Source organism: Oncorhynchus keta, chromosome 1, assembly GCF_023373465.1.
Source record: "Oncorhynchus keta strain PuntledgeMale-10-30-2019 chromosome 1, Oket_V2, whole genome shotgun sequence".
Classification (NCBI taxonomy): domain Eukaryota; kingdom Metazoa; phylum Chordata; class Actinopteri; order Salmoniformes; family Salmonidae; genus Oncorhynchus; species Oncorhynchus keta.
The window spans coordinates 31,133,027-31,204,077 of record NC_068421.1 but is presented as its reverse complement, the minus strand read 5'-3'; the positions used below and the strand labels follow the sequence as shown (position 1 = coordinate 31,204,077).

The following is a 71,051-nucleotide window of genomic DNA, read 5'->3' as shown; positions in this document are numbered from 1 at the left end:
CAAACAGTTATTGTGCTGATGTTGCTTCCAGAGGCAGTTTGGAATTCGGTAGTGAGTGTTGCAACTGAGGACAGATGATTTTGATGTGCTTCAGCACTTGGTAATCCCGTTCTCTGAGTTTGACTTCGCTGATGAGCCGTTGTCGCTATTAGATGTTTCCTCTTCACAATAACAGCACTTGCAGGTGACCAGGGCAACTCGAGCAGGGCAAAAATTTGACAAACTGGCATCCTATGACGGTGTCACGTTGAAAGTCACTGAGCCCTTCAGTACAGGACATTCTACTGACAATGTTTGTTCGATTTTATGCACCTGTCAGCAACTGCTGTGGCTGAAAAATAGCTAAATCCACTAATTTGAAGGGTTGTCCATACTTTTGGTAATGTAGTGTATCAATTATACATCCTCCTCTTTCAGGTGTCCGCCACGACCCCAACATGAAGTATGACCTGCAGCTGTCCAACCCCAAGGAGTTCTACCACGAGGTCCATCGCCCCTCTCACTTCCTCAACTTCGCCTCCCTGCAGGAGGGAGAGATCTACAACGCAGACAGAGAGGACATGTACGGTTGAGACTGGCGCTCTGCTCAGAGATGAGAGGATTACCTCTCTATTGTAGATATTCTATGACATGGACATCCTTATGCGGCCCTGTCTAGTACAGTCAGACAATTTGGCCCAGCCAGTCATGAAGTTATGAATTTAACTACTGCTCCCTGAAGGAGGGGAATCGAGGTACAGCTATAGCGATCTCCATAACTGATGGACCAAGTGTACCAACTGATAGGGATGGCCTGAAGATGTTGGAATTTGTATGTATGTAAGCCTAGGACCACCTTTTTTTAGGACACAATGTCAGTTTTGAGGGGTTTTCTGCTAAATTGTTTGCTTGAATTGGTTGCCCTCCCATCAGATCTCTCCAATAAGGCTTCAGAATGTGAATTCTACTGCATTTCATTTATGGCATTCCTTTTGACACATTGCTGCTAATGTGTACCGGTATTTGTGTCTCATCAGTGTAGTAGTTGATATAGCTGTAAAATGCATTTGTGGCATTTCTTTAAATTGGTGGTTAATCATTAATACTCGTTTCTCCCATTGGAACTGTAATGGAATTGATATGTCCTGTGTTTTTACGCTAGCATTCTGTCACCCATTTGCTATGTTGTGCATTCATTGTGGACGCTGTCGTTTGGGTTTAAATAAAGATTGACATTTTATAAGTATTTACCCTTGTTTGGTTGTCTCAGTTTTTGTGTGCGAGTGCAGTGATCATGTATTTTGTGAATAGCACCGTCTTATAGCAAGGACACATCTGAGATACTGACTACCATTGTAATTAGGATCATGTCTGCAGTCAAACTTATTGGTGATGGACAGTGGTGGCTCAGCTGGAAGAGATTGGTCTCATGGGACTGTGGGAGACATGCAGGCTGTGGCCAAAGACAGATATATGTATTTTGCCTCGATGATGACTAAGAAAGGACTCTTTTACCCTGCTTTGCAAACTGATTGCCATGTCAATGAAGCAAATGTGGGTAGATTGTGTCCTTCGATTTCATTTTTAATTATTTTACCTTTTATTTTACTAGGCAAGTCAGTTAAGAACATTCTTATTTTCAATGACTGTCTAGGAACAGTGGGTTAACTGCCTGTTCAGGGGCAGAACGACAGATTTGTACCTTGTCAGCTCGGGGATTTGAACTTGCAAACTTTCTGTTACTAGTCCAACACTCTAACCACTAGGCTACCCTGCCGCCCGTTTGTTACATACAGTACCAGTCAAAGTTTGGACACACTCATTCAAGGGTTTTTATTTTTTACTATATTCTACATTGTAGAATAATAGTGAAGACAAACTATAAAATAACACATCATGTAACCAAAAAAGTGTTAAAATCCATATATTTGAGATTGTTCAAAGTAACCACACTTTGCACACTCTTGGCATTCTCTCAACCAGCTTCATGGGGTAGTCACTTGGAATTCAATTAACAGATGTGCCTTGTTAATTTGTTGAATGTATTGCCTTAATGTGTTTGAGCCAATCATTTGTGTTGTGACATGGTAGGGGTGATATACAGAATATAGCCCTATTTGGTATAAGACCAAGTCCATATTATGGCAAGAACAGCTGAAATAAGCGAAGAGAAATGACAGTACATTACTGTAAGACTGGTGGGGAAGCTTTTTGCCATCAAGGGGCATTTGGATATTTCTAAATGAATTTGGGTTCATATTAAAAGTTGCTATTTTCTGCTTTCATGTTTTAATGTGACTTTAATCATTAAATAGCAGTGATTAAAGTCACATTAAAACATGAAAGCAGAAAATAGCAACTTTTAATATGAACCCAAATTAATTTAGAAATATCCAAATGCCCCTTGATGGCAAAAAGCTTCCCCACCAGTCTTACAGTAATGTACTGCACAACATAGTTTAAATATGACTTATGTTTCTTGCTAGTCCTATTTAGATAAATATCAGTATTGTAAATAATATTATGATTACTTGTTCAAACTCACCTCTAATGCGATGGCTTAAAGTTTATATTTGACGAGGCTTTTCATGTCAACTGGCAGTGAAGATGACACTACTTGCAGCTGGTTTTCCAGGTTTGTGTCAGTCAAACTGGCTTTGAGTTCGTCATTGTTTTGCAGCTCAATGACTTCGTGTTGAAGGCCATCTGGCACATCCGCTAGTTCGACGTTAAACGGGGTTGCAAATATGTTCAACTCCAGTTGTATACTTTTCATTCTTAAACCGCTCACAGAATGCCTTCGCGAGATTTCCACTCTCACCGGCATATTCCCACGTAATCTCAGGCTCTTGTCCTTGCAGAGTAGGAAAATAATCATTTTACTGATGCTTGATGTCCAAATTATTATGTAATGCTGGGTTTAAAAACTATTTGGGCGGATGAGGTGTGAAAGTGCATATGACTTTTAAAATAATTGTATTGTTACCCCTTTCTAGTTGGACTTGTCACCGCTTTAATTTCGTTGCGAACAATTTCACTTTGACAGCAGATCGCTGAGAAACTGGTTTGGCCCTTGGAGCTTGACGTTCAAGTCAGACAGATACTTGGTTATGTCCACCATGAAGGCCAAATCACACATCCACTTGTCATCACTCAGTTCCGCGACAGGTTTCCCCTTCATGAGTTGTTTACGTCATCCTTCAGTCCGTAAAACCGCGCCAGCATGTTTCAACCGCTCAACCATCGTACCTCACAATGGTAAACCAGGTCACCATACTCCGATTCAAGATCACTCAACGGATTTTTTAAAATGTTATAATTATGGGAAAACGACTTCTAGAGCTTTTTTAAATTCAAATAAATGTATTCATGAATTGTCTCGGGGCCTAACCAAACAGCCTCGTAGGCCGTATACGGCCCGGAGACAGGATGTCCCCCACCCCTGCTTTAAGACAGAAAGGTTAGTCAATATGAAACATATTTCAAAAACTTTGAAAGTTTCTTCAAGTGCTGTCGTAAAAACCATCAAGTGTTATGATGAAACTGGCTCTCACGAGTAACGCCAGAGAAAAGGAAGACCCAGAGTTAATTCTGCTGTTACCCGCCTCAGAAATTGCAGCCCAAATAAATGCTTCGGAGAGTTCAAGTAACAGACACATCTCAACATCAACTGTTCAGAGGAAACTGCGTGGATCAGGCCTTCGTGATTGAATTTCTGCAAAGAAACCACTATTAAAGGACACCAATAATAAGAGACTTGCTTGGGCCAAGAAACAACAGCAATGGACATTAGATTGGTGAAAATCTGTCCTTTGGTCCAGTGGCGGTTCTAGACCATTTGTGTTATTTCATCGTTTTGATGTCTTCAATATTATTCTACAATGTAGAAAATAGTACAAATAAAGAAAAACCCTGGAATGAGTAGGTGTGTCAACTTTTGACTGGTACTGTATGCAGACTGTTAAACAACAGTACACAGCATCCTCGATCGCTTCCCATGCCTTCAGATGAAACCCAATTGGTATTCTTGGACTGTTTTACTGTACGTTCGACCTAGCATACCAGTTCAACAGTACGCTATGCTATGTGGGTCTAAGAGAAGCTCACTCCTATTACGCTGGTCAGGAAAGTAGGAGAGTTCTTGAATGGTAAACAAGCCGAGCAAAGAGAGGGGGCTGAAATGTGGGCGTCCAGTTGACAGTACACTGCTCTGTCTTTTCAAGACTACTCGATGAGGAACTCTGTTCTTTCATTTGAATCGGGCCTCAAGTTAATGTTCTCGACTAGGGGCAAGCACAATGTGTGACGTATGCTCGAATGAAGTTCAAATTAGAACGGGTTTATTACTGTCTGGATGACCAAGCATGCAACTAAAGAAAGAGTCAACTTCGAGCATAGGGTGACGAATAATGCATATATTTTAGATGCAGCAGCATTTCGCGATATAGACAAGACACCTGTTTATTGTGAGAACACTCGCTTTAGTTGTGTTTCGACTCTATCGCTGGGGAACTGTCTTGTCACGCTGAGAACGACATTTTATTTTATTTCTGGGTTTCGATATTAACGTGCATGCACACTGGTGCAAACATGGAGAATGATTGCGATATTAACGATCAAAAGCAAGACGTCAAGAAGACCGGGTGTTGTTTTGAAAGGACATGTTCGGCATTAACTGTGGATGATGTATACGAAATGGCTAAATTGATTGGCTCAGAAGTGGAAAAACTTATTGACAGCTACGGTAAAGAGAGCGCCACAGTACTGCTGCCTAAAATAGTCAAAGTTCTAGAGCTTTTGGAGAGCTTTGCCTCGCGGAACAATGCACACAAGTCAAAAGAAGAAGAATTACTCAAAGCATTTGAAACTCTACATGTACAGAAACAGAAGAAGACGAGATCTGTGAAAGAATACGACGAAAGCAGAAAGATTGAAATACAGCGGGTGAGTCGATGGTAATAACAACATGGTACCGTTAGTAACATGGGTAGGCTATATAGCCCAGGTTATATCGCATTAGAATTTGGGAAATCACTTATCTTGTCTGTGATCTCAACGATTATAGATTTGATTTAGGAAGAAACAGTATGTTTGTACTTACTCTTGGCCCATTTATCTCCTACAGCTTTCCCTACACCGCGTCTCTATGCACCACACACATTCTTTCACACACCACACCATGAGCCCTGCTCATCCCAACATTGCTTCTGTCTCACACCTGACTACACTGTGTATTATTGGTCTTGTTGGTATCTTGTTGTTATATTGGTAGTCACCATAACACTAAAATTGAAGTTATAAACACAGGCGTCATAGGCACGCTTGTTTTTCTCATTCTTCAGCTAGCACTCAGTAGTTATCTATATCTTTGATTTAATTAGCAGGCTATTCTTCCCCACCACCAAGTACCACCAAGTAAGTACCTGTAGACTCCACTGGGGGCATAGAATGTCATTCTATTTCTATGGTGGGTATGCTGGGTGTCTCCTCCTAACCCAGAGTCAGTGACAGCTTCTCCTCATCCCCCAACAGGAGGTGCAGCAGCAGGAGGAGGCAGAGAAGCAGAGGAGCAGGTGCGAGGAGCTGCAGGCCCAGGTGTTACATCTACAGACTGAGATTCAGGAGTTACAGAGCTGCCTGAGGGGCAACCATGCCCAGGAAGGTTGGTTTAAACATCTGCTTTAGGGGCAACCATGCCCAGGAAGGTTGGTTTAAACATCTGCTTTAGGGTCAACCATGCCCAGGAAGGTTGGTTTACGAGAATGGAGTTACTGTGTTGCTCATGCAGAGTATTTACTTCTGGTGGTAGTCACAGGGGCAAACATTGCTGACTGAGGAATTCCAGTGTTTGTTTATTTGGGAAGTGAATGTGGGACTGTAAATGTGACATTTGTTATGTAAAGGCTGAAAGAAGAACAAAGCAGAATAGATACATATAAACTAATATTATACGATAGACGCATATAATTTGTACCATTACACTAACTTATTAAGCATTCTGAAGTATTTGTAAGATATTCATTATTCATCTCGTCTCTGGCTAGTACTCTATACTCACACTGCTATAGAAGCTTCGAAGAGCACCAACCCTAATATCATTCAACATATTAGATGCTCTTATCCTTGATTTACTCATTGCATATGAGCAATTTTCAAGGGCAGTTGAAAGTTTAGTTAAGTCTGTCTACTGATAATGTCCGCTATGGCTTGTATACTGTACCTCTTTACTTCAACCTAATGTAAACTGTTAATGCAATGTATGCAAGTCTTGTGGTATTTTTTCACTAGTTTTCAAGGAAGTGTCTGTTCAGCCACAGGGGGCCTAAATCAGATACATTTTTCCCTGGAGGAGAAGGCCATATTTGTGTCAAGAAACATCACAATAATTGGATCTACTCCAGCCACTAAAATGTACATTTAACTTTCTTCATTTTCTCAGGACTAGAAGAATAATCTAATTGTGCTCATAATTACATTTAACTCAATTAGATTATATGATACCATACTACAGGGGTTTCAAACTTTTTTTGCCCAGGGACCCCCGCCCAGGCAAACTGGCGACCCAGGGACCCCCATCATATATTAGCATATGTTATTTTTACAAATAATTATACTTCAATATATTTTCTGCATGCTATTTGGTTTTGGTCGTTTTTTTTAAGTTGACACTTCTCCACCAAAAAAATGAACACTTAGATGGCCCACTTAAGACTGTTCTATACAGAAAAACCCTTTAATTAGCTCCAATGACTGTAATTTTCACCATATTAAATGGATAGTTCGAGATTTTGGCAAGCCATTTATCTACTTCCCCAGAGTTGAATGAACAGGAACAGCTAGCATGCTAACCGTTGCTGTAGACTTCCAGTCATTGCGCTAACGCTAGTTAGCATCTTTAAATTCCTTCATACTGGATGCTGAGACATAGAAATGGTATCCACGATGATATTCTGTTGTAGTGATATTCATAAAATAAGAATTTATCACATAAAACAATTCCCCCAAAATATTTTTACATTTTTTTTAAATAAAAAATTACATCGTGGACCACCTGCAGTACCTCCACGGACCCCAGTTTGAAAACCCCGGTCATACTACACACTGAAAGCAGTTTTCCAGCAAGGAGGTCCATGTTAGCTGCTTGCTGTTAAGTTTTTATTGCAACAGTTTAGCCTAGGAACGTTAGTGTCTCCAATAACCATGCCATAGCTCCACCATAACTTATGTATCAGTTATTATACGTCCAGAGTAGTCTGTCTGAATCAACAGGTATAAACCAGAATGCTTAAAGATGACCGTGTGCTGAAGGATAATCCTTAAGTGTCTTTACTGTTTAACGTCAGACCATAAGATACACTCCACTGAGCAGATTTGGCTGGGGACGTAGTCTCGGCCGACTGTTGGTGGTTGATGAGCTACTGGGTCATATTCGTTAGGCACCAAACGGAAGAAAACAGACTGAAACAAGGAGGGACTTCCCAGACTCCATTGACATTATTTATATTTAAAAAAAATGTGTGCCCTAATGATGTTCTCTCTGATTTGTCTGTTGACCATTGAATACCCACAGTGATGATATTGCATTGTTGTGGTCCTGTGTTCCAGACCGTGTACAACGGCAGGAGCGGGAGGTGATGCTTAAACTGAAGGAAGTGGTTGATAAGCAGAGAGATGAGCTGAGGGCCAAAGTACAGCAGATAGCCAGCATGTCTAAAGAGGTGGAGGCGGTAAGGACAAAAAGACTACATGTACAGTCCATCTGAATGCAAGTGTAGCCATACACGCTTCAGTTTACACACGCGCACACACACACACGCCTGGGCACAATGATTGTATCAATACTCTGAAGGTCAGCCGATAGCCAGTCATGAGTGGGGAGGTGTCATAAACAGCCGATAGGAAGTCTGTTTCTCAGCAGTGACCCAGACACTTTTCAGCTTACACACACACACACACACACACACACACACACACACACACACACACACACACACACACACACACACATAGACACTGAGTGTACAAAACATTAGGAACACCTTCCTGATATTGAGTTGCACCCCCTTTTGCCCTCAGAATAGCCTCAATTTGTCAAGCATGGACTCTACAAGGTCAAAACCGCTCCACAGGATGCTGGCCCATGTTGATTCCAATGCTTCCCACTGTTGTGTCAAGTTGGCTGGATGTCCTTTGGGTGGTGGACCATTCTTGATACACATGGGAAACTGTTCTGCATGAATAACCCAGCAGCGTTGCAGTTCTTGACACTCTCAAACTGGTGCGCCTGGCACCTACTACCATACCCTGTTCAAAGACACTTAAATCTTTTGTCTTGCCCATTCACCCTCTGAATGGCACACATACACAATCCATGTCTCAATTGTCTAAAGGCTTAAAAGTATTTTGATAACCTGTCTCCTCCCCTTCATCTACACTGATTGAACTGGATTTAAGTGACATCAATAAGGGATCATAGCTTTCACCTGGATTCACCTGGGTAGTCTATGTCATGGAAAGAGCAGGTGTTATTCATGTTTTGTACACTCAGTGTACATTCTTGTTACACACATCACAACTGCTACTACCAGGCTCCTATTATGATTGCTAAATACTGCACAATTTAAACGCTTGCCCCCCAATACCCCTTCCCCAAAACACGTGCAAATATTGGACTATAAATTGTATTATACTTAAGCTAAAATGTTTATTCTATTCTACTGAGCCATTAACTTTATGTTCATAGTCTTATCTTATGTTATTGAGAATGAATCGGCAAGTAGGCATTTAATGTGACGGGGTATACCATGTGACGGGTATACCATGTGACGGGGTATACCATGTGACGGGGTATACCATGTGCCGGGGTATACCATGTGACGGGATATACCATGTGGCGGGGTATACCATGTGACGAGGTATACCATGTGGCGGGGTATACCATATGGCGGGGTATACCATATGGTGGGGTATACCATGTGGCGGGGTATACCATGTGGCGGGGTATACCATGTGACGGAGTATACCATGTGGCGGGGTATACCATGTGGCGGGGTATACCATGTGGTGGGGTATACCATGTGGCGGGGTATACCATGTGACGGGGTATACCATGTGGCGGGGTATACCATCCCGTACATGCGACTAATAAAACTTGAAATTGAAACAGTACTGGCGTAATAGTCATGGTTATAGTTTTGTGCTGAGCATCACCTACACCTTGGAGACAAGTCTGGGCAATAACTCCACCTCCCTATTCACAGCAGCCCCCTCTGTCACACAGTAATGATTTTAAACTCCAGCTTGAGTTTGTTGATGTTTCTAGGCCTTTCATCTGACGTAAAGCTGTGGGGCCTCCTAAATTAAGTTTGCTCAAAATTATGCTTGAACATGTTTTTGTGTTCATGGAAGTAACCAGTATTGTCCCCCTGTGTTTGTGTAATATGGTCACCCTTACTCCCAATGAGTCCCTGCACCCCTACCAAGGCCCACTATGATATCTAGCATATCATTGTCCTGAGTTTGTATGTAAGTAATGTTAATGTTGTTTCATGTGTGTGTGTGTGTGTGTGTGTGTGTGTGTGTGTGTGTGTGTGTGTGTGTGTGTGTGTGTGTGTGTGTGTGTGTGTGTGTGTGTGTGTGTGTGTGTGTGTGTGTGTGTGTGTGTGTGTGTGTGTGTGTGTGTGTACAGCTGCAGGAGCAGTTGGAGCGCTTCATGAAGATGAATGGGGAGCTGAGACACAAGCAGAGCATCGCCACGGCCCAGGTGAAGACTGCTGTGGAGAGGAAGGCTGACATGGAGGTAGACCTCAGAGAGAAACAGAAAGAGATAGAATGCCTCACCACCCAGCTGGAAAAGGCCAACGCTGCTGTGGGCACGGTAAGAAGTGTGTATTTTTCTCCCTTATTAAAAAGGTAAGCATTCATTTCCATTTTTGAATTGGCCTTGGACATTCATATTATATTTAAGCAAAAAGACCCGAGGGGGTATGGTATGTTGGCCATATACAGTGGGGAGAACAAGTATTTTATACACTGCCGATTTTGCAGATTTTCCTACTTACAAAGCATGTAGAGGTCTGTAATTTTTATCATAGGTACACTTCAACTGTGAGAGACGGAATTTAAAAAAAAATCCATACAATCACATTGTATGATTTTTAAGTAATTCATTTGCATTTTATTGCATGACATAAGTATTTGATCACCTACCAACCAATAAGAATTCCGTCTCTCACAGACCGGTTAGTTTTTCTTTAAGAAGCGCTCCTGTTCTCCACTCATTACCCGTATTAACTGCACCTGTTTGAACTCGTTACCTTATAAAAGACACCTTTCCACACACTCAACCAAACAGATTCCAACCTCTCCACAATGGCCAAGACCAGAGAGGGTGTAAGGACATCAGGGATAAAATTGTAGACCTGCACAAGGCTGCGATGGGCTACAGGACAATAGGCAAGCAGCTTGGTGAGAAGGCAACAACTGTTGGCGTAATTATTAGAGGAAGGTGAGGAAGGTGAGGGATCAGCCCAGAACTACACGGCAGGACCTGTTCAATGACCTGAAGAGAGCTGGGACCAGAGTCCCAAAGAAAACCATTAGTAACACACTACGCCGTCATGGATTAAAATCCTGCAGCGCACGCAAGGTCTACTCAAGCCAGCGCATGTCCAGGCCCGTCTGAAGTTTGCCAATGACCATCTGGATGATCCAGAGGAGGAATGGGAGAAGGTCAGGTGGTCTGATGAGACAAAAATAGAGCTGTTTGGTCTAAACTCCACTCGCCGTGTTTGGAGGAAGAAGAAGGATGAGTACAACCCCAAGAACACCATCCCAACCGCGAAGCATGGAGGTGGAAACATCATTCTTTGGGGATGCTTTTCTGCAAAGTGGACAGGACGACTGCACCGTATTGAGGGGAGGATGGATGAGGCCATGTATCGCGAGTAAGAGCATTGAAGATGGGTCGTGGCTGGGTCTTCCAGCATGACAACGACCCGAAACACACAGCCAGGGCAACTACGGAGTGGCTCCGTAAGAATCGTCTCAAGGTCTTGGAGTGGCCTAGCCAGTCTCCAGACCTGAACCCAATAGAAAATGTTTGGAGGGAGCTGAAAGTCCGTATTGCCCAGGGATGGCCCCGAAACCTGACGGATCTGGAGAAGGTCTGTATGGAGGAGTGGGCCAAAATCCCTGCTGCAGTGTGTGCAAACCTGGTCAAGAACTACAGGAAACGTATGATCTCTGTAATTGCAAACAAAGGTTTCCTTACCAAATATTAAGTTCTGCTTTTCTGATGTATCAAATACTTATGTCATGCAATAACATGCAAATTAATTACTTAAAAATCATATAATGTGATTTTCTGGATTTTTGTTTTAGATTCTGTCTCTCACAGTTGAAGTGTACCTATGATACAAATTACAGACCTCTACATGCTTTGTAAGTAGGAAAACCTGCCAAATCGGCAGTGTATCAAATACTTGTTCTCCCCACTGTACCTCAAACCCCTAAGGTGCCTTATTGCTATTATAAAGTGGTTAGCAACATAAATAGAACAGTAAACATGTATTTTTGAGTCATACCCGTGGTCTGATATACTGTACACACAGCTGAAATGCTGTTTCTGTCAAATCGTATCCAGGACCCAAAGTACCCAGTAATACTACATAAACGTTAGTCATCCAGAGTGGTGTATTCTGACTCTCTTTACTGACTTGTTTGTTACACCTTGCTTGTCATTTCTCTAGAGAACTTTTAGTGTCCTGCCCTCTCCCTCAGTTTATTTTGGAGCTGAACTGTAATCTTTAAACATTTGTCACTGTCCTCTCTCTTACACTTGACGTTTTGTTTCTTTAAACTCTTCTCCCTGTAAAAGAAACTGTAGCCATTTTGAAATATTTGTTATGACTAAGATAAGAGAAACTAAGGTCATATCTGTGACTTCTCTCTCTGACAAAGGAGTTAACTCATTGTTGTGAGAGAAACAGATACACCTGAGGCACAAGATGTACATGTATGTATTGTCCACCTGCAGTATAATGTGACTAAGAAATCTCACTACAAGAAATCTGTGTCTTTTTACTTTGTAATAGTCACACATAGCCAAATCGTGTCATTTTGATGGGTATTTAGCTCTTGCTATTGCTTTTAGACAATTTCATAGACTGAAGTTCACAACATTTCTTATACCAGGTGAACAACATTTTGTTTCCCTTTAAACACAGCTGTCATTACATTAACACAATTACATTAACACAATTGTGATAGTCCAGCTGTGTTTTCTCCACCCCACAGGCCAGTCCATGTAGGACAGAGTGGGACCTGACAGGCAAGCTGGTGATAGACCTTAAGGACCCCAACAGACCCTGTTTCACCAAGCAGGAGGTCAGAGAGATGCTGACAGAGAGGAACGAGCTCAAAGCCAACCTGTTCCTGGTGCAGGAGGAACTCTCCTACTACCAGAGGTAGGTACTATAGGGGGTGTGTTTGTTTGTGTGTGTGTCGGGGGGGTGTTATGAGTGTGTATGTGTTTACATGTTTGTTTGTGTTTGTTTAGTTTTATATCTGTGTGTGTATTAGAGGTTCGACCGATTATGATTTTTTTCAACGCCGATACCGATTATTGGAGGACCAAAAAGCCGATACCGATTAACCGGTCAATTAAATAAAAAACATGTATTTGTAATAATGACAATTCCAACAATACTGAACACTTATTTTAACTTAATATAATACATCAATAAAATCAATTTAGCCTCGAGTAAATAATGAAACTTGTTCAATTTGGTTTAAATAATGCAAAAACAAAGTGTTGGAGAGGAAAGTAAAAGTGCAATATGTGTTATGTAAGAAAGCTAACGTTTCAGTTCCTTGCTCAGAACATGAGAACATATGAAAGCTGGTGGTTCCTTTTAACATGAGTCTTCAATATTCCCAGGTAAGAAGTTTTAGGTCGGTAGTTATTATAGGAATTATAGGACTATTTCCCTCTATACCATTTGTATTTCATTAACCTTTGACTATTGGATGTTCTTATAGGCACAAGCCTCATCTCGGGAGTTGATAAGCTTGAAGTCATAAACAGCGCAATGCTTGACGCACAACGAAGAGCTGCTGGCAAAATGCACGAAAGTGCTGTTTGAATGAATGTTTATGCGCCTGCTACTGCCTACCACCGCTCAGTCAGATACTTAGATACTTGTATGCGCAGTCAGATTATATGCAACGCAGGACACACTAGATAATATCTAGTAATATCATCAACCATGTGTAGTTAACTAGTGATTATGATTGATTGTTTTTTATAAGATAAGTTTAATGCTAGCTAGCAACTTACCTTGGCTTACTGCATTCGCGTAACAGACAGTCTCCTTGTGGAGTGCAACGAGAGAGAGGCAGGTCGTTATTGCGTTGGACTCGTTAACTGTAAGGTTGCAAGATTGGATCCCCCGAGCTGACAAGGTGAAAATCTGTCGTTCTGCCCCTGAACAAGGCAGTTAACCCACTGTTCCTAGGCCGTCATTGAAAATAAGAATGTGTTCTTAACTGACATGCCTAATTAAATAAAGATTAAATAAAGGTGTTTTTTTTTTAAACTGCAATTCGGCGCCCAAAAATACAGATTCCGATTGTTATGAAAACTTGAAATCGGCCTTAATTAATCGGCCATTCCAATTAATCGGTCGACCTCTAGTGTGTATGTACTGACGTGTGTGTCATTCATACAGGGAGATCCTGAATGATGAGCGGTGTCCAGGATTCTTGCTGGAGGCAGTACGTTCTGCCATAAAGAAACAGAAAACTGTCATCAAGGCCAAGATGCTGGGCATGCCAGAAGACAAATGCAGCAGGTGACACTGACTCACACACACGGGTACACACACACACACACACACACACACACACACACACACACACACAGTGCTAACTTTGTGGATGTGATTTCCTTGAACAGTGATGAGGAGAAAGGCCCCCTGTTTAAGAGGAGAGCAGAGACAGAAACCGAGACAGACAGCACACACAGCAAACCACATGAGTCTCGCATCAGGAACCTGTAAGTACTACTGACCTGTTTTTACTCATTTAAACAACACATCTATTAACAGTGGCAAAAAAAAGTACATGAACCTTTTGGAATTACCTGGATTTCTGCATAAATTTGACATAGATGAAGATCAGATCAAATTCTAAGTCACCACAGACACAGTATTCTTAAACTAATAACACAAATTATTGTATTTTTCTTGTCTATATTGAATGCATCATTTAAACATTCACAGTGTAGGTTGGATAAAGTATGTGAACCCCTAGGCTATTGACTTCTCCAAAAGCTAATTGGAGTCCAATCAATGAGATGAGATTGGAAATGTTGGTTAGAGCTGCCTTGCTCTATGAAAAGCACTCACAATAAGCTTTGCCTGAGAAGAACTATGCCTCGGAACAGAGATCTCATAAGACCTTAGATTAAGAATTGTTGCCTTGCATAAAGCTGGAAAGGGTTACAAAAGTATCTATAAGTCATTCCACGGTAAGACAAATTGTCTATAAATGGAGAAATTTCAGCACTGTCGTAAAACACTAAACAAGAATGGTGTTCAAGGGAGGACACCATGGAAGAAGCCACTGCTGTCCAAAAAAAACATTGCTGCACATCTGAAGTTAACAGAAGAGCAGCTGGATGTTCCACAGCGCTACTGGCAAAATATTCTGTGGACAGATGAAACTAAAGTTGTGTTGTTTGGAAGGAACACACAACACTATGTGTGGAGAAACAAAGGCACAGCACACCAACATCAAAACCTCATCCCAACTGTAAAGTATGGTGGAGGGAGCATTATGGTTTGGGCTGCTTTGCTGCCTCAGGCCCTGGACAGCTTGCTATCAGACGGAAAACTTGGGAATTCATTTTATCAAGACATTTTGCAGGAGAATGAATGTAAGACTATCTGTCCGCCAATTGAAGCTCAACAGAAGTTAAGTGATGCAACAGGACAACAACCAAAAACACAGAAGTAAATCAACAACAGAATGGCTTGAACAGGAGAAAATACGCCATCTGCAGTAGGCCTGTCAGTGCTGAACTCAACCCGATTGAGATGCTGTGGCATGACCACAAGAGAGCGGTTCACACCAGACATCCCTGTCACGTTCGTCGTAACGATGAGAAGCGTGAGCGTGATATGAATACATTCCTCTTTTAGTTAAGAAATAACACAGAACAAATTAACAAAACGACCACGAAGCTATCTAACACAAGTGCTGACAGGCAACTACACGTAGACAATAACCCACAAAACCAAAATGGCAACCTAAATAGGATCCTCAATCAGAGACAACGATAAACAGCTGTCTCTGATTGGGAACCAATTCAGGCCACCATAGACCTACATATACCTAGACATACCAAAACCCCATAGAATTACAAAAAACCCTAGACAAGACAAAACACAAATACCACCCTCATCACACCCTGACCTGACCAAAATAATAAAGAAAACAAAGATAACTAAGGTCAGGGTGTGACAATCCCAAGAATATTGTGGAACTGAAACGGTTTTATAAAGAGGAATGGTCCAAAATTCCTCCTGACCGTTGTACAGGTCTGATCCGCAAACAACAGAAAATGTTTGGTTGAGGGTGTTGCTGCCAAAGGAGGGTCAACCTGTTATTAAATCCAAGGGTTCACATACTTTTCCCAACCTACACTGTGAATGTTTACACGGTGTGTTCAATAAAGACATGACAAATTCTAAATGTTTGTGTGTAATTAGTTTAAGCAGACTGTGTTTGTCTATTGTTGTGACTTAGATGAAGATCATAACATTTTATGACAAATTTATGCAGAAATCCAGGTAATTCTAAAGGGTTCACATACTTTTTCTTCCACTGTAGCTATTTACATACCTAAATGTAAAGATGTTTAAAGCATATTTACAACATTCATAGAACCCAATCAGAAGATAGTTTGAGAAATGAATAGTATGGTATGAATAGTTGCTTGTTACAATGTTATTACTTTGGTAAACTGACACAGGACCGTTATGTTGGAGAATTCCTGCAATAGCCTAATTTGCAATGACAATGAGCCTCAGTTAAATATGCAGTGCCCTACCATAACCCTTACTCGAAGGCCACTGATTGTCTAGGCAAAGTTGAGGCCGGTCTGTGTTTGGTTAGACTGGTTTGGCTTCTTTCATAGCCCTCCAGCATGCGTGAATCATTCCATCAACTTGTTGCTATGTCCTGAATCCTGATTATATTGTCTGTCTTTTAAACTACCTCTGGTCTCCTCAAATCAAATCAAATTTTATTGGTCACATACACATGGTTAGCAGATGTTAGAGTGTAGCGAAATGCTTATGCTTCTAGATCTGACAGTGCAGCAGTATCTAACAGGTAATATCTAACAATTCCACAACAAAACCTTATACACACAATCTAGTAAAGGAATGGGAGGAGAATATATAAGTATAAAATGTATGGATGAGCAGTGAAAGAGTGGCTAAGATGCAGTAGAGAGTGAAGGATACATTATATACATGATGAGTAATGTGCATTATTAAAGTGACTAGTGTTCCATTTATTAAAGTGGCCAATGATATCATGTCTGTAGGAAGGCAGCCGCCTCTCTGTGCTAGTGGTGGCTGTTTTAACAATCTGATGACCTTGAGAAAAAACTGTTTTTCAATCTCTCTGACCCAGCTTTGATGCCCCTGTACTGACCTCGCCTTCTGGATGATAGTGGGGTAAACAGGTAGTGGCTCGGGTGGTTATTGTCCTTGATGATCTTTTGTGTCTTCCTGTGACATCGTGTGCTGTTGGTGTCCTGGAGGGCACGTAGTTTGCTCCCGGTAAAGCGTTGTGCAGACCTCACTACCCTCTACCCTCGTGCTGCGGTTGTGGGCGGTGCAGTTGCCGTACCAGGCGGTGATACAGCCAGACAGGATGCTCTCAATTGTGCATCTGTAAAAGTTAGTGAGGGTTTTCGGTGACAAGACATATTTTTTCAGCCTCCTGAGATTGAAGAGGTGCTGTAGCGCCTTCTTCACCACACTGTCTGTGTGCGTGGATCATTTCAGTTTGTCGGTGATATGTACACAGAGGAACTTAAAACCTTCCACCTTCTCCACTACAGTCCCGTCGATGTGGTTGGGGGGGTGCTCCCTTTGCTGTTTCCTGATGTCTCCGATCATCTCCTTTGTTTAGCTGACATTGAGTGAGAGGTTATTTTCCTGGCACCACACTCCGAGGGCCCTCACTTCCTCCCTGTAGGCCGTCTTGTCGTTGTTGGTAACCACTGTGGTGTCGTCTGCAAACTTGATGATTGAGTTGGAAGCGTGCATGGCCACGCAGTCATGGGTGAACAGGGAGTACAGGAGAGGGCTGAGAACGCACCCTTGTGGGGCCCCAGTGTTGAGCATCAGTGGAGTGGAGATGTTGTTTCCTACCTTCACTACCTGGGGGCAGCCCGTCAGGAAGTCCAGAACCCAGTTGCACAGGGCGGGGTCGAGACCAAGGGTCTCAAGCTTAATGATGAGTTTGGATGGTACTATGGTGTTGAATGCTGAGCTGTAATCAATGAACAGCATTCTTACATAGGTATTCCTCTTGTCCAGATGGGATAGGGCAGTGTGCAGTGTGATGGCGATTGCATCGTCTGTGGACCTATTGGGGCGGTAAGCAAAAATGAGAAGTGAGTGCTATGGGGTGATAGTTATTTAGTTCAGTTACCTTTGCTTTCTTGGGAACAGGAACAAAAGTGGCCCTCTTGAAGTGTGTGGGGACAGCAGACTGGGATAGGGATTGATTGAATATGTCCGTAAACACACCAGCCAGCATACTCTGAGGACGTGGCTGGGGATGCCGTCTGGGCCGGCGGCCTTGCAAGGGTTAACATATTTTAAATGTTTTACTCACGTCGGCCACGGTTGAGAGCCCACAGTCTTTGGGAGTGGGCCGTGTCGGTGGCACTGTATTGTCCTCAATGTGCGCAAAAAAGTTGTTTAATTTGTCTGGGAGCAAGATAATACTGTTGAGTGTCTATGTTTTCCTCTAGGCAGACATACAAAAACTTGCCTCTGCTTTGTTCACTCTTCTGCTGTTTACCTTCAACATATAGCTTTCACAGCACCTGCTGATGCCTCTAAGGCCATTGATAAACATAGACTACTCCCCCTGGTGGTGTAACCAGGGACTACCTCATATCTGTTCAATGTAGTACTGCATGTAATCTCAGAAACCCTGACCAGAACCACGTTTCACATACACGCTTACCGTTTAATGATCACGGTTGGTCACAAGAGACTTGCGGTATATAACCTCAGACACTGTAGTAGAGGTCGACCGATTACACCTTTATTTCATCTTTATTTAACTAGGCAAGTCAGTTAAGAACACATTCTTATTTTCAATGACGGCCTAGGAACAGTAGGTTAACTGCCTTGTTCAGGGTCAGAACGACAGATTTTCACCTTGTCAGCTCGGGGGATCCAATCTTGCAACCTTACAGTTAACTAGTCCAACGCAATAGTGACCTGCCTCACGAGGAGCCCACCTGTTACGCGAATGCAGTAAGCCAAGGTAAGTTGCTAGCTAGCATAAAACTTATCTTATAAAAAACAATCAATCAACGACTGTCGTTGCACCAATGTGTACTTAACCATAAACATCAATGCCTTTCTTAAAATCAATGCACAAGTATATATTTTTAAACCTGCATATTTAGCTAAAAGAAATCCAGGTTAGCAGGCAATATTAACCAGGTGAAATTGTGTCACTTTTCTTGAGTTCATTGCATGCAGAGTCAGGGTATATGCAACAGTTTGGGATGCCTGGCTCTTTGCGAACTAATTTGCCAGAATTTTTCGTAATTATGACATAACATTGAAGGTTGTGCAATGTAACAGCAATATTTAGACTCATGGATGCCACCCGTTAGATAAAATACGGAACAGAATAAATGTTTTGTTTGCGAGGTGATAGTTTCCGGATTTGACCTAAGGCTCGTATTTCTGTGTGTTTATTATAGTTAAATCTATGATTTGATATTTGATAGAGCAGTCTGACTGAGGGGTGGTATACTCGTAATAGTCAAAGGTATATGGTTTAGAGAGAAATAGTCGACGCGTTCTAATTCCTGTAATAACTTGCGGTTGAACTTGAAAGGGGTTCCTTCGTTATTTTACCGTTCATGTCTTCCATAGAGAATGTCTTGATCTACTTCAAATAAGGTCTGTGTTTCGTTCAGGCTTAAACCGCCTCTGTTCACGTCTTCCATAGGGAATGTCTTGATCTACTTCAAATAAGGTCTGCGTTTCGTGCAGGCTTAAACCGCCTCTGCGTTTTGATATCATGTAAATCTCACTAGGATAAGGTAACGTTTGTCAAAATATTTTCAGAAATCCACTCTACAAAAAATAAGATCTTCGCATATATTTAGCCAATATTGATCAGAGTTAACTTGTCCTATGGATATCTACACAGTTATACAATTGGCAAGGTGGTGTAAGCCTACATGAAACACAGACCTTATTTTAAGTGAATCTAAAAAATATCCTATGGAATAAATGAATGAAGGAACCGCTTTTCAGATTTTGCTAGAAGGTGTCATGGGAATTATGACTCGCACTTTGGTAGTCAATTCTTACCATGTCCATTATTAAAATAGGATTTCCTGCATATAGAAATTACAGCTTTTGTTTTCAACATTCATCACAGGTAACTTAAACTCAATTTTTTAAACTCTAAATGAAAAAATACCACCAACCTGTGGAATCACCTTAAGAACATCCATCCAAAAGCCCATATGTATTATATTAAGTTAAAATAAGTGTTCATTCAGTATGGTTGCAATTGTCATTATTACAAAAATGTGTGTGTATATATATATATATATATATATATATTATTATTATACTTTTTTTTTTATCGGCCGATTAATCGGTATCGGCGTTGAAAAATCATAATCGGTCGACCTCTACACTGTAGTAGTGTGTAGGAACTACCAGGAAGCGGAACAACTCAGTCTTTCAAAACAATATCTCTGACCTGGGAACTGTGTTGTGGTCTCTCCTCTCCTGTGTGTAGCTTTAGTTTCTTCTGGTCGTGAGTTAGTATATCTGATCCTAGACCTGTGTTGTCTCCTAGCTTTGGCTTCCTGACTCGCTCCGGCAGCAACCACAGCAGCCGTAGTCCCAGTGAAAACAAGGCTGCTTCTTCCTGGGAAATCATCGACGACACCAAGACCACCACGGAGACAGAAACCAGACGATCATCATGACAACCCTCAACACCCGTCCAACTACACTTGTCCTCCATTCTGTTCAGTTTTCACTGAATGTTTTATACTGGTTAGGTCTCCATAGCAGCCCTAAGAAAGGAAGAGCATTCTCTCATGCCTTCCCTCTTTCTTTTTTACTACCTCCTCGTCCTTGCTCTATATACCTTTCTCTCCCTCTGTTTCTCTCAGTAAGAGGTTCAGAATGGTGAAATGGCCAACTGTACACTTTGCATTGACAATAACCATGCAGGACATTATTAACAGGAAAATCTCTGTTGAATCTCTGAAGCAAATTTGTATTGCAATATTTTAATAAAGATTTGAAGATGTATTTTGACCACAGAAATCATTAGTAATCGCAGGAACATATTTGTGCCAGAAGAGGGCATCCTAACTATTAACAACCATGGTGGACTTCCATGTGTTTAACATTTTACCTAGTGTGTGTTTTTGTTGCCATGCCTTGTGGTTGCTGTAATTGTAAGTCTCTGTCATGGACATGGTGTGAGGGAACGTTTTGCAGTAAAGTACACTGTGTGTTGATTCTGACCCTGAATGTATTGCCTCATAGTAACAGTCATTTATTGATTAGACTTTATATTCTTAACCATCAGCTCATCTCACATATTTGATAGTCTTATTATGAGTTCAATCATGTCTTCCCCAGGACCATGAATTGGGTATTGGGGTTGATTGTTATGTGTCTGCCAAGTGTGTGTGCCTGTCTGTCCTGTGTGAGTGCCTGCCTGTCTGTCTGTGTGTGTTCACTGGGGCACCAGCACCTGTACGTTGGTTACTGTACATACAGAGGAAGTGTGTGTTTCCTTGAAAGGAAATGGTGTGTGTGCTCTCACGCTCCTTCCATCTCACCATGATGTTAAACACACACAACAATGGCTGCCGTTGCCCCCTACCATATCTTATCGGTACTCAGACTGATGTAGTTTTCTGACATTCTAAATGAATGCTGCTGGTGATAGTGTGGAATGATGTATTTTCCTGCAACACTGAATGTACATTTCATTTTTGTAAACATGACTGTTTTTAAATGGAGAAGCTTTTGTGCTACAAAAACTAAATAAATATCTGACATTCAATCTGAAGTGTGTATTGTGGGAGAATGAGAGTTGGACTGTCAACATACATCAATTTGCCAAGAGAACATCCCACTTCTGATCTTTTTTACACGTTTTTTGTGTGTGTATGTTTGTGAGCTGTTGGAAGTTATTGTGCGGAAGACAGAAGTACAGTACACAAATAAACTTGCAAAACACACTGCTCACCTCTTCCCAGAATCTCTCAGTATGTGGTGATGTCTTTAAAAAGCCTTACTGAGGCAGATTGAATGGGAGGAAGTGGTTCTAACTTCCCCAGGAAAGAGGGAGAGGAAACATACGGGTTTGGACAGCTCAGTCAGGCATTACTGGGCCTACAACTACAAGACTAATGATTGACGAGAGCTAGGCTGGGCAGAAAGACGGAGAGAGGGAGAGGAAAAAAAGAGAGACTGACTTCCAAGACCACAGAGCTGGGCTGGGGGAAAAGAAAGGTAAAGAGAGAGAGTGACTTGGGAGAAAGACATAGGGAGAGAGAGAGAAAGAATCGAGAAAGAGAGGAGAGTGCTTTCAATTTCCATTGTCCTCTTCTGGACTTGGGAAGAGAATAGTGAGAGAAAGAGGAGAAACGGAGAAAGTGATTTTTCCGGGATAGGATTCTGGTTTTGGGACAGGGACAGGCGTGATTTGGACGGTCTGAGACCTTTTGTGGACTGGTACGGACCTGGTTGTGGGGTGGACATGGGCCTGTTTCTGACGGGTCTAGGATTACTGCTCTGCTGTTCCCTCTCCTCCCCTCAGAGACTGGCTCCCTCAGAGAGAAATGTCTGCCAGGACCTCAGGTGATGATTACATTCCACTCTCACACCTTATTTTTCTCTCTCGCTTTCATTTTCTGCCTTTTCCATCAAGCAGTATATTCTTATTTTATGAAACATTCTCAGAAACTTAATAATTGTAATCTTCCATTATTTCGTGAAAAAAAACAGTCAAAAGAAATGTGACCCATAAGGAAACTTCCTACTATGCTTTATGGTATGTATTTTGTTTACCCTTCTCAAACAGGGATCCCTCCACTCTTGTCTGTTGTACTGGATGGAGGCAACAGGGAGAGGAGTGTACTATACGTGAGTACCAGTAGACAGTAAATTGTGTAGAACCATCCAGGGCACACAAGAACAGGTTTTTCATCTTGTTTAGGTACTATTGTATAATTCAGCACTGTGTCTGTTGTTTATGACTCCAGCTGTGTGTGATGGTGAGCAGGCCTGCCAGCAGGATGAGGTGTGTGTATACCCGGGCGTCTGTCGCTGTCGCCCTGGCTACTATGGAGCCCACTGCAAGACACGTAAATTAAACCAACTCTGACATTTAAGTTACATAGGCTATGTCACTAAAAATATATATTTTTAACACAACAAGAGTTAATATCGTAACTTTGGTAGCACTTTACATTGCAGGAATAAAAGGGCAAGAACATTGTAATTAAGTGCAAACTACTGAAATATTACAGCCTGTCTCCCTCTTCGGGCTGCCCTCCAGAGTACTACTGAAGTATTACTGTCTCCTCTTCAGAGTACTACTGAAGTATTACAACCTGTCTCCCTCTTCTGCCCTCCAGGTACTACTGAAGTATTACAACCTGCCCTCTTCAGAGTACTACTGAAGTATTACAACCTGTCTCCCTCTTCGTCTCCAGAGTACTACTGAAGTATTACAGCCTGTCTCCCTCTACAGGCTGCCCTCCAGAGTACTACTGAAGTATTACAACCTGTCTCCTGAAGTATCTTCTCCCTCTACAGGCTGCTGCCCAACCTGTCTCCCTCTTCGGGCTGCCCTCAGAGTACTACTGAAGTATTACAACCTGTCTCCCTCTTCGGGCTGCCCTCCAGAGTACTACTGAAGTATTACAACCTGTCTCCCTCTTCGGGCTGCCCTCCAGAGTACTACTGAAGTATTACAACCTGTCTCCCTCTTCGGGCTGCCCTCCAGAGTACTACTGAAGTATTACAACCTGTCTCCCTCTTCGGGCTGCCCTCCAGAGTACTACTGAAGTATTACAACCTGTCTCCCTCTTCGGGCTGCCCTCCAGAGTACTACTGAAGTATTACAACCTGTCTCCCTCTACAGGCTGCCCTCCAGAGTACTACTGAAGTATTACAACCTGTCTCCCTTCTGCCCTCCAGAGTACAGGCTGCCCTCTGCCCTCCAGAGTACTACTGAAGTATTACAACCTGTCTCCCTCTTCGGGCTGCCCTCCAGAGTACTACTGAAGTATTACAACCTGTCTCCCTCTTCAGGCTGCCCTCCAGAGTACTACTGAAGTATTACAACCTGTCTCCCTCTTCGGGCTGCCCTCCAGAGTACTACTGAAGTATTACAACCTGTCTCCCTCTACAGGCTGCCCTCCAGAGTACTACTGAAGTATTACAACCTGTCTCCCTCTACAGGCTGCCCTCCAGAGTACTACTGAAGTATTACAACCTGTCTCCCTCTTCGGGCTGCCCTCCAGAGTACTACTGAAGTATTACAACCTGTCTCCCTCTACAGGCTGCCCTCCAGAGTTCTGGGCACCGGACTGCCGTGAGATGTGCAAGTGCCACCCTCACGGGCGCTGTGACCCGATCACGGGCGAGTGCACATGCCTCCCCAACCGCTGGGGGCCACTCTGCCAGAACGCCTGCAGATGTGGCCGCCACGGGCACTGTCACCCTGTGCACGGCAACTGCACCTGCGATGAGGGCTGGTGGACGCCCACCTGTACCAAGCAGTGCCAGTGCTACCCAGGCACCTCCACCTGCGACCCACTGACCGGCAGGTGAGAGAGAATGAGTTTATTTACAGTGGGAGGCATTAGTTAGCTTAGAGATGAACTTCTTGATGCAATTTAGCCTGCAATTTACAAATTAAAAGGGCGGTGTCACACACCATATTTTTCAACACAATTGCTAAAACACAATAGAAATATATGTTTTCTTAAAAAACGTTGGTTGGCAGGTGTCAGTGTGCCTCAGGGTACTGGGGTCAGAAGTGCAGCCTTCGCTGTAGCTGCTACAAATCGTCGTGCCAACAGAAGACGGGGGTGTGCGAGTGCCAGAACGGGTGGTGGGGTCCGTCGTGTGATCGCCGCTGTAACTGTGACCTGAATCACAGTGAGTGTCGTGCCGTCAGCGGGGAGTGTTTATGTCAGCCTGGGTACAAGGGAGCCGTCTGTAATGAGCCATGTGGACCTGGGGAGTATGGCAGCGGGTGTACACTGAGGTAAGCCAGTGTATATGGATATTGCAGTGGTGCTTTGGATTACATGATTGGGATGGTACTGCCTTGTCATTGTGCTGTTGATCAATATGGATGAATGATGGTTCGGGAGACTTCTGAGCACTTTATGTAGGTTTGTACCTGTGTCTATCCTGAAATGGCTACAGTATGTATTCAGTTGGACTGTTCCATGGATGTCTCTCTCTCCTTCTCTCCTGTGTAGCTGTGGCCACTGTAAACGAGGCCAGTCGTGCTCTGTGGTTGACGGTGTCTGTACGGCCTGTGAGCCTGGGTGGAACGGCACACGCTGTGACCAGCCGTGCAAGCGGGGTTACCATGGAAACGACTGCCATGAGGCCTGCCCACGCTGCAGGAACGGTGAACCATGCAACCCCAGGACGGGGGCCTGTTCACGATGTGATCCAGGATGGACCGGACCCAGGTGTGTGTGTGTTTGATGACTAACTACCAGTGAAATGTATCTGAGACCTTTTACAGTAATTCCCAGACATGACAGTGTCAATGATACCGAAGAGGTTCAGCGTTTTCTTCAATTGCTGACAGTTTTGTTGTCCGTCTGTTACCTGGGCCACTCTGTTTGTCTGCAGATGTGGCAAGCCATGCTTTAACAGAACATTCGGGGACGCCTGCCGCTTCCTGTGCAGCCCCTGTTTCCATGGCCACTGTGATCACGTGACAGGAAGTTGTGTCTGTGAGCCCGGGTTCCAGGGACAGAGGTGAGAGTATGGAGAAAGCAGACAGGTTCTGTTCGAATTCTCTTAAAATGCATCTTTCCTTTCTCCCTTCCTTGAAGTAATCACTGATGTGAACAATGGTTCAAATAAAATGTTGACATCTTGCTGTTTGTGTATCTCAATGTCACGTTAGGTGATTTTGTATCTGGCTGTCACTAACAGCTTTCTCTCTGTTGTGTCCCCAGTTGTAATATCACCTGTCCAGACCAGCTGTATGGCTTTAACTGTTCCTCTGCCTGTGACTGTGGAGAGGGCACCGCCTGTCACCCAGAAACGGGGGCGTGTCCATACAGTATGCACTCCTCCTATTGGATACAGCTCCAGTTGGTTATTAATGTGTAGTTACTGATAAGTAAAAGTAGATGGGTCTATGGATTAAAATATTTTTTCCCCTCAAGAAGGAATATGTGAGGTTGAATCACATTTGTTTATGTGTGAGTGTGTGTGTGTGGTGTTAGGTGGTCACAGGGCTCTGATCGCTGGTCTCCTGGTCCCTCTGTTCTTGGTGCTGCTGGGTCTGGTCTGCTGCTGCTGCTGCTGTGGAGGACCTACTGACAGCAAAGACAGGTGTGTGTGTGTGTATGATTCTGATGGCAAAGGCATGTGTGTGTGTGTTCCTCTGACCTTGCTCTGGTCCTACAGGGTAGCAGTGGGTGATGGTGGTACCTCTGTCCGTATGAAGTATCATGTGTATAATGTCCTGGCCAACGTGAGCTCTGCTGTACCCTGTATCTCTGTCTGGTCCTCTGGGCTACCCAGAGTCACAGGTCAGTCCAATATCACACTAGATATCATATATGTCTGTATGTATGGTACCATTCAAAGTTTGGACACACCTACTCATTCAAGGGTGTTTCTTCATTTGTACTATTTTCTACATTGTAGACAAAGACATCAAAACTAAGCTGTCATCAAGGCAAAGGGTGGCTACTTTTAAGAATTTCAAATGTAAAATGTATAACACTTTTCTTTATATGGAATCATGTACTAAACCAATAAAGTGTTATACATTTTACATTTGAAATTCTTAAAAGTAGCCACCCTTTGCCTTGATGACAGCTTTGCACACTCTTGGCATTCTCTCAACTAGCTTCATGAGGTAATCACCTGGAATGCATTTCAATTAACAGGTGTGTCTTGTTAAAAGTTCATTTTATTTTCTTCTTAATGCATTTGAGGCAATCAGTTGTGTTGTGACAAGGTAGGGGTGGTATACAGAAGATAGCCCTATTTTGTAAAAGATCAAGTCCATATTATGGCAAGAACAGCTCAAATAAGCAAAGAGAAATTACATTCCGTCATTACCTTAAGACAAAGGTCAGTCAATCCAGAAAATGTATTCAAGAGCGGTCACAAAAACCAAGTGCTCTGATGAAACTGGCTCTCGTGAGGATTGCCACAGAAAAGGAAGACACAGAGTTACCTCTGCTGCAGAGGATAAGTTTATTAGAGTTACCAGCCTCAGAAATTGCAGTCCAAATAAATGCTTCACAGAGTTCAAGTAACAGACACATCTCAACATCAGCTGTTCAGAGGAGACTGTGTGAATCAGGCCTTCATGATTGAATTGCTGCAAAGAAACTAAAGGACACCAATAAGAAGAGACTTGCTTGGGCCAAGAAACAACAGCAATGGACATTAGACCAGTGGAAATCTGTCCTTTGGGCTGATGAGTCCAAATTTGAGATTTTTGGTTCCAACCGCTGTGTCTTTGTGAGATGCAGAGTAGGTGAACAGATGATCTCCGCATGTGTTGTTCCCACCGGTCCTTTGCTGGTGACAATGTCAGTGATTTATTTAGAATTCAAGGCACACTTAACCAGCATGGCTACAACAGCATTCTGCAGCGATACGCCATCCCATCTGTTTTGTGCTTGATAGTGGTGCTATCATTTGTTTTTCAACAGGACAATGACCCAACACACCTCCAGGCTGTGTAAGGGCTATTTGACCAAGAAGGATGCATCAGATGACCTGGCCTCCACAATCACCTGACCTCAACCCAATGGTTTGGGATGAGTTGGACCGCACATTGAAGGAAAAGCAGCCAACAAGTGCTCAGCATATGTGGGAAAGCCTTCGAGACTGTTGTAAAAGCATTCCAGGTGAAGCTGGTTGAGAGAATGCCAAGAGTGTGCAAAGCTGTCATTAAGGCAAAGGGTGGCTACTGTGAATGGATCAGCTTGTCCAAAACACCCTAACACAGGCGGGAGGTAAAACATGAACAGACCAGAGGCAGTGGTTGTGATTCATTTTCTTGTGATTGTTTACTAAACAGGTTCTTTCGCCCAACAAAATTATTTCAGTACAGGGTAACGTCCAACGCTGTCACCAGCGTAACAAAACAAATAAACAGAAACTAAACAATTGACCAAAAGGCCGTGGCCAAAAGGGAAAGCAAAACAACAGACGGCTACACCTGTCTTTAGACTATCGTCTACACAGCATAGTTACCGGAGGAACGCTTCTCTCTACCTAAAGCCTGCCTTGGTTAACAGAGAGACAAGGTGCCCCAGTAAACAAAGCTCTCTCTTCTACACAGCATAGTTACCGGAGGAATGCTTCTCTCTACCTAAAGCCTGCCTTGGTTAACAGAGAGACAAGGTGTCCCAGTAAACAAAGCTTTCTCTTCTACACAGCATAGTTACCGGAGGAACGCTTCTCTCTACCTAAAGCCTGCCTTGGTTAACAGAGAGACAAGGTGTCCCAGTAAACAAAGCTTTCTCTTCTACACAGCATAGTTACCGGAGGAACGCTTCTCTCTACCTAAAGCCTGCCTTGGTTAACAGAGAGACAAGGTGCCCCAGTAAACAAAGCTTTCTCTGAGGTAGGAAAATCTGACGTCCCCACAGGTTTCTCCTCACAATCCTCCCCCAGCGCCTCTCCTGGCACACCTATATTTATTTTTTATTTTTTTATTTCACCTTTATTTAACCAGGTAGGCTAGTTGAGAACAAGTTCTCATTTGCAACTGCGACCTGGCCAAGATAAAGCATAGCAGTGTGAACAGACAACACAGAGTTACACATGGAGTAAACAATTAGCAAGTCAATAACACAGTAGAAAAAAATGGGCAGTCTATATACAATGTGTGCAAAAGGCATGAGGAGGTAGGCGAATAATACAATTTTGCAGATTAACACTGGAGTGATAAATGATCAGATGGGCATGTACAGGTAGAGATATTGGTGTGCAAAAGAGCAGAAAAGTAAATAAATAAAAACAGTATAAAAACAGTATGGGAATGAGGTAGGTGAAAAAGGGTGAGCTATTTACCTATAGACTATGTACAGCTGCAGCGATCGGTTAGCTGCTCGGATAGCTGATGTTTGAAGTTGGTGAGGGAGATAAAAGTCTCCAACTTCAGCGATTTTGCAATTCGTTCCAGTCACAGGCAGCAGAGTACTGGAACGAAAGGCGGCCAAATGAGGTGTTGGCTTTAGGGATGATCAGTGAGATACACCTGCTGGAGCGCGTGCTACGGATGGGTGTTGCCATCGTGACCAGTGAACTGAGATAAGGCGGAGCTTTACCTAGCATGGACTTGTAAATGACCTGGAGCCAGTGGGTCTGGCGACGAATATGTAGTGAGGGCCAGCCGACTAGAGCATACAAGTCGCAGTGGTGGGTGGTATAAGGTGCTTTAGTGACAAAACGGATGGCACTGTGATAGACTGCATCCAGTTTGCTGAGTAGAGTGTTGGAAGCCATTTTGTAGATGACATCGCCAAAGTCGAGGAAGACACAAAGCAATTAGTGGGCCCAGGTGTGTACTAATTGGCTTTACACTGAGTACCTATCCCCTGTGGAGGGTGCTGTCGTGTCGTCTTCCTCCGGCTGGTTACTGAACTCTCACACTACTTTGACGAATCTAAAATATAGTTGTTTAACAGTTTTTGGTTACTACATGATTCCATATGTGTTATTTCATAGTTGAATGTCTTCACTATTATTCTACAATTTAGAAAATAGTTTAAAAAAATAAAGAAAAACCCTTAAATGAGTAGGTGTGTCCAAACTTTTGACTGGTACTGTATGTAAGGAAAAAACTCCAGTACTTGTTGGATGCTCTCAAGGTTTTTCTCCATGCACTTGGAAACATGAGAGGTGTGCATGCTATACTTATTACAATATTATGACAATAATTATAATAAGCACTTCTCTCTCCAGTGTCCCACCACGACCCTGAGCTGACATTCAACCACAGTTTCATAGAGCCTCCCTCCTCAGGCTGGGTGACGGACGGATCCTCCTTCGACAGTGATGAGGAGACCGGAGAGGCTCTCTACTGTGTCCCCCCCAGAGAAGGTAATCAGTGTGTGTGTGTGTGTGTCTGTGTTCAACCCTTTGTGCTTTGTTGACTCCCTATTTTCTCTCTCCTTGTCCCTCCCTTTACCCAACTACCTCCCTCAGACATCCCTGCAGTGGCGGGCGGTGAGTTCCAGGAGTTCCAGCATGAGATGAGTTCTAAGTGTAACATGTTCCCCGACCCCTCTGCCTTCAGCGTTAGTGCAGAAGACATGTCCCTCCCCTTTGGCATCCCCCGCACCTCCAGCAACGCCAAGTCCAAACGCCCCTCCGTCTCCTTCGCCGAAGGCACCAGGTAACACCGGTCGCAGTCATCATGATGAGGACATTGGACGCTACACACACCATGCGACACTACGCTGCACTTCAATTCCCTTTTTAACTTGTCTCTGCAAAGTTACAGTTATCGCAATTGTCTTGTGATTGTCTTTAATGTTGAGAGTTTGTCAAATTAATTTCTTCTTTGGGATTAATAAAGTTCAATCTCACCTCATCCCAGGTTCAGCCCCAAGGAGCGCCGAGGCTCTGCCCAGGACCTGACTCCCGGGGCCCCCCGCACCAAACCTAAGTCCCCCTGGGGGGTGCTGATGCTGTCAGCCCTCCAGGCCCATGGAGGGAAGGCCTCAGAGGGGGAAGAGATGGAGACAGGTGAGGGGGGTGTGGATGGATGTGGAGGTGGGACTGGACCATTGGAAGAACCAGGATCCAGTGGTGAAGCAGGGGACCCCGATGTGGACAGGTACACGGCCACCCCGTCCCAAGCCATGTCTACACTGCAGGTGCCGGGAGCATTGGTAGGAAGAAGACGCACCATATCCAACGCTGCTGTTAACAGAAAGGGTGGGCAAGCACCAGGGTCCACATCTAAGGGCCAGCAGGCAGAGATCGATAAAGGGATGGACAAGGTGACCACAGTGTACGTGACAGTGGGTAAGGCGGGGGTGGGGAGGCCCCTGTCTAAACTAGAGCTCCCCAGCTCGGAGGGCCCGGTACAGGCCATGCTACGCAGGCTAGGCAGCCTCCAGAGACATAAAGACCAGGAGGGGGGAACTAGGTCCAAGGGTAAGATCCCGGGGGCGGAGGGGATCACGAAGCCACCCAGGAGGAAGCTAGGGGCCAGGGCCAGTGTGTGGGAGCAGGGGGGTCACCCACCCTTGGGGGTGGAGGGTCCTGTAGGGGAAGGTGTACCTATGAGGAAACCCAGTAGGAGGAAACAGCACGCCCACCACAGCTCGCCTGCTGTCATGGGAAACACTGACGATGGCACTAACACTCACACCCCACTAGAGGGTGCCAATGCCACCATTATGCCTACGAGGCCCCTGTCCTCCATTTTGAAAAGTGTGCCAGAGGTCGCTGGGTTAGAAGTCATGGGTGAAAGGTCAGCGGTGAGGGGAGAGAATGGTGACCCTGGGATGCAAACTGAGACTGACAGTGGATATCTAACAGTCGGGCCAGCTGGAATTGTAACCAACGCTGTTAGTCTGAGTGAAGTCATCGCCAATGACGGAGTGGTGGCCAGTGTGGACGATGGAGCTAACCTATATGAGAATGTGATGATAATGCATTCCTAACTTCAGATGCGAATGACTGTGCTGCTCTATCTCCTCTCACAATCGAGTATGTAGTTTGACTACTAATGAATGAGGAATTTGGAAACTAGCTTAATGTACTGAAGTTAACAGTGGAGTCTGACATTAACTTACTTTACAATATTGAGTATACCATTTTATGAATTACAATATGTACATGATGGTTCTGTACAATATGTACTGTATGTATGTATATCATACAACAATAGGATAATGTTGAAATCGCCTTACCAAATAGTAATCGACACTGTAACTGCCATGTGTGAAACAACTATACAAATTAAAACAAAAAAATGCATGCTCCGATCTGTGCCCTTTGGCTTGTCTGTCATCACTAGGCTAAGCTGCTAACGTTAGCCATCAAGCTAACAAAGTTTGTCCCAGATGAGTTTTGCAATGGAGCCTCTTTGTCTGGAGAAATAAATGAATGGTTCCGTCGCTGTAGGAGCTGTATCTACTACCCCTGGTTTCAGGACAAACTGGATCACTCAGAGTTCCATCGCTGTAGGAGCTGTATCTACTACCCCTGGTTTCAGGACAAACTGGATCACTCAGAGTTCCATCGCTGTAGGAGCTGTATCTACTACCCTTGGTTTCAGGACAAACTGGATCACTCAGAGTTCCATCGCTGTAGGAGCTGTATCTACTACCCTTGGTTTCAGGACAAACTGGATCACTCAGAGTTCCATCGCTGTAGGAGCTGTATCTACTACCCCTGGTTTCAGGACAAACTGGATCACTCAGAGTTCCATCGCTGAAGGAGCTGTATCTACTACCCCTGGTTTCAGGACAAACTGGATCACTCAGAGTTCCATCGCTGTAGGAGCTGTATCTACTACCCCTGGTTTCAGGACAAACTGGATCACTCAGAGTTCCATCGCTGTAGGAGCTGTATCTACTACCCTTGGTTTCAGGACAAACTGGATCACTCAGAGTTCCATCGCTGTAGGAGCTGTATCTACTACCCCTGGTTTCAGGACAAACTGGATCACTCAGAGTTCCATCGCTGTAGGAGCTGTATCTACTACCCTTGGTTTCAGGACAAACTGGATCACTCAGAGTTCCAATGCGGCAATTGTTTGCTTGTCGAGGATTATAGGCTGAGGTGGCTTCCTTGATCACGCAGGTCGCCAGCCTACGTAAAATACTGGGGAAAACGCAGAGTGGAATGTTTACCATTTATACGCCGGTGCTGCACTGCGTTCATCCATGTTGGATGCATCTCTGTGTGGTCATTTGTCATTATCCGACTGGCCGGAGTCGAAGGAGCACAGCAAGAGGAGCATGGCAATCAACGATGGTCGCATGTCATGAGCTGTGGAAGCCGAAGACAGCGGTCTCCCGCAATGCAATCTACACTCCCTACGAGAGGCCCGGAGCAGATACAAACAACAAATTGTTTCGCCGCCCTAGAGCCTGATCTTCCTGCACCTTCGTCGCTGGGGGTAACTGCGTCTACGATTTCGAAGTCGACTTTCGGCAACCTTCCATTCCTGCTCTGGATTAAGCGGGACCTCTTCATCTGTCAGAGGCGTGCATGCCTGTGAAGCGTGGGAGTGGGCGTATTTCCTCGTCTTTCTCATCAGCCATGATTTGGGCAGCTCCATGGTAAGAACTGTTCCTGGTGCAAAAACATGTCCTATTCCAGAGCTCGAGTAAATGACATTACTAAGCTGCTCCCTAATGTACTACATCAGGACATGGAAATCGACTATCGTAGGTAATGGGGGTGTTAATGACATTATGAAGGGCAGCTCTGATCAGTTGAAACTGGATTTTAAAGCACTGATTGACTCTCTGCTAGACACAAATAAACGACCCATCATATCTGGCCCAGTGCCCTCTCTGAATCGTGGCATTGAACGCTTTAGCAGGAGTCTTTCTCTTCACAACTGGTTACGTGATTATTGCAAGCCAATGGGTGTAACTTTTGTTGACAATTTCGAAACCTTTTGGAAACAAAAGGAGGATGGGATCCACCCAAATTATTTGGGTTCCTGGATCCTTTCACAGAATTATAAGGCTGCGTCTCAAGCCCAGCTCAGTTAATCTCTACCATTGTGTCACTGAGTCATCATAATGCTTTAGCAAATGTACATTATACCAGGGGCATTGGAAGACACAATGTAAGTAACTTAATTCATGTCCCTCTATGTGCCCCGAATGCCTCTGCTGATCCTACAGCTATTCTATGCAGCAATTGTGTGCTTATGAACCAGATGTATGCTGTTAGCACTGAGGCGGTGTGCCGTAGTAGGAAGTCCACTGTGTGCAGCTCACCCTGCACTAACATAAATAACATGAGAATATCGACTTTTGCTAAGCTTCCCAGTAAAGCAATGAAAACAAGCAAGCATCCCAGAAAACTGCTCAAAATAGCCCATATCAACATATGTAGCTTAAGAAACAAGGTTCATTAAATGAATAACTTGCTAGTAACAGATGACATTCATATTTTGACTATCTCTGAAACTCACTTAGACAATACCTTTGATGATACAGTGGTAGCAATACAAGGTTATAACATATACAGAAAATACAGACATGCCAGTGGAGGTGTTGCTGTTTATATTCAGAACCACATTCCTGTAAAGATTAGAGAGGATCTCATGTTAAATATTGTTGAAGTAATATGGCTTCAGGTTCATCTGCCTCACCTAAAGCCCATTATTGTGGGAAGCTGTTGTAGACCACCAAGTGCTAACAGTCAGTATCTGGATAATGTGTGAAATTATTGATAGTGTATGTGATATCAACAGAAAGGTATATTTTCTGGGTGATTTAAATATTGACTGGCTTTCATCAAGCTGCCCACTCAAGAGAAAGCTTTAAACTAAAACCAGTGCCTGCAACCTGGTTCAGGTTATCAGTCAACCTACCAGGGTAGTTACAAACAGCACAGGAATTAACTCATCAACATGTATTGATCACATCTTTACTAACGCTGCAGAAAGGTGTTTAAAAGCAGTATCCAGATCCATCAGGTGTAGTGATCACAGTATAGTAGCCATATCTAGGAAAGTGTAATATAGGTCATACTATAAGTTTTGTAATGATTCCTATGTTGTTGATGTAAAGAATATTTGTTGGTCTGTGGTGTACAATGAGACGTTGCACTTGACACATTTATGAAATTGCTTATCCAAGTTACTAATAAGCATGGATTTAACAAACCTGTTAAATCCACATGAATTGATGAGGAATTAAAACATTGTATGGTTGAGAGGGATGACCACTCCCCCTCTGCTTGTACAGGATATAAGGAGGGGTTAACAGACAGGGTAAGAATGGATGATTGATTACTTGATCTTCTTTAATCTAATGTCTGAATGATTTTTTTAAAAATCAGCAGTGAATCAACAAGTTTGGACCGTGTTCACTGTCAAATTCAAGTGGAATTGAGTTGTCATGTAAAAGAATGCAGAACAGTGTCTCATTGTAACAGATATCCCCCTGCTACCTGGCATAATCTATTTACTATTTGTAGGTTTTGCTAAGCCTCTGTCCTCTTGATCACTGTTAAGCTTGTCTCCCACATAACATGGTCTTCTACGCAGCCGAAAACCGCTCATATCATACTCCACTGAAAGCGCTGCAGTCAGGAAATGACGATCTGGTAGTCCAACGTTGTGTTTGTTGATGTCTTTCTAGCCTGTCATTCGCTAGGTGGTAGTAGGGTTTCTGTTTCACACTGTCAATCCAACCTTTAAAGGCTCGTCTTGTGAACTGGGTCAAATAATAGAGAGGAGAGATTGCTACATTTTACTATAGAATTCTTTAGTAAACTGTAGTATACTTTAGAATACGATATTACACACTGTGAAAGCCTACACTTCTATGTCAAAGATAATAAAACAAAAACACTATAGTAAACACTACACACACAAAAATACTACACTGTCCGCAAAAACACTACAGTAAATACTACAGTCTGCAAAAACACTACAGTAAATACTACAGTCTGCAAAAACATCACAGTAAATACTACAGTCTGCAAAAACACTACAGTAAATACTACAGTGCAAAAACACTACAGTAAATACTACAGTCTGCAAAAACATCACAGTAAATACTACAGTCTGCAAAAACACTACAGTAAATACTACAGTCTGCAAAAACACTACAGTAAATACTACAGTCTGCAAAAACACTACAGTAAATACTACAGTATATTACAATCTGCAAAAACACTACATGAATTACTATACTATATACCACAGTTTTCTTTCAGTACAGTATTCTATAGTTAACTGTAAATACTACAGTATACTACAGTGAATACTACAGTAAAGATCGCAAAAACACTACAGTGAATACTACATTATATAAATATAGTAATACTGGGAGACCCAGCTGACATCTTGATACACTCCTCACGTGGTGGCTGGTGCTTGAACTCATACTGGTAGTACTGGTAGTACTGGTAGTACTGGTAGTACTGGTCACCTGGGAACAGACAAACAACTGGTCTGTTAACAAAACAGATTATGTGAAAAGAAATACACTGGAAACAGTGATTTAATCACTTAATTGTGGCTATATCTTCCATCATTTGAATACATTTAAGAGGAGGACTATCATTGAGAGGTATTCTCAAGTGTAAATACATACTTTTAAATGATCAAACTATTTCAATCACTTATCAATTATCAACTGCCTAGTGGATTGTATTTTGTTGCAATTTATGTTCTTCGTTTAAGATTTGGTGTGACCTTTGAAGAAGTCGACCTTCTCTTTGGCGTGGTGTCCAGGGTACTGCTATGGCGAAGGCTGCGTCCACGTCGTCTGGTATCTTCTCAAAGCCCACGTTGATATTCCTGGAATAATCCTCCTCCATCTCACCATCATCAAACCGCCAGTACTTGTTACTCTGTTGAAGGATATGCGATTCTCCGAAAATATATTTGGAATTAATAAATGCAATTTATATCAGTGACGTTGGCAATTTAGAACAAATGTATTGCATTTATAAAATGTACAATAAATACAAACAGCTAGAGATATAATTTTCCTCTACCAACCTTCTACCATCCTTCCAACATTTAAGCTTTAGTCTACCCTCTCTAACGAGCGTATTCATCCCACCTTAAACATGTATGTCTTGCCCTGGCAGTTGATACGTATAGGTCCTCTGATACCTCAGATGTCCTGGATCAGTTTGGGGTAGCCGGGCATCACCAACTTCTCATCCAGCAAAAAATAACCACTCCCCTAAGAGAGGACAGTAAACAAACACATATATAGAGATACAGATAAACAGAACCTCTCCTGGTGTTTTTCTCCCACCCAATGCTTCACACCTATAAAGGTGACGGGGTGAGACCCTTGAAGACTCTTACCTCCGAAGGTGTAGACAGAGACGTTCTTGAACTGCATGACGGAGTCCCAGGGCCTGCCGCTGCATGGCTCAGCATCTGGATCTACTACTGGAGTCTTGGTGGTCGTCACCACTTCCTCTATGGTTGTCTCCACTTCTGCTGTTGTGCCTGGAGCTTCTGTTGTAACTGGCTGTGTTACTCTTACCGTGGCACTCTGGGATACTGATATTTTCTGTTGGATTGAGGGTGCATGTGCGACTGATGGTCCCTCTGTGGCTTTAGCTGTCTCCGGGAGTGGGACTTCCACTGGGACCTGACCTCTCTGTGGGCCTCTACCTGCATGTGAGGCTGATGGTGCCTTGGTGGTTTTAGCTGCCTCCGAGAGTGGGATCTGGCCTCCCTGTGGGCCTGTAGCTGCGCATGTAGCTGGCTCTGTGACTGGGTTTGTCTTTAAGGCAATTGTGGTAGGAGTAGGGGTGGAATTGGGAGTTCTGAAGCGTGTAGGTTGCCGACGTTGGCCCCATGAGTAGCTGGATTCCTTATCTTCAGGTTTGGTGGACGAGGTGGGCGTTGTAGGGGCAAATAGACCATCATCATCCTCTGCAAATTCAAAGGTGTCCCCACGTGCTGAAGGAAACAGAGGTCACATTAGATGAAATACCCAATGAATTACAAGCCCAATATTATTATTTTTTTAACTAGGCAAATTCTTATTTACAATGACGGCCTACCGGGGAACAGTGGGTTAACTGCCTTGCTCAGGGGCAGAATAACACATTTTTACCTTGTCAGCTCGGGGATTCGATCCAGCAACCTTTCAGTTATTGACCCAATGCTCTAACTACTAGGCTACCTGCATATTATGTGAATATTGAACATATGCAACTCATTACCATGTTAATCAGTGGTGCATTATTCAATGTGACCTTCAGAGGTTGTTAAAAGTGAAATCTATAACTTTTGTAACAATCAATATACAAACACACGCACACACACACACTCTCTTCTTACTTTTCATACGACATGCGGTCTCCCGGTCGCGGTCTCTTGTAGTACCGACATATGGTGTCACACAGGCAATTATTTTTGGAGTCGAAGCCATTCACACAGCGGTCCATGCATGACTCTGACACACAAGGACAGCACAGAGAGGTAACTTATAAATGACCATAGAACAGCAAACATTTTTGGAATACTTCCACCAACTCCAATATACTGTCTCTGCTCCAACTCAGTCAAATTTCAACCAAATTGTCACCACTACATTTTCAAATCAACCTAGATTATACACTGCTCAAAAAATAAAGAGAACACTTAAACAACACAATGTAACTCCAAGTCAATCACACTTCTGTGAAATCAAACTGTCCACTTAGGAAGCAACACTGATCGACAATAAATTTCACATGCTGTTGTGCAAATGGAATAGACAACAGGTGGAAATTATAGGCAATTAGCAAGACACCCCCAATAAAGGAGTGGTTCTGCAGGTGGTGACAACAGACCACTTCTCAGTTCCTATGCTTCCTGGCTGATGTTTTGGTCACTTTTGAATGCTGGCAGTGCTTTCACTCTAGTGGTAGCATGAGATGGAGTCTACAACCCACACAAGTGGCTCAGGTAGTGCAGCTCATCCAGGATGGCACATCAATGCGAGCTGTGGCAAGAAGGTTTGCTGTGTCTGTCAGCGTAGTGTCCAGAGCATGGAGGCGATACCAGGAGACAGGCCAGTACATCAGGAGACATGGAGGAGGCCTTAGGAGGGCAACAACCCAGCAGCAGGACTGCTACCTCCGCCTTTGTGCAAGGAGGAGCAGGTGGAGCACTACCAGAGCCCTGCAAAATGACCTCCAGCAGCCCACAAATGTGCATGTGTCTGCTCAAACTGATGCTCATGCTGTCGGTCTCTATGGGTCTCTCTGGGTGTGTGACTGAGAGGACCCAGGGGATAGAGAACCGTGCGCTGCCAATCAATGACCAACGCAATGCAGTGGCTACCAGTGTCATTCACCTCTACAGCGTGTTTAGTTAAACCTTGTTTCAACCTTGTTTTTGTTTAAAAAAAACAGTAAATAAAGAGTTTATTTAAAAAAAATTATATATATACATTTTAAAAAATGTTGGTAAGTTAGCTTTTACCCTTTAAAGAACTTATGAAACAGATTCAACCACAAAGACCAGGGAGGTTTTCCCATGCCTTGCAAAGAAGGGGACCTATTGGTAGATGGGTAAAAAAAAATTAAAAGCAGACATTTGAATATCCTTTGAGTGTGGTGAAATGATTAATTACACTTTGGATTTTGTATCAATACACCCAGTCACTACAAAGATACAGGCATCCTTCCTAACTCAGTTGCCGGAAGGGAAGAAAACCGCTTAGGGATTTCACCATGAAGCTAATGTTCACTTTAAAACAGTTACAAAGTTTAATGTCTGTGATAGGAGAAAACAGATGATGGATCAACAACATTGTAGTTACTCCACAATACTAACCTAATTAGGAAAAGAGAGAAGCCTGTACAGTATAAAAATATTCAGAAACATGTTTGTTTGCAACAAAGCATTAGTACTGCAAAAAATGTGGTAAAGCAATTCACTTTTTATCTTAAATACAAAATGTTATGTTTGGGGAAAAGCCAATGCAACACATTACTGAGTAGCACTCTCCATACTTTCAAGCATAGTGGTGGCTGCATCATGTTACGGGTATGCTTGTAATGGTTTAGGACTGCAGAGTTTTTCAGGACTAAAAAGAAACGGAATGGAGCTAAGCACAGGCAAAATCCTCGAGGAAAACCTGGTTCCATCTGCTTTCCACCAGACACTGGGAGATGAATTCATCTTTCAGCAGGACAATAACCTAAAACACTATGCTAAATCTATGCTGGAGTTACTTACCAAGAAGACAGTGAATGTTCCTGAGTTGCCGAGTTACAGTTTTGACTTAAATATGCTTGAAAAATTTGACAGAGCTTTTGAAAAGAAAAATGGGCAAATGTTGCACAATCCAGGTGTGGAAAGCTCTTAGGGACTTACCCAGAAAAACTCACAGCTGTAATCACTGCCAAAGGTAATTCTACAAAGAATTAACTCAGTGGTGTGAATGCTGTTTCAATTAGATGTTTCTGTATTTAATTTTCAATAAATTTGCTAAAAATGCTAATAACATGTTTTCACTTTGTCATTATGGGGGTATTGTGTGTAGATGGGTGATATAAAAATGTCAATTTAATCCATTTTGAATTCGGCCTGTAACACATCAAAATGTGGAATAAGTTAATAGGTACGAATACTTTGCCTATATCATTAATTAAAAAGTCCTAAAATGGATGTAGAAATTGCAGATTGCCACTTTAAACAACAGTAAAAGGCCTAATGACTATATTGAACAAAATATTGTTATTTGTTTCTGCTGATATTTGTTCATCAAGAGCTTCATGAAATGGGTTTCCATGGCCGAGCAGCTGCACACAAGCCTAAGATCACCATGTGCAATGCCAATTGTCGGCTGGACTAGTGTAACGCTCGCCACCATTGGACTCTGGAGCAATGGAAACGCGTTCTCTGGAGTGATGAATCACGCTTCACCATCTGGCAGTCTGGCGGATGCCAGGAGAACGCTACCTGCCCGAATGCATAGTGCCAACTGTAAAGTTTGGTGGATGATGAATAATGGTCTAGGGCTGTTTTTCATGATTCGGGCTAGGCCCCTTAGTTCCAGTGAAGGGCAATCTTAACGCTACAGCATACAATGTCTGTGCTTTCAACTTTGTGGCAACAGTTTGGGGAAGGCCCTTTCCTGATTCAGCATGACAATGCCCCTGTGCACAAAGCGAGGTCCATACAGAAATGGTTTGTCGAGATCGGTGAGGAAGAACTTGACTGGCCTTCACAGAGCCCTGACCTCAACGTCATTGAAAACCTTTGGGATGAATTGGAACGCAGACTGCGGGCCAGGTCTAATCGCCCAAGGGAAGTCCATACAGAGACAAAGTAGAGTCGCAATTCAACGGCTCAAACACGAGACGTATGTGGCAGGGACTTCAGTCAATAACGGACTACAAAAATAAAACCAGCCCAGCCCTGTTGCGGACATTAACGTCTTGCTCCCAGACAAATTAAACAACTTCTTTGCAACTTCTTCGCTTTGAGGACAATACAGAGCCACTGACACGGCCCGCTACCAAAGCCTGTGGGCTCTCTTTCTCCGTGGCCAACATGAGTAAAACATTTAAATGTGTTAACCTCGCAAGGCTGCTGTCCTAGACAGCATCCCTAGCCGCGTCCTCAGAGCATGCGAAGACCAGCTGGCTGGTGTGTTTACGGACATATTCAATCAATCCCTATCCCAGTCTGCTGTCCTTATATGCTTTGATTGGCCACCATTGTTCCTGTTACCAAGAAAGCTAGGGTAACTGAACTAAATGACTATCGCTCCATTGCACTCACTTCTGTCATCATGAAGTGCTTTGAGAGACTAGTCAAGGATCATATCACCTCCACCCTACCTGATACACTATACGCACTCCAATTTGCTTACCGCCTCAATAGGTTCACTGACAATGCAATCGCCATCACACTACACACTGCCCTAACCCATCTGGACAAGAGGAATACCTATGTAAGAATGCTGTTCATTGACTACAGCTCAGCATTTATCACCATAGTACCCTCCAAACTCGTCATTAAGCTTGAGACCCTTGGTCTCAACCCCACCCTGTGCAACTTTGTCCTGGACTTTCTGACGGGCTGCCCCTAGGTGGTGAAGATAGGAAACAACATCTCCACCCCGCTGATCCTCAACATTGGGGCCCCACAAGGGTGCGTTCTCAGCCCTCTCCTTTACTCCCTGTTCCCCATGACTGCGTGGCCATGCACGCTTTCAACTCAATCATCACGTTTGCAGATGACACTATAGTGGTAGGCTTGATTACCAACAACAATGAGACGGCCTACAGGGAGGAGGTGAGGGCACTCGGAGTGTGGTGTCAGGAAAATAACCTCTCACTCAATATCAACAAAACAAAGGAGATGATCGGAGACTTTGGGAAACAGCAGAGGGAGCTCCCCCTGTCCACATTGACGGGACTGCAGTGGATAAGGTGGAAAGTTTTAAGTTCCACTGCATACACATCACGGACAAACTAAAATGGTCCACCCACACAGACAGTGTGGTGAAGAAGGCACAACAGTGCCTCTTCAACCTCAGGAGGCTGAAGAAATTTGTCTTGTCACCTAAAACACCCACAAACTTTTACAGATGCACAATCGAGAGCATCCTGTCTGGCTTTATCACCGCCTGGTACGGCAACTGCACCGCCCTCAACCGCAAGGCTCTCCAGAGGGTAGTGAGGTCTGCACAACACATCACTGGGGGCAAACTACCTGCCCTCCAGGACACCTACAGCACCTGGTGTCTCAGGATGGCCAAAAAGATCATCAAGGACAACAACTACCCAAGCCACTGCCTGTTCACCCCGCTATCATCCAGAAGGCGAGGTCAGTACATGTGCATCAAAGCTGGGACCGAGAGACTGAAAAACAGCTTCTATCTCAAGGCCATCACTGTTAACCAGCCATCACTAACATAGAGAGGCTGCTGTCAACATACAGACTCAAATCTCTGGCCACTTTAATAAATGGACTTAATAAAGGTATCACTAGTCACTTAAATAACACCACTTTAATAATGTTTACATATCCTACATTACTCATCTCATATGTATATACTGTATTCTATACCATCTACTGCATCTTGCCTATGCCGCACGGCCACCACACATTCATATATTTATATGTATATATTCTTATTCATCCCTACACATTTGTGTGTATAAGGTAGTTATTGTGAAACTGTTTGATTACTTGTTAGATATTACTTCATTGTCGGAACTAAGAGCACAACCATTTCGCTACACTTTCATTAACATCTGCTAACCATGTGTATGTGACCAATTACATTTTATTTGATTTGACATCAGTGCCCGACTAATGCTCTTGTGGCTGAATGGAAGCAAGTCCCCTCAGCAATGTTCCAATATTTATAGAAAAAGCCTTCCCAGAAGATTGGAGGCTGTTATAGCAGCAAACGGGGACCAACTCCATATTAATGCCCATGAATTTGGAATGAGATGTTCAACGAGTAGGTGTCCACATACTTTTGGACATGTAGTGTATCAATTGATGTGCACTGTTTTATCTTATTGTAGCTCCATAATAACCTATTTAGCACAGTTGATGTGTGTACCACCTTGTTGATTGATTATACCTCTACCTTTATCCACAAGGGGTCATAGTGGAGATGAGCACCATACTGGCGCTTTGTTGCTGAGCAGGACTCGGCATGACATGTCCGTCTGTAAATATATCCTGAAGATAATGGGCGGTCCTAGCTTCGAGGACGTTCGAGGATGCTGAGTCAAGGATGTCAAGGAGAGAGTCTATTTTAAGAATACGTAGCCTAAATAAGATACATTTGTTATGGATTAAAGCATAACAAGTCGTTTCAATATAGTCATGTGAATAGACAGGAAAAAGGAAAACCGTGAGAGTAATTTTGATCGACAGTGCGCCTTTGTCTGGATTTACAACTCAATAATGCAAGCGAGAGACAGAAAACAACAGAGCTGTTTATATTTCTCCATCCAGCTGGTAAACATAATTTGATATGTAATGGGCTTTTTGAGACAATTGTTTTCCCCTGTCTAGGAGTTCTCTAAACATCCGCAGTGGTGATACATTATCTAATAGTGGACACAGCGAAGGCTTGATCATTTTTTTGGCGTCGGGTTATTCTGAGTAGACATAATTTGATCCAACAAGGCCTTGTGTAAATGATAGGAGAAAACGGAGGACATCCGGGTTTAAATGCAAGCATAGTGTGACGGCTTGGTCATGATGATGCGAGATGAGTCTTTATTCACTTATTTTCAAAGATGACATCATTGTGATGATGATGCAATTTAGTGAAAGCTGTCACTTTGATTTTATAGCTCAGCATCCAGTCCAGATGATGGGATTGTAATTTCACCTATTATGGTTTGTTCATGTATCGAAACAACTTGCCTGCAAGACAAACATTGTTTCCCATTCAGTTATAACCAGGTTATTACGCACACGTTTATTTCTCCAGAGAAATTGGCCTGATAATTGATCTGTTATTGATCAGGGCCTGCAACAAGCCCTCTTGGCCCTGACAGAGATTGGCGGTTGATGCTCTTATCTCTAACCGTTTTCCTCTGGAGACCCTATCGATACCTCTCCATGTTCAGCTCCGAAAGACTCACGGTACCGGAATATGTCATTCGGATTGGGAACCGGAGGTCGGGCAGCTCGACCTCATCCTCGGAACCGAAAGCACCACCGGTCTCACCGGGTGTCCACGGTGCCGACGTCCAGGATGTTTTGGATACCTCGCTCCCGGCCCTGCGCTCCGCTATCAAGACACTGAAATCAGCCAAAGATACATCGGATCTAGACGAGACCCGCAGGGCCATCGCAGAGACGTTCCAGTTAGTGGAGGAGGCCTGGGTTCTGCCTACTGTGGGCCGGCAGGTCGCGGAGGAGATATGCAACAGGATACGACTGGATGGAGGACTGGAGCTGCTCCTGCAACTCCTAATGACACCTGCCGTGGAGATCACCTATGAGTCTGCCAAACTACTGGAGCAGATACTGGTCTCTGAGAACAGGTGTGTATTCACTACAGGCCGACATGCACTTTTTCCGTTGTACAACATATTACCTCGGTCCTAACCTTTAGGGCCAGTTTCCAGGACCCAGATACAGATAAGTCTTAGTCGTTCTGGGGCGCCAGGCAGCCTAGTGGTTTGAAAATTGGGCCAGTAACTGAAAGGTTGCTGGATTGAATCCCCGAGCTGACAAAGTAAACATATGTCGTTCTGCACCTGATCAAGGCACTATTCCCCGGTAGGCTGTCATTGTAAATAAGAATTTGTTCTTAATGTTCTTAACGGACTTTCCTAGTTAAATAAAGGTTAAAAAACACTTATAAACTCAGCCACTGGGTTGGGGAGGAGCTGATTACATGTAATAGTTACGGTAATTACAGTAATTGTTGCGTTACCAGCCAAAATATTGTAATCAGATTACAGATACTTTTGAAAAACTAGATGATTACTTCGAGAATCAGTTTTACATTTAGAAAGAATGATTGCGAAAAAATATTTGACACTTCTCTGTTTTTTCAATGACATTCAAATCAGCATTGAAAAAAGGAGCAAATGTAAATTTGTTCCACCTGAGTGAGTCTGACCATAAGTCAGAGACCACTATGACGACACACCAAATGTGTTTGATGCATCGCAGGAAAAGAGCAGGAATAGTCATTTGTAGGCTACAGTCCAAGCTATGTTTTCCAGTCGCACCGTTGGAGGTAAGGATGACAGCAGTGGTGTGGTCTAGGCGATACAGATATCACTTATTATTGATCAAAGCATGCCATTCCAGCATTTATTTTTCAACTCAAACCAATGAGCCCAATCAGTCCTACATGACAACAAAATCATAAATAGAGTAGCGCTGGCTAATAACTCCTTAGTTTTTGGTGCTCAGGTAAAACAATTAGGATAATCTATACTTCCATATTTCCAAGTCCCATTCCTGAAGATCAAGGGGTATAACATTTATTGGAATGACTGGAATTCTGATAGACTTTGGTTTTTAATGCAAAGATATAATTGAATCATATTATTATATGTAGTAGAAAGCGATGGGTTAGAAGAATCCTACATAACCAACCCATAAAGTAAAATTTAACATCCATATGGCCAGATATGTCAACTTTAACATTGATTTATCCTGCAATAGTTGTCTTCAATTGGTAACATACATGTTTGCCTTCTTCTAATTTCTCTTGAGGGGAATGTAATCTAAAAGTAACTGAATGTAATCAGATTACGTTCCTGAGTTTGAGTAATCCAAAAGTTACGTTACCGATTAGAATTTTGGACAGGTAACTGTAACGGATTACATTTTGAAATTAACCTACCCAACCCTAGTTATATACTAATCATTTTCTTTACCCTCTTCACCTCTCTCTCTTCCTATTCAGAGATTACGTGGCTCACATGGGTCTGGGGGTGATCCTGAACCTGACGAAGGAGACAGAGGATGCCCAGCTGGCCCGCAGTGTCTCAGGCATCCTGGAGCACATGTTCAAACACACCGAGGAGACGTCCGCCCAGCTCATCGCCAATGGCGCCCTGGATGCCCTGCTCTTCTGGTGCCGCGGTACCGACCCCACCGTCCTCCGCCACTGTGCTGTGGCACTCACCAACTGCGCCATGTATGGCGGCCATCACTGCCAGCGGCTGATGATCGAGAAGCAGGCAGCCGAGTGGTTGTTTCCGCTGGCGTTCTCCAAAGAGGACGAGCTCATCCGCTTCCATGCGTGTTTAGCGGTGGCCGTGCTCGCCAATAACCGGGAGATTGAGCAGGAGGTGGGTCCTGTGTGGCTCAGTTAGTACAGCACGGAGGTTGTAACACCAGGGTGGTTGGTTTGATTCCTGCACTGGCCACCTATACAAAAACACGTATGCACACAACACTGTACATTTCCCTGGATTAAAGTGTCTGCTAAATGTATTATTATAGGTGGTGAAGTCAGGGACGTTGGAGCTGGTGGAGCCCTTTATTGCATCTCTGGACCCTGATGAGTTTGCCAGGAGCTTGCTGGACAGTGCGGACAGCATGCAGGGGAGGACGGCTGCAGACCTACAGCAGCTGCTGCCACTACTGGACGGGGCCAGACTGGAGGGGAAGTGTATCGCTGCCTTCTACTTGTGTGTTGAGACCAGCATCAAGTCACGCCAGCGGAACACCAAGGTCAGTATCAGGGAACAAAAGCCCACCTGATTCTACCTTGATAAGCAGTTGATTTGCTGAATCAGATGTGTTAGTGCTGGGCTGGAACAAAAGCCTGCACGCCCTCCCTGTGGTGACCACTACACCTTAGTGCAGAGTTTCACAAACTTGGTCCTCGGGACCCCAAGGGGTGCACGTTTAGGTTTTTGACCTAACACTACACAGCTGATTAAAATGATCAAAGCTTGATGATTAGTTGATAATTTGAATCAGCTGTGTAGTGCTAGGACAAAAAACTTTAGTGGGTAGTGGATACAGGGATATCACCCAGCAACCTTTTGGGACCTAAAACCACTTCTGGTGCCCACGTACCTAACTATATCTAAAATAAAATAAAATTGAATTTGTCACACGCTTTGTAAACAGCAGGTATAGACTAACTATGAAATGCTTACTTCCCAACAATGAAGAGAGCAAAATGAATACAAATAATATCACAAGGAATAAATACACAATGAGTAACGATAACTTGGCTAAAAACTGTACATGGAATACCAGTACAGAGTCAATGTGCAGGGGTATGATGTAATTGAGGTAGATATGTGCATATAGGTAGGGGTAAAGTGACTAGGCAACATGATAGATAATTAACAGTAGCAGCAGCATATGTAATGAGTCAAAATAATTAGTCCAAAAGGGGTCAATGCAGATTGTCAGGTTAACTATTTGGTTAACTGTTTAGTAGTCTTATGGCTTGGGGGTAGAAGCTGTTCAGGGTTCTGTTGGTTCCAAACTTGGTGTATCGGTACCGCTTGCCGTGTTGTAGCAGAGAGGACAGTCTATGACTTGGGTGGCTGGAGTCTTTGACAAGTCCACTATGGCCCGATAATGTGGATGGAGGCGTGCTCGACCCTCCTGTAGTCCACGATCAGCTCCTTTGTCTTGCTGACATTGAAGGAGAGGTTGTTGTCCTGGCACCACACTGCCAGGTCTGTGACATCCTCTCTATAGGTGGCCTCATTGTTGACGGTGATCAGGCCTACCACTGTTGTGTCGTCAGCAAACTTAATGATGGTGTTGGAGTCGTGCAAAGCCACAAAGTCGTGGGTGAACAGGAGGAGTACAGGAGGAGACTAAGCATGCACCCCAGATGGGCCCCTGTGTTGAGGGTCAGCATGGCGGATGTGCTGTTGCCTACCCTTATCACCAGGGGTTGGCCCATCAGGAAGTCCAGGATCCAGTTGCAGAGGGAGGTGTTCAGTCCCAGGGTCCTGAGCATAGTGATAAGCTTAGAGGGCACTATAGTGTTGAACGCTGAGCTGTAGTCAATGAACAGCATTCTCACATACAGTTGAAGTCGTAAGTTTACATACACCTTACCCAAATACATTTCAACTCAGTTTTTCACAATTCCTGACATTTAATCCTAGTAAAAATTCCCTGTCTTAGGTCAGTTAGGATCACAACTTTATTTTAAGAATGTGAAATGTCAGAATAATAGTAGAGAGAATGATTTATTTCAGCTTTTATTTCTTTCATCACATTCCCAGTGGGCCAGACGTTTACATACACTCAATTAGTATTTACTGTAGTAGCATTGCCTCTAAATTGTTTAACTTGGGTCAAACGTTTCGGGTAGCCTTCCACAAGGTTCCCACAATAAGTTGGGGTAATTTTGGCCCATTCCTCCTGACAGAGCTGGTGTAACTGAGTCAGGTTTGTAGGCCTCCTTGCTCGCACACACTTTTTCAGTTCTGCCCACAAATGTTCTATGGGATTGAGGTCAGGGCTTTGTGATGGCCACTCCAATACCTTGACTTTGTTGTCCGTAAGCCATTTTGCCACAACTTTGGAAGTATGCTTGGGGTCATTGTTCATTTGGAAGACCCATTTGCGACCAAGCTTTAACTTCCTGACTGATGTCTTGAGATGTTGCTTCAATATATCCACATAATTTTCCTACATCATGCCATCTATTTTGTGAAGTGCATCAGTCCCTCCTGCAGCAAAGCATCCCCCACAACATGATGCTGACACCCCCGTGCTTAACGGTTGGGATGGTGTGCTTGCAAGCATCCCCCTTTTCCCTCCAAACATAACGATGGTCATTATGGCCAAACAGTTCTATTTTTGTTTCATCAGACCATAGGATATTTCTCCAAAAAGTATGATCTTTGTCCCCATGTGCAGTTGCAAACCATTGTCTGTCTTTTCATGGCGGCTTTGGAGCAGTGGCTTCTTTCTTGCTGAGCGGCCTTTCAGGTTGTGTCGATATAGGACTCGTTTTACTGTGGATATACAGGAGATACTTTTCTACCTGCTTCCTCCAGCATCTTCACAAGGTCCTTTGCTGTTGTTCTGGGATTGATTTGCACTTTTGGCACCAAAGTACATTCATCTCTAGAAGACAGAACGCGTCTCCTTCCTGAGGGTTATGACGGCTGCGTGGTCCCATGGTGTTTATACTTGTGTACTATTGTTTGTACAGATGAACGTGGTACCTTCAGGTGTTTGGAAATTGCTCCCAAGGATGAAGCAGACAGTGGAGGTCTACAATTTTTTTCTGAGGTCATGGCTGATTTCTTTAGATTTTCCCATGATGTCAAGCAAAGACTCACTGAGTTGGAAGGTAGGCCTTGAAATACATCCACAGTTACACCTACAATTGACTCAAATGATGTCAATTTGCCTATCAGAAGCTTCTAAAGCCATGATATAATTTTCTGGAATTTTCCAAGCTGTTTAAAGGCACAGTCAACTTAGTGTATGTAAACTGAGCCATGACCTGCCTTTCAAAGCATTTGGCTAATGATGTGAGTGCTATGGTCAATAGACATTTAGACAGGTTACCTGGGCATTCTTGGGCAAAGGGACTATGGTGATCTGCTTGAAACATGTAGGTATTACAAACTGGGTCAGGGAGAGTTTGTAAATGTCAGAGAAGACACCCACCAGCTGGTAAGCACATGCTCCTGGTACGTGTCCTGGTATCCATCTGGCCCTGCGGCCTTGTGAATGTTAACCTGTTTAAAGGTCTTACATTGGCTACGGAGAGTGAGAACACACAATCGCTTGGAACTGCTGGCGCTCTCATGCATGATTTAGTGTTACTTGCCTCAAAACGAGCATAGAAGGCATTTAGCTTGTCTGGTAGGCTCGCGTCACTGGGCAGCTTGCGGCTGGGATTCCCTTTGCAATAATAGTTTGCAAGCCCTGCCACATCCGACAAGCGTTCAAGCTGGGTGTTTGATGGCTCATTGAAGGTCGTAGCGGGATTTCGAATAAACATCCGGATTAGTATCCTGCTCCTTGAAAGCAGAAGCTCCAACCTATAGCTCAGTGCGGATGTTGCCTGTAATCCATGGCTTTTGGTTGGGATATGTACAGTACGTGCGGTCACTGTGGGGACGACATCGTCGATGCACTTATTAATGAAGCCAGTGACTGATGTGGTAAACTCCTCAATGTTATCGGATGAATCCGAACATATTCCAGTCTGTGCTAGCGAAACAGTCCGTTAGCATCCGTTTCATGTGACCACTTCCGTATTGAGTGCGTCACTGTTACTTCCTGTTTGAGTTTTTGCTCGTAAGCAGGAATCATGAGGATAGAGTTATGGTCAGATTTGCCAAAGGAAGGGCGAGGGAGAGCCTTGTATGCGTTTCTGTGTGTGGAGTAAATGTGATCAAGTTTTGTTTCATCTAGTTACACAGGTAAAAATGAAGTAAAAGGGATTTAAATGTTCCTTCATTAAAATCACCAGCCCTACAATATCAATGGACATAAAATTGAATGTGTGTATATTCTTCCTCCCAGATCTTCCAGGAGATAGGTGCGGTGCAGAGCCTGAAAAGGATTGTCATGTACTCCAGCAACGGGACGGCCTGTGCCCTGGCCAAGCGGGCACTGGGGATGATGGGGGAGGAGGTGCCGCGACGTATCCTGTCCTCTGTGCCCAACTGGAAGGGCGGTGAGGTGCAGAGATGGCTCCAAGTGATTGGATTCAGCTCTTATACTGAGCGCTTCCAGGTGTGTGTTTCTGTGTCTCAGTGTGTGTTTGTGAGAGAGAAAGATAGATAGAGATAGCGATAGCAAAGACAAGGTTTGAACAATAAACAATGAGAATGTTCTTCTATAGTCCTTGTAAAGATGGTGACAAAATAAGGTGAATGTTTGGTTTCATATCTATTAGATATGGATACCTACAGGTAGCTACCAAAATAATAGAAATACTTGAGTAAATGAAGGATACTAAGTACATTGAAAGCAGCTGCTTTCACGCAGATGTGGTTCCTGAGTTAATTAAGCAATTAACATATTATCATGCTTAGGGACATGTATAAAAATGATGGGCAGGCCAATATTTTGGCCATTATTTTGTCAACCATGGCTATGCCCCCATACGATGACAATCCATAGGGCACGAGTGGTCACTGAATGGTTTGATGAGCATGAAAACAATGTAAACCATATGCCGTGCCCCTCTTAGTCACCAGATCTCAACCCAATTAAACACTTATGGAAGATTCTGGAGACAGCGTTTTCTACCACCATCAGCAAAGCATCCCTCCAATAGAGTTCCAGACACTTGTAGAATCTATGCCAAGTCGCATTAAAGCTGTTCTGGCTCGTGGTGCCCCGACAACCTATTAAGACACTTTATGTTGGTGTTTCCTTTGTTTTGGCAGTTACCTGTATTTCTCCTTAGCCTCTTACTCACTAAATTAACTCAGTCTTTCTCTCTACTCTCTCTGCCCATCCTTCAGGAGCTGCAGGTGGATGGTGACCTACTGCTGAACATCACAGACCAGGAGCTGAGCACTGACCTGGGCATGACCGCAGGACTCACTCGCAAGAGGTTAGTTCAATCATCTGTCAAGTTTATGTCAAGCTTATAAAACGTCTGTTACACCAGTCAACATCAGTGAAATTGAGCATTGAAATAAAATCCCCACCTCACCCTTCCCACTCCATTTTGTTTTGTCTTCTAGGTTCCTCCGTGACCTGCGTGTGCTGAAGACCTACGCCAACTACTCAACCTGTGACCCCAACAACATGGCTGACTGGCTGGGCGAGGTGAACCCACGCTTCCGCCAGTACACCTACGGCCTGGTGCAGTCTGGCGTGGACCGCAAGAACGTCCTCCACCTCACCGACCAACAGCTCCAGTCAGACTGTTGCATAGGTGGGTTGTGAGCCAAAAGGCACATTTACGTTCCCTGCAAGACAATGGAGAATAAAGTATTCATTTTCTCCTTCTAGAGAACGGCATCCATCGCGCCAAGATCCTGGCAGCCACCCGTAGGCCAATTAAGCCGTGTCTGACCGATGCCCAGCCCCCTGGACCGGATGTGTTTATTAGCTACCGCAGGACTACCGGTTCCCAGCTCGCCAGGTCTGCAGAGAGAGAGAGGAAGAGGAAGAGGGAGAGTCATGGATAGGGCAAGGAATAATAGTCAGGAGAGAGGGAAAGCTAGGGAGCTTTGGAACAACATTATCAGATTTGTCAGGATTATCTGGAGGCTAAGATCTATAGATCGTCAACTGTTACCCCCCAGTCTGTTGAAGGTCCACCTGCAGGTCAGAGGTTTCAGTGTGTTCATTGACGTGGAGAAGCTGGAAGCAGGGAAGTTTGCTGACAAGCTGATCCAGAGCGTCCAGCGGGCACGGAACTTCATCCTGGTGCTGTCTGCCAACGCCCTCGACAAGTGCATGGGTGACACTGGCATGAAGGACTGGGTACACAAGGTCAGACATAGACGGGTCGATACATAGATCGGTTCTGCATACGGAACAATATACACTGAGTATACAAAACATGACTTTTTCCATGATATAGACTGACCAGGTGAATCCAGGTGAACACTATGATCCCTTATTGATGTCACTTGTTAAATCCACTTCAATCAGTGTAGATGAAGAGGAGGAGACAGGTTAAAGAAGGATTTTTAAGCCTCGAGACATGGATTGTGTATGTGTGCCATTCAGAGGGTGAATGGGCAAGAAATGATGTTTAAGTGCTTTTAAATGGGGTAAGCAATGCTTACCTGGTTTGCACCGGTTTGTGTCAAGAACTGAAACACTGCTGGGTTTTTCACTATCAACAGTTTCCTGTGTGTATCAAGAATGGTCCCCTACCCAAAGGACATCCAGCCAACTTGACACAACTGTGGGAATTATTGGAGTCAACATGGGGCAGCATCCCTGTGGAACGATTTCAACACCTTGTAGAGTCCATGCCCCGACAAACATCAACAAGAGATCATAGCTTTCACGTGGATTCACCTGGTCAGTCTGTCATGGAACGAGCAGATGTTCATAATGTTTTATTCATTCAGTCTAGATCCAATAGTATCAAGATGGAATTCCAAAATGTTTCTATGTGTATAATCCTGTCACTCTAGCCTTTACATGTTTAGATGTTCCATCTATATGTTGGTGATATACAATATTAGACATAGAGAGGTCTCCTGCATCAGTGGCGTCATTTGGGACTGCAGCGTAGCCTAGTGGTTAGAGTGTTGGACAAGTAACCGAAAGGTTGCAAGATCAAATCCCTGAGCTGACAAGGTACAAAGTGAACAAGGCCCTGAACAAGGCAGTTAATCCCTTGTTCCTAGGCCGTCATTGAAAATAAGAACTTGTTCTTAACTGACCTTCCTAGTTAAATAAAGGTAAAATAAAAAATATCAGCTGAACTTATGGTATGGTAACGTTGAAGCTCCAAGGAATTTATATAAAGTTGAAGCTCATGTATTCCATTGCTACACAATTTAAAAATTCTAAAAACAAACTGCAAAATTGACTGGACATTATCTGTCACGTTCGTTGTATGGAGGAGACCAAGGCGCAGCGTGATATGCATACATACTTATTTTAATAAAGAAATGCAACACTGAACAAACTAACAAAACAACAAAACGTGACGCTAATACGGCTAGTGCAGACAGGCAACTTAACATAGAATAAGAACCCACAAATACCCTATGGCTACCTAAATATGGTCCCCAATCAGAGAAACGATAAACAGCTGCCTCTGATTGGGAACCAATTCAGGCCACCATAGACCTACATATACCTAGACTTACAAAAAACCCTAGATATACAAAACCCCTAGACAATACAAAACTAACATACCCACCCTCATCACACCCTGACCTGACCAAAATAATAAAGAAAACAAAGATAACTAAGGTTAGGGTGTGATATTATCACCTTGCTGCTGTAGCTTCATTCACCTTAGTCAATAAAGGACTTAACATTCTACAATCACGTCATACAGAAATTAGCTGCTACTGTACCCACTAGTTCAGCACCGGTATTAAAAACTCAAGTTTAGTTTCATGTCAAGTCAAACAGTAACTACCTAGCCATCTACAACCATCTTCCACCTCTGCACTGTTTTCAAAGAAAAGTTGCACTGTTCACTGCAACTGCGTCGATGTGCTCTCTCAAAGGCATCCAGCCGGACAAACACCCTTTTCGCACGCTCAAAGGCATGTGCATGGTCCTAAAGCCAACCCACTAATAATGCATTTGCCTTGGAATGATTTTAGTAGCCTATTTTAAGTTGTTGGTGTTGAGCGAGGGTCTGGCGACTGCCATACTCTGCCATGCCCTATTGACACCCCTGCACTGCATACAGAACAATGTTACAGTTGAGACATTATTTTCCCCATATACCCCTGCCCCTTACATGTCTAGACTGTAAAGACACTGTGTCTGTCTGTGATTTAACGTACCTCTCGTAAATCCTGCAGGAGATTGTCACAGCTCTCGCTGAGAAGAAGAACATTGTCCCTGTCACTGATAACTTCATGTGGCCTGACCCAAACTCTCTGCCTGAGGACATGAAAACCATCCTCAACTTCAACGGCATCAAGTGAGTCAGACAGAGACGGCAGACTGTTTGAGAGAGATGAGCAGTTTGAACACTTATCCAAAGTGCACTTCGCTGGAGTTTCTTACATTTTCTTTCCCCCTGTCTCCCTCTCTTTCTCTTTCCTTCTCTCTTATCTTTTTCTATCACTCAAACTCTCTTTATCTCTCCCTCTTTCTCCCTTCCTCTTTCTCTTTCCCCTTCTCCCTCTTTCACTCCCTCCCTCCCTTTCTCTCTCGATACAGGTGGTCCCATGAGTACCAAGAGGCCACCATTGAGAAGATCCTGCGTTTTCTCAAAGGCAACCCCAGCCAAGACCAGACAGACTGTCCCAAGACAGACTGTCCCAAGGCAGACTGTCCCAAGACAGAGTGCCCTAGTGGAGCTCTGGTCTGTGATGATGTAAAAGTGTGACCATTAGTGATCAGTAATCAATAATGTCAAACAGAGCATGGTCTGCGCTCTGGTTGGTCAGCTCTACCCGTGTGCATGTGAAGACACGTTTAATAGTCAGTATTTAAATCATGTGTTTTTCAGCACTTGTAAATACCATGTAGTGCTCTCCAAAGCTGCAGTTCCACTGTCATAAGCTGTTATTAGCATGGTCAGGTATATTGTTTGTCTCTCAGGAAATAACCAGTCTTAAAAGTCAGCCGTTGATGGCATCATGCATTACACGTAATACAAATGTGGAGTATCTCTGTTTCCTCTCCATAGCACTGCTCTCTCATTGTTATAAATAAGCCCATACTTTCAAAGAAAATACAACATTCGGGTTTATAGTAGCCTGAGTACCAGCCTGTTTGTGCTATCATTCCAACTCCTTGACATGTTAGGCTTGGAGTTGGCAAGAGTACAAACAGATCTGGGACCAGGCTTTTAGTAATGTTCCTGCGTAAAGTACATAGTGTATGCAAAATACTGTATCTTTTTTTTCTTCTCATGGTGCTTAAATGGAATCCTGCAAGCTCATTGGTGGTCGATTATTGCATTGATTTGATGTGTCTTTACGATTGTGTAACCTGGGTGCTGGCAAACAGCCTGATCCAACAGAGATGACCTCTGACCGATACAGATCGAGTCTGGTCCCAGATCTGTTTATGTGCTGTTTTGCCAACTCCTATGGTCATTGTCGTGACAAGGACCATACGAGATGTCGAAACTACACAAACAGATCTGGGACCAGGATAGAAGAGGTCTACAATAACTATACTCATTATACACTTACACTCATCTGCCCAGCGACAATCAGGGGTTCACAAAGAACTCTCTCTCTCAACCAAACATGAGGCAATGAAAAATACCATTATCAATGTATTTTGCTCATGTGAAAATGGATAGACACTCAAATCAAATCAAATTTCATTTGTCACATACACATGGTTAGCAGATGTTAATGCGAGTGTAGCGAAATGCTTGTGCTTCTAGCTCTCTCTCACTGTTCACAAAGATACAATCAGTTTACAAAACCAATATCTACACTACCACCTAAGGCTGAAGCTACTCCATGAAAACACGTCTATCCCCTGCCTGTCAGAAAGTCTTGTAGTATACAGTCACAACATGCTGTTACTTTGTTCAGCTAAACTGATGTAACTACAATGCTGATTTGTGATTTGATTCCTTCCTCACGCCAAAAGAGATTCTGTCATTGACTTGGCTGCTTGACTGTCAGCCTTAGTTCACTGGCTTGTATCTATTGGATAGAAGCAATTCAGTAGATAAATTATATCACATTGAGGGCAGCGCTAAATACTGTATACATGGCTCACATTGAGGATCTTTTTTAGACCAGCATGCACCACCCCTGTCTAAATCATTTGAAGTCTATACTATTATCTGTGACATGATCAGAAAAACATCTAACAAAACAATCATGCAGTTTCTGATTATCAGTTTAGATATTACTAACCAAGTGTTGCAAAAATGAGCACAGAAGTGATAAAATCACCAAGTTATTGTATTTATAATTCAATGAAGTGGAATGCTAACACTTTACTTTAAACATGGAATTATTAGGTTATTCGTGAGGTGTTGGTTTTGTGGATTCATATCTGTTAGTGATGTACAGTAGATACTTATGTATCCACACAGTACTAAACAGTGTGGGGGAAAGGAAAACAAAAAATGTCCCCTCAGTCCCAAGCTTCCGTATTTGCTCTCAGCACTGCTAGCTATATCTTGACACTGTTTTGATGGCTCTCCTGGGCTATTTCCCTGTTGCCTTAATATATGTGTTGCTCTTAATATAGGTATGTTGATTAAATACTGTATACATAGACATGTTGGACTTCAAGGTTTAGGCATTGTTGTCATTTTACAATATAGTGCCGCAATAAAAAGGATACAGTAAATCTGTGAATCTTTCTGTGCATTAAAATACAGTGCAACACTGTACTTGAAATGGATTCTTATGAAGCGTTATATTGCCTTATTTTTATTAACATATTCATAGCAGCTAATGGATTCAATGGAATTATGAAACGGTATACTAAATCAGTAAGGCATGAGGCAGAAGGCCCCTAGTTGTGAAACACTCATCATATACCATGACCTTTTGTGGCTTGCTTTATTGTAGAGTTTCATATGTTCCACTTCTGCATCTACAAGGTGCTATAAATGTTTTATAAGACAATAACATTTCATAAGAAGCCAGTTAAATGTTATCAAATATATAATTGGCTTTCCACATCAGCATCTACAAGATGCTATAAATGTTTTATGAAGCAATAATATTTCATAAGAAGCCACTTAACTTTAAGTGTCAAATATATCATTGGCATGATTCAATCATTCATTCGTACCATTTTCTAAAGATGATAAATATCATTCACAGTATTTAAAAATCAGTAATACTGTACGGTGCAGATATTCAAATCAATTCACAATACTGAGCAGAAACTCTTATCCAAAGCAACTTCCAGTCAGTGCATTGAACACATTGGTTACATGATTTCAGAAGACAGAAAGCCAGTAGGCCTATCACAGGCCTTACTTCTCCCTAACAGCAAATCAAAATATATCACCCAAATACTGAGTGACAGTAATGCTTCAACTCTCCCCCTGACCGCAACCCCTCAGTTTCTGTTGCATCCTTTTAAATGTGTTATAAGATATCTGGTTGCCCCCTGTGCTACTCAGGGTTGAACCCAGGACAGTGTGTGTGGTGTGTGTGAGCTAGCTGTGGCCTTGTGCTGGGGGGTTATCATGTGTTGCTATGTGAGAACACTTTAGGGAGCAGGGAGTTTAGACTAGGCCATCTATTGGCACACTGGCACACACACACACACACACACACTTACTTGCCTATCTATTGTATAGTATGGAGGGGTGACAGGGTTGCTGTGTTAGGGCACTTAAGGGGTTAGACTGGGTTATCTGTTGAAAGGAGGGATGACAGTAAACTGTAAGCAGTGTAACTCAGTACTCCCTGACTGCTGTTAGAAGCGGATGGGTCTCGGTTTGTTCAGAGATACTAATGGTTGAGTCTGGACAAGTTGGGCTAAAGTCGATCTATCTGCTGCTCGCATGCTATGGTGACATTGAGATGCACTGTTATTGAATTTCATGTATTTTCTGCCTGCCCTTGGATAGTTTGATATAGTACTGTGGGTATTATTTGACCACAATTGTATGTCAGCTCACATTAGGTTTTCAGTTTAAAATACAACAGAGAACTCAGACCTCTTTCTCTTCTAGTCTCAGATGACGTAGTGCACAGTGATGTCTGATATGGTGGGTTGGCTGGTGATTCCAGCTTTTTGGTCTTGGCCTTTTGGTGTTGAAGCCACGGAATCCAAACTCTGTGTGGTCTAATGACAGTCAGCTACCTCTCCAGCACACTGGTAAAAAGGTGTATGTAGGGCAGCAGAGGCTGTGGCCTTCCAGGCTCAAGCTGTGATGTGAGGAAGTTTATCTACTACCCGTCTGTCTGTCTGTCTGTCTGTCTGTCTGTCTGTCTGTCTGTCTGTCTGTCTGTCTGTCTGTCTGTCTGTCTGCCTGCCTGCCTGCCTGCCTGCCTGCCTGCCTGCCTGCCTGCCTGCCTGTCTGCCTGTCTGTCTGTCTGTCTGCCTGCCTGCCTGCCTGCCTGCCTGCCTGCCTGCCTGCCTGCCTGCCTGCCTGCCTGTCTGTCTGTCTGTCTTGTCTGTCTGTCTGTCTGTCTGTCTGTCTGTCTGTCTGTCTGTCTGTCAGTGTCAGGATGTTGCAGAGTCTTCTCTTCTGTCTGTCCTCTGATCCCGACACTCAGCTATCCTAAACACACAACAACATGCATGAATCACAAGGTATTTATGGCCTCAGTGTTTTAAATGGGGAAAACTGAAATTGGAATTTCAGGTAAGGAAGGACTTACCCAATGATCCCTGTGGGGATGAGGAGGAGGAGGGCACCGAACAGGAAGGGGAATCCCTTCATGATGTGCAGGGTGGCTGGGTAGAGAGAGTTAAAGAGGCTGCTGGCCACCAGGGAACACAGCCCCTCCACACAGGCCACCGACGCAAACAACGCACCTGAAACACACACAGGACAGGAAATAGCACGTAGCACTTAAAGCATATTCTTATGAAGTGTTATGCTACCTTATGAACATTTACAGCACCTTATAGATGTAGTCATAGAGCACTATGAAACTGTATACATGAGAGGCCGTGACATATTGTGAATATATCCCAGCTAAGGGCTGTGTTTCTTTTGAAAGCGCTCTCTCACCTTGTTCTTCAGGCCCCACCAGCTTGGACAGCTTGGCCCTGAGGACTGGAGTGGCTGCCATGTAGAGGAAGCACAGCCCATAGCCTGTTAGAGAAGGGGAGTAGACACACCTGTTTACCTGTTAAAGGTACACTATGGAAGTTAACTTGGGGAATGGACACACAACAATGATGATGGGGATGTTCCATGTATAATCTATCACCACCACTAGAAGACAGTGGATAAGCAGTGAGTTTTGCAACCTCTACCCAGCTGTGTGATCTCTGTGGAAGAAACCAGACAGGAGGAGAGAGAAAACAGAAGTCATCCAGGGCAGGCTTATTGATCTAGTACTCTGGGAGACAGGTGTCTTACTGTGTGCTACTAGAGCGTTTCTCCCTGTTTACTGTTCTCCAGACACCATCGGGCAATACTGCTGACTTATACTGTTGCTAGCAAGCCAAGAGCACATGTTCACTAAGACTAATAATAAGCTGTGAAAAAGGTCAATACATCTAGTAAACTCTAAACTGATTGTAATCTGGTTGTAATGATGTCATTTTAACGCGTTTTGTTTTCTGGGATAGCCTCTCACCTGTGAACATGAGTTCAGTAGTGTTGGCCAGTGAGATGACCACCAGGCCGGTCATGTTTGAGGCCAGTCCCACCAGAGACACCCAGGAATCCTCTAGGCATCGCTGCAAGGTCCTCAACCCCAGAAGGCTGCTGAGGTAGGCCAGGTTCTGAGCTGCAGACCCCCAGCCAATCAGTCCTGGGCCCCAGCACAGCGGAGAGCTCAGCTCATATAGAACAAACAGCTCGCGGCTGCCAAAGTGGACCGTCACCACCAGGAAGAAGCAGAAGATGTAGAGCCACAGTTTGTACCTCCTCCATTTTGTGTAACTGCCGACCTCGGTGGGGTCGCCTAGTGCAGAGTAGAGGCGGTAGACGGCGTGGTGGTGACGGGTGGTAAAGAGTTTGGCACTGGGGTCAGGGGTGACGGACTCGGGTACAAACAGGTAGGCATAGAGGGCAGCAGCCAGGTTAGTGGCCAGCACCAGCCAGAATGGGTTAATGTACCTGGGGAAGAAAAGAAAGGGTGGAGAATTTGGTTATTTCAGTAAGGATCAAGTCCCCATGAGGGGTATAAGTGTTATCCAGTTAAGAAGCTTACAAACATACTGTAATCAAAAAATGAATTGAAGAAGAATATGAGAGATGTTTTTCATCCACAGATAGCGAGCTACCTTGGGCCATCTTAAGATGATATAACCTACCCTTGTGCCCGACGCCACTGCCCCCCTATGATACTGGCCAGCATGCCAGCCAGTCCCAGACAGGCCTCCAGCACTGCCACCCTGAAGGTCCGGGAGCCCCTGTCGCTGGTGTCAGCCACATAGGCAAAGCAGCCTGCCAGGATGGTGTTGAAGTCTCCTGAGAGTAAGGATGAGTTAGTTGATTAATCGATAAGTCGGTCAAGGATGCCCACATTGATCAAAAAAAGTTTTTTAAGAAGTGGATTAATTGGTTAATTGGCCCGAGCAACTAATTTATTCTGAAAAACTTTAGTTGGATGTAATGTATTATCTGGTTGTATCTTAGTAAAGATCTTCCTGAAGCTAACATAATGATGTCCCATCTTCTTATCAATACGGGACATATCCCTACCTGAGAGGCCCGAGAGCAGCCTGCCCAGGAGGAACCAGGCCACAGGCAGCTTGAGGTACATGACCAGCAGGTAGACCCCAGCCTGCAGGGCCAGACCCAGGCTGGGCAGGATGAGCACGGGCCGCCGGCCCCCCTGGTCACTCCAGGAGCCAAGCAGAGTCACCACAAACAGCCCCACTGCAAATCCTCCCAAGTTGATGTACAGGTTCCAGTGGGCTGTCAGGGTCTCTACCTCCTGATGAATGATGAGAGGATATGGTTTGAGTTATGATGAAAGCAAACAGTTCACTGTCACTGCATGCCAACCTAAAACTCCAGTACCTGGTGTCACAAAGAGGAGTTCAAAGGACAAATAGATGGACTGGTTGTTGAGACATGTAGTTGTTTCTAGTTGTCACCTGATGCCACTAGTTGGCCGTCGTTTGATATATTGCACTCTATTGTGTCATGTACATGTCCTTTACTGACGTGCTGCTTTTAATATTGATGTGTATCAAATCAAATCAAATTGTATTAGTCACATGCCCCGAATTCAACAGGTGTAGAACTTACAGTGAAATGCTTACTTACAAGCCCCTAACCAACAATGCAGTTCAAAGAAACAGATATTTACAAAATAAAATATTTTCTAAATAAACTAAAGTTTTAAAAAATCGAATCAATCAAAAAGTAACACAAGAAATGTACATCATTTGCCATAACTGTCATGTTTGCGCATATCTCTCCTATGTACAAATCTTGTGGCAGTCATTTTACTTAAGGCCCTTGTTTGTGGATTGGTGATTTAAATTTGTGGAAGGTGATTTACATTTGTGGATTGGAACTTAATTGTACAGATCATGATACACGAATAAAAATGAATGCTGTGAGTTCACAATACATTTGGTATGATATTGATCCCACACAGGTCTCTCTTAAAACATATATTTTTTTATCTCAGCTAGACTAACTTGGTTGAATAAAGGTTAACATTTATCATAATAATCATTAAGATGTTAAACGTGATGTTATTCAACCAATTAAGCAATTATTTAATTTAATTCAAGACCTTTATTTGCTAAACCAGCCGTGTTAGTGCTAGGCTGGAATAAAAGCGTGCACACAAGAACAGGAGTGATAGAGGATTGTCTAGGTTTCCCCCACCTTTTGAAGTGGGTCTGGGGGCCCAGAAGTGTTGGCACATCCCCCTCCTTTTGTTCCGTTGTAACCTACGTCTTCACTGATGCGGTCCCATAGGTACTGCGTAGACAGCGGCCACTGAAGTGACAGCGAGAACATCGATAAGAACAATACGGGTTCAACAGAAACCGAAAGCGGGCAAGCGAACGGCGGCCGTCTATAGCAAATGTGTCCCTTATTCTCAACCTCCTCGTTATTACAAAATGTGTCATTTATCTGTATTTCGTAGTCTACAGACGATAGAGTATCTTCGGGAAGAATTGCTCTGGTGTCCGAATCTTCCATTGCCAGTTTGTAGGATACTAAAAAAAGAATCAAGACCCCAACTAAGATTTTCGGTTCCTTTGTTATTATAGACTCGTCTTTGCAAGACTGAATAGTTTGCGGACAAAATCTTCAAATAATTAACTTGTTCGGATCAGAAACAAAGACAAAACGTACTTAAACTGTAAGTAAAACCTCTAGAAGTTAATACACGAGTCTTGTCCGCATAATAGTCTCGAGATTGCCATCTGGACGAAGCTTCGAACTGCACCTCGAGCTTCTGTTGCTCTCCCATTTCAGGACAATTCCACGATGTCAGTGACATCGATTTCACTTTCAAATGTACTGAATGCTAAACAAAAACCAATGATTGCAAAGTTAAACAAACCACACACTTCTATGCACAATGACTACTTTTAACAATTTTCTCAGAATATTTGACAAAAACACAGATAAAAAATAAAAAAAACTTTATTTAACTAGGCAAGTCAGTTGAGATAACATTCTTATTTACAGTGCAGATGGTTTGTGCTGTTGGTGCTGTCAGAGATTTTTAGAACCAACCCAAAATATAACACAGCCTGATTTTTACAATGGGAGCAAATGAATCATAGCAGGCAGAACAAGCAGGGAGGTGGACAGAACCAAACACGAGCAAGTGAGAGCCTATTAATTCTAGCATGTATTTGCATATTTCAGTTAAGGAACACCTACTCTGTGAAGTGCGCGTATGCAGTAACTCAATTCGCCTTTGCACTCCCAAACAACACATTTTGGGGAAACTTTGGCAAAGGGTAAAGTCTACAAAACGTAGTCCACTCTATTCGTAACATATTCTAGTTTTGTAAACAGAAAACTGTATTGAGATAAAATGTTTCATCGATGAGAACATTTGCAGAATGTCGGCAAAAATCCATCTTCTCCCACTGCCGGCCACTGGGCTTTCTCTCACCACTATATTTGGTAGTGTGTGGAAATGCCAAACGGATGCTTCACATTTATACATCCGGTTAAATATCTGTCTCATCTGTGGCTCTGTCATTCTGTTACCAAATTTTGCATTTGCGACGTTCTTCAAGTAAATGTGTTTTTGTAAAAATGTCTGTGGGAATTGCTAAAAGTAGGCCTTGTCCTTGTGCATGGAGTTGTACGGTTTGTTTAACTTTACAATAATTGGTTTTGGTTTTATATAGATTTTAAAGTGAAAAATCTGGGTCTGTGTCACTGTTGCTTTGGAATTGCCGATCATCAAATTGTCACAATGTCACCACATGCATTTGTTTTATTTCGTTAAGTAATTTTTTTTTTTAAATGGTCAAACATTTAGACATTTAATCTACAAATGATTACACATTCTGTACTCTTTATGTTATGATATAGTTATTACACATGTATCCTAATTCTAGACCTACATCATTGGATAAACTTACATTTATTCAAAAACGTTTCTTAAAAATACATTTGTTTCTATAAAATCCAAGTCTATTTTTTCTACTCTAACAATTGATTTGATGAACTTAATTGATCAAAATACATATTAAAGGGGCAATCTGCAGTTCGAACAGCGACAAAGGTTCACCGTCACTGTTTAAAACTTTTGGGAAACAATTCTCAAATGCATAGACAGAGCTATCGATGCAAGGACTGTCCATGATCCATTATACCAGAATAATAGTTTTAACCATGTTTTTGAGGAGTTTAAAAAAAAACAATTACATTGTTTACTAACAATGGAGTAAAACAAGCATATATTTTGGATTCTGATGTGGTGTGACAGTTGTACTCATGAGGCATTAATACATTTTTAAAAAATCAATGGATATACACTGAGTGTACAAAATATGGACCGACCAGGTGAATCCAGGTGAAAGCTATGATCCCTTATTGATGTCACCTGTTAAATCCACTTCAGTCAGCGTAGATGAAGGGGAGGAGACAGGTTAAATAATTATTTTTAAGCCTTGAGACAATTGAGACAGGGATTGGGCATGTGTGCCATTCAGAGGGTGAATGGCCAAGACAAAGTATTTAAGTCCCTTTGAACGGGGTATGGTAGTAGGTGCCAGGCGCGCTGGTGTGTCAAAAACTCCAACGCTGCTGTTAAAAAAAAAATGCTCAACAGCTTCCCATGTGTATCAAGAATGCACCTTGTGGAATAGCAGGGGACTGTGAAGAGACACACACAGGTACAGACACGCACACACACATGGGCGCTAGCACACACACTCTACACACACACGTACATTGTAATTGTAATATTGTTGTATGGTGGTATCATACATTTTTTGTTGTAAATATATAGTGGTGTAACAATCTTATATGATGTGTTGTTTTATCTTTGGTTTTATGTTTAATGTAAGTGTCCTAGTGTGTTTGGACCCCAAGAAGAGTAGCTGCTGCTTTGGCTGGGAATTTTCATCCTGCATGTGTCCTCACATGTTTCACCAATCCCTCTCAGAAATATCCTGACATATCCTGTTGTATTAAAGGTGCGTTCCATAATGTTTCCAAATAATGTCTATGAAACATCTGTACAGTAAAGTCACAGAATTCCAGAACATCATTTGAAGCTAGTTTACTATCAGAAATAACCCAAAATTAAGCAATCAATCATATCGATGAAAAAGTACTTTCCATTATTGCAGTTCAAATTCCACTATTACTGAGAACAAAAGGCTTGTTGGGAGAAAGGGAACTTTGACTTACAGCTGCAGCAACTGAAGTGCATTGTTACACAGGTCATATAAAGAATTTCCTTTATAACTCAACAAGAATTTGTGCTGAAGAGTTATCTCAACCCAATTCAAGGCTGACTTGGGCAATAAAGTTTATATGCTAGTTTACGTATTGTGGTACACACACACACACACACACACACACACACACACACACACACACACACACACACACACACACACACACACACACACACACACACACACACACACACACACACACACACACACAAACCCACACTATCTGGGAATCTGAGTTATGGAGTTATGGGTGGCGTGGAGGAATATTCCGTCATGTTTCTAAACAGTGATGTGGGCACTTTACCCAGAGATGATGTAATGACACTATGTAATGACAGTGGTTAAAGCCATGTAATGACAGTGGTTAAAGCCATGTAATGACAGTGGTTAAAGCCATGTAATGACAGTGGTTAAAGCCATGTAATGACAGTGGTTAAAGCCATGTAATGACAGTGGTTAAAGCCATGTAATGACAGTGGTTAAAGCCATGTAATGACAGTGGTTAAAGCCATGTAATGACAGTGGTTAAAGCCATGTAATGACAGTGGTTAAAGCCATGTAATGACAGTGGTTAAAGCCATGTAATGACAGTGGTTAAAGCACCAAACATGCTCAGAAGCTTGCATTTTCTAGTCTAATATGATGTATTCACTTGGAAAACATAGTGGCCTAGGGTTGTTCCAACAACTATTATTCTATTGTACAGCAGATGACCGTTGTTATGGCACAATAAACTGGCTTCAACAGAAAAATGGCATAAAACACAAATCGTTTTTTTAGTTTCCTTAGTTACGGTTATGGATAATAGTCTGTCACTAATCAGATTTATGTCCAACATGTATTCTTTTGTACGTGCAGTTTTCCTCCTGTCCAAGATGGATACAATGAAGGACGAGGATGAGCTGTAATTAGATGAATAAACAGTTCTATCTCAGTTTAACTCAGAGAATATATTTACCTTAAGATCATTTTCATTGGTTTAAATGGAACACACCCACCCACATTCAGTCCTTGAACTGAGCTGCCAAGAGGTGAGAACTCTTGTCTCATCTCATATCTGTTTACACTTGTATTTTAAAGTATTCATATGCACGCCCACACACATGGTCTCTGTCGCTCTCTCTCTGATGTATGTATAGACACCGGTTAGAAAAGGGACAGATGCAGGGAAATGTCTGTGCCTGTTGCCGTCGGTGATTCATACATATTACATTGACTAGTTTTATAACGTCTGCTTCCAGCTCACACTCTCAAACACATAGATCCCCTGAACGCAGCTCACTCTCCAGATCCCAATCACCTGAATTCTGATCACATGTTCACACACCTGTATGTCATTATCCCACACTATTTAGTTCAGTTCTTTGCACCCCATCACTGTGAGGTATTGTTTGTTTTGTGACACACTTCTATTTGGAGCGCTGCTTTTCCCATAATTTAATCCTCCCGTGTAGGATAGTTTTGGCCTGCCTCCCTAACGACGCCTTTTGCCTCTTCCGTGCCTGTACTTCAGCCGGATTTCCTGTTATCAACCTATTGCATGATCTCCCGGATGACGTTACTATCCTTTCCCTGCCTTTTTTTGGCCCCCTGTGTATGATCTTCTGCCTGCCCCTGGACCCAGCTACCTGCCTCCTCCTGTGGCCCTTTTCCAATAAACACCTGCTGCGCCCTGCGCTTGAAACCAGCTCTCTGTCTCACATCGTGTTCATTACAAGCTTACAGTTATAGTTGGCTTGCTTAATGTTTAAGTAATGCAAGGTAATACAAAGTCATTTCAGGTGTTATATTTTCATTTGGCTCAACATTTGTTTTGCTTTGGGATCAATCATTTGTAATCTCTTCAAAGAGAGTGAATAGTTTCAAAACATCCAAACCTATCTGAAAAAGTTGATGCTATTCCAAAATCTGTCATTTGCTCTGTCAGAAAAAAGCTTTATGGGGGAGGGGTGCTCTTACATTATTATTATTATTTTTAACCATTTCTAGGACCCATTTCTCAATACTTAGGTCACTTTTTCAAAACTCTTCACACAGTGAGCACAACAGCAGTCTATGTGGGTTAAACTGTGGATCATGTTTCATTGCTTTGGCACAAAATGCATTCATGACTACATCCTTCAAATTTCATGAATTATTTTCTCACTCAGACACAACCACCACCAAAACTCTAAATACCTACAGGCCAATTTGCATGTTTACATACTATTTTCAAAACTGTTAAACTTAAGTTCAAACCCGAACATAACAAACTTGAATAAGACAGCGATTTGCTACATTTCTACAATAATACCGTATTGAAATATATTCCAAATCTAAAACATGAAATACTATCAACACAATTAGACCAACCACAGCGGATTGCCATTGTAGCTGAACACTTACCCAGGTGTTAGTCTTTCAATTTAATTACCATCTTTACAAAAAGGGACATCTTAGGAATAATGCTGTACTATAATGTAAACATGGACCAAGCCAGAGATAGAGAAGTGGCTGACAGAGGAAGAAGAGTGGCTGAGAGAGGGAGAGGAGTACGTATGCATGGTGGAAGAAGACTGAGAGGAAGATCAAGAGCTGTAGTCTCAGATGAGATTAGGGCTACTATAATTGATCATGTAATAAATCATGGTCTATTAATGAGAGAGGCTGGTCTGAGAGTGCAGCCAAATCTGCAATGCTCAACAGTGGCATCTATTGTGAGAAATTTCCGGCAAAACAACAGGTAATATGTGCATTCTGCAAGGGCATCTGACTGAACTGTACATCACAGAAGTAAATTGAGCACTCAACATCAACAAAACTAAGGAGATGATTGTGGACTTCAGGAAACAGCAGAGGGAGCACCCCCCTATCCACATCGATGGGACAGTAGTGGAGAGGGTAGTAAGTTTTAAGTTCCTCGGTGAACACATCACAGACAAACTGAATTGGTCCACCCACACAGACAGCATTGTGAAGAAGACGCAGCAACGCCTCTTCAACCTCAGGAGGCTGAAGAAATTCGGCTTGTCACCAAAAACACTCACAAACTTCTACAGATGCACAATCGAGAGCATCCTGTCGGGCTGTATCACCGCCTGGTACGGCAACTGCTCCGCCCACAACCGTAAGGCTCTCCAGAGGGTAGTGAGGTCTGCAAAACGCATCACCGGGGGCAAACTACCTGCCCTCCAGGACACCTACACCACCCAATGTCACAGGAAGGCCATAAAGATCATCAAGGACAACAACCACCCGAGCCACTGCCTGTTCACCCCGCTATCATTCAGAAGGCGAGGTCAGTATAGGTGCATCAAAGCTGGGACCGAGAGACTGAAAAACAGCTTCTATCTCAAGGCCATCAGACTGTTAAACAGCCACCACTAACATTGAGTGGCTGTTGCCAACACACTGACTCAACTCCAGCCATTTTAATAATGGGAATTGATGGAAATTGATGTAAAATATATCACTAGCCACTTTAAACAATGCTACTTAATATAATGTTTACATACCCTACATTACTCATCTCATATGTATATGTATATACTGTACTCTATATCATCTACTGCATCTTTATGTAATACATGTATCACTAGCCACTTTAAACTATGCCACTTTGTTTACAAACCCTACATTACTCATCTCATATGTATATACTGTACTCGATACCATCTACTGCATCTTGCCTATGCCGTTCTGTACCATCACTCATTCATATATTTTTATGTACATATTCTTTATCCCTTTACACTTGTGTGTATAAGGTAGTAGTTTTGGAATTGTTAGGTTAGATTACTCGTTGGTTATTACTGCATTGTCGGAACTAGAAGCACAAGCATTTCGCTACACTCGCATTAACATCTGCTAACCATGTGTGTGACAAATACATTTGATTTGATTTGATTTGATTTTGTAGGTATAATGTAAACTAGCGTAATAGCCTAACTCTTCTGTTGCCTTGTGGATTTATTTTAGATAGTCATGGAGATTGAAGCCAGGCAAACACCCCACAAACCCCCCACATAAACATGGCAGTGAGGAAGGAATGTGATTGGGGAAAAGAGCCACAGTGGATGTCCAGAGCCAGAGGAGTGACATCACAATGTGTGCAGCAATATCCTCTGATGGATTGCTGTTAGACAAACCGCTAATTGGGCCGTACAACACAGAGCGCCTCATTTCATTCCTGGGTGACCTCTATGGAAGGGTTGTGCCAGGTGAGGAAAGGGTTGCAGTGAGGCAAAATCAGTCAATGTTTTTAATTGTATGGGACAATGTGGCATTTCCCCACTCCCGTGCAGTCAGAGTGGTTTGCAGCCCATCCCAGGATGGTGTCACTTTTCCTCCCACCTTGCTCTCTATTCCTCAACCCCATTAGAGGAATTATTTTCCTCATGGAGGTGGAAGGTTTATGACCACCATTCACATGATCAAATGTCCCTCCTGGCTGCAATGAATGCTGGATGCCTGGACATATCTGCAGAAGATTGCCAGGGATGGACCAGGCATGCCAAAAGATTATCTCCTACAGAAGCTGTATTGCCCAAGACAACATAAGATGTGATGTGAATGAGAACCTGTGGCCAAATGCAGAAGACAGGGTTGACTAGCATTGCTATTGTATCTGTATCGGTAGATGGTGTATATACAAATTATTGTATTTTGTAATGACTCAATGCCAAAAAATGACATTAAACATATTGAAGCATATTGCATCATGTCTGATTCATTCCTGTAACATGTACTGCAGTGAATTCTAAACAGTAGAGAGGTGTCATTATTGTTTTGTAGACATTTTACAAAATAAAAAATTGTGTAATGTTACCTGTTGTTAGTGTTTGTTAGGTCATTGTTTTATGAGTGACAAAGTGTACTTGTTGGGTGACAACCTTTGCTAGTGTTATGGAAGAATGAGTTGATTTGAGACATGTATTTCTTTTATTGATTTATTTCACCTTTATTTAACCAGGTAGGCAAGTTGAGAACAAGTTCTCATTTACAATTGCGACCTGGACAAGATAAAGCATAGCAGTTCGACACGAACAACAACAGAGTTACACGTGGAGTAAAACAAACATACTGTAACGGCGTTCGTTTGTTGAAAGAGAGTCGGACCAAAATGCGGCGTGGTGGTTACTCATGTTCTTTAATGAAAATAGAACGATACATGAAATAACTAAATAAGCAAAACAACAAACGGAACGTGAAAACCTATACAGCCTATCTTGTGACAACAAACACAGAGACAGGAACAATCACCCACAAAACACACAGTGAAACCCCGGCTACCTAAATATGGTTCCCAATCAGAGACAACGAGAATCACCTGACTCTGATTGAGAACCGCCTCAGGCAGCCAAGCCTATGCTAGACACCCCTACTCAGCCGCAATCCCAATGCCTACTAAAACCCCAATACGAAACACAACAAAATAAACTCATGTCACACCCTGGCCTGACCAAATAAATAACGAAAACACAAAATACTAAGACCAAGGCGTGACACATACAGTCAATAATACAGTAGAAAAATGAGTCTATATACAATGTGAGCAAATGAGGTGAGAAGGGAGGTAAAGGCAAAAAAAGGCCATGGTGCCGAAGTAAATATAATATAGCAAGTAAAAAAATCAAATAGAAAAATAAACACTGGAATGGTAGATTTGCAGTGGAAGAATGTGCAAAGTAGAGATAGAAATAATGTGGTGCAAAGGAGCAAAATAAATAAATACAGTAGGGGGAGAGGTAGTTGTTTGGGCTAAATTATAGATGGGCTATGTACAGGTGCAGTAGTCTGTGAGCTGCTCTGACAGCTGGTGCGTAAAGCTAGTGAGGGGGATAAGCGTTTCCAGTTTCAGAGATTTTTGCAGTTTGTTCCAGTCATTGGCAGCAGAGAACTGGAAGGCGAGGCGGCCAAAGTAAGAATTGGTTTTGGGGGTGACTAGAGAGATATACCTGCTGGAGCACGTGCTACAGGTGGGTGCTGCTATGGTGACCAGCGGGGTGAGAGAAGGGGGGACTTTACCTAGCAGGGTCTTGTAGATTACCTGGAGCCAGTGGGTTTGGCGACGAGTATGAAGCGAGGGCCAGCCAACGAGAGCGTACAGGTCGCAGTGGTGGGTAGTATATGGGGCTTTGGTGACAAAACGGATGGCACTGTGATAGACTGCATCCAATTTATTGAGTAGGGTATTGGAGGCTATTTTGTAAATGATGTCGCCGAAGTCGAGGATCGGTAGGATGGTCAGTTTTACAAGGGTATGTTTG

The 71,051-nt window shown here is 43.1% G+C and overlaps 5 protein-coding genes and 1 long non-coding RNA gene across 11 annotated transcripts in view; 4 read left to right on the top strand and 2 right to left on the bottom strand.

Moving 5' to 3' along the window:
• prpf8 (pre-mRNA processing factor 8) overlaps window positions 1-1,225 on the top strand; it is a 23,169-nt gene extending 21,944 nt beyond the window's left edge. Inside the window, exon 43 of the mRNA XM_035759602.2 lies at window positions 418-1,225. Coding sequence (XP_035615495.1) covers window positions 418-572 — 155 coding nt within the window. The 3' untranslated portion in view covers window positions 573-1,225. The remainder of the gene's footprint in view (window positions 1-417) is intronic.
• Window positions 1,226-3,181: 1,956 nt separating this feature from the next.
• Window positions 3,182-21,363, top strand: LOC118373351 (RILP-like protein 1). The gene is made up of 8 exons (XM_052521465.1): window positions 3,182-4,923; window positions 5,512-5,641; window positions 7,585-7,706; window positions 9,668-9,856; window positions 12,277-12,446; window positions 13,710-13,832; window positions 13,937-14,035; window positions 20,128-21,363. The coding sequence occupies exons 1-8, from the start codon at window positions 4,552-4,554 to the stop codon at window positions 20,258-20,260; spliced, it is 1,338 nt and encodes a 445-aa protein (XP_052377425.1). The 5' UTR covers window positions 3,182-4,551; the 3' UTR covers window positions 20,261-21,363.
• Window positions 21,364-21,677: 314 nt separating this feature from the next.
• On the top strand, window positions 21,678-31,532 carry scarf1 (scavenger receptor class F, member 1). Of its 2 annotated transcripts, none has more exons than XM_052521453.1 (13): window positions 21,678-22,157; window positions 22,381-22,442; window positions 22,562-22,663; window positions 23,766-24,133; window positions 24,313-24,576; window positions 24,797-25,015; window positions 25,182-25,310; window positions 25,514-25,620; window positions 25,787-25,895; window positions 25,971-26,095; window positions 29,499-29,636; window positions 29,742-29,931; window positions 30,136-31,532. In XM_052521453.1, exons 1-13 carry the CDS (start codon window positions 22,139-22,141, stop codon window positions 31,208-31,210), a joined length of 2,907 nt encoding a protein of 968 aa, XP_052377413.1. In that variant the 5' UTR covers window positions 21,678-22,138; the 3' UTR covers window positions 31,211-31,532. The 2 variants fall into 2 exon arrangements, with proteins under 2 accessions (XP_052377413.1, XP_035615217.1); XM_035759324.2 differs by having other exon boundaries at window positions 21,679-22,157; window positions 23,866-24,133.
• On the bottom strand, window positions 22,655-23,778 carry LOC127930783 (uncharacterized). Of its 4 annotated transcripts, XR_008139507.1 has the most exons (4): window positions 23,650-23,778; window positions 23,550-23,599; window positions 23,230-23,429; window positions 22,655-22,829 (listed from the first exon to the last, which is right to left on the bottom strand). It is a non-coding gene; the product is annotated as an uncharacterized LOC127930783 (long non-coding RNA). The 4 variants fall into 4 exon arrangements; XR_008139509.1 differs by lacking the exon at window positions 23,550-23,599 and having other exon boundaries at window positions 23,180-23,429; XR_008139497.1 differs by lacking the exon at window positions 23,550-23,599.
• Window positions 31,533-42,883: 11,351 nt separating the features above from the next.
• LOC118373123 (NAD(+) hydrolase SARM1) lies at window positions 42,884-54,882 on the top strand. The gene is made up of 10 exons (XM_035759217.2): window positions 42,884-44,237; window positions 45,620-46,007; window positions 46,162-46,392; window positions 50,188-50,400; window positions 51,138-51,229; window positions 51,363-51,556; window positions 51,634-51,766; window positions 51,930-52,119; window positions 54,132-54,253; window positions 54,496-54,882. The coding sequence occupies exons 1-10, from the start codon at window positions 43,759-43,761 to the stop codon at window positions 54,662-54,664; spliced, it is 2,211 nt and encodes a 736-aa protein (XP_035615110.1). The 5' UTR covers window positions 42,884-43,758; the 3' UTR covers window positions 54,665-54,882.
• Window positions 54,883-56,192: 1,310 nt separating this feature from the next.
• On the bottom strand, window positions 56,193-69,375 carry slc46a1 (solute carrier family 46 member 1). 2 transcript variants are annotated; one of them, XM_035788860.2, is made up of 7 exons: window positions 61,748-69,375; window positions 60,605-60,839; window positions 60,214-60,367; window positions 59,532-60,016; window positions 58,958-59,041; window positions 58,602-58,758; window positions 56,193-58,501 (listed from the first exon to the last, which is right to left on the bottom strand). In XM_035788860.2, exons 1-7 carry the CDS (start codon window positions 62,066-62,068, stop codon window positions 58,444-58,446), a joined length of 1,494 nt encoding a protein of 497 aa, XP_035644753.1. In that variant the 5' UTR covers window positions 62,069-69,375; the 3' UTR covers window positions 56,193-58,443. The 2 variants fall into 2 exon arrangements, with proteins under 2 accessions (XP_035644753.1, XP_035644744.1); XM_035788851.2 differs by having other exon boundaries at window positions 60,214-60,370; window positions 61,748-69,373.
• Between the last annotated feature and the right edge of the window lie 1,676 nt (window positions 69,376-71,051).

Bases quoted from the DNA above. Each gene is read 5' to 3' on its own strand.
- LOC118373351 (XM_052521465.1), top strand. From the start codon at position 4,552: ATGCACACTGGTGCAAACATGGAGAATGATTGCGATATTAACGATCAA. The intron at 5,642-7,584 runs GTTGGTTTAAAC...CCTGTGTTCCAG, and splicing joins GGGCAACCATGCCCAGGAAG to ACCGTGTACAACGGCAGGAG. The intron at 12,447-13,709 runs GTAGGTACTATA...TCATTCATACAG, and splicing joins GAACTCTCCTACTACCAGAG to GGAGATCCTGAATGATGAGC.
- scarf1 (XM_052521453.1), top strand. The intron at 22,664-23,765 runs GTAAATTAAACC...CTCCCTCTACAG, and splicing joins TGGAGCCCACTGCAAGACAC to GCTGCCCTCCAGAGTACTAC. The intron at 25,016-25,181 runs GTGTGTGTGTGT...GTTTGTCTGCAG, and splicing joins CCAGGATGGACCGGACCCAG to ATGTGGCAAGCCATGCTTTA.
- LOC118373123 (XM_035759217.2), top strand. From the start codon at position 43,759: ATGCTCTTATCTCTAACCGTTTTCCTCTGGAGACCCTATCGATACCTC. The intron at 44,238-45,619 runs GTGTGTATTCAC...CTTCCTATTCAG, and splicing joins ATACTGGTCTCTGAGAACAG to AGATTACGTGGCTCACATGG. The intron at 51,557-51,633 runs GTGGGTTGTGAG...TTCTCCTTCTAG, and splicing joins CCAGTCAGACTGTTGCATAG to AGAACGGCATCCATCGCGCC.
- slc46a1 (XM_035788851.2), bottom strand. From the start codon at position 62,068: ATGGAAGATTCGGACACCAGAGCAATTCTTCCCGAAGATACTCTATCG. The intron at 60,017-60,213 runs GTAGGTTATATC...TTTCTTCCCCAG, and splicing joins CAGTGGCGTCGGGCACAAGG to GTACATTAACCCATTCTGGC. The intron at 58,759-58,957 runs GTGAGAGAGCGC...TGTGTGTTTCAG, and splicing joins GGTGGGGCCTGAAGAACAAG to GTGCGTTGTTTGCGTCGGTG.